General features: G+C 41.8%; 1 protein-coding gene across 1 annotated transcript; it reads right to left on the bottom strand.

Moving 5' to 3' along the window:
* Positions 1-20960: 20960 nt before the first annotated feature.
* On the bottom strand, positions 20961-51608 carry DCT (dopachrome tautomerase). The gene is made up of 9 exons (XM_032315263.1): positions 51164-51608; positions 42408-42707; positions 40324-40424; positions 40024-40190; positions 38608-38787; positions 36677-36812; positions 25501-25702; positions 21570-21785; positions 20961-21049 (listed from the first exon to the last, which is right to left on the bottom strand). The coding sequence occupies exons 1-8, from the start codon at positions 51456-51458 to the stop codon at positions 21613-21615; spliced, it is 1554 nt and encodes a 517-aa protein (XP_032171154.1). The 5' UTR covers positions 51459-51608; the 3' UTR covers positions 20961-21049; positions 21570-21612.
* Positions 51609-72089: the final 20481 nt, after the last annotated feature.

Here is a 72089-nt window from a genome sequence, read left to right as displayed (position 1 = left end):
TTCAACTAAGGAGGTGAAAGATCTGTACATGGAAATGGGAAGGTATTCCATGTTCATGAACTGGAAGAATTAATATTATTAAAGTGTGAATACTGCTGAAACCCATCTATAGATTCAGGGCAATCTCCATCAAGATTCTAAAGGCATTTTTTACAGAAGTAGAAAAAACACTCCTAAAATTTACATAGAACTTAAAAAGACCCCAAGTAGTCAAAGAAATCCTGAAAAGGAAGAACAAAGCAGGAGGCATTACAGTTCCTGATTTTAAGTTTTCCTGTAAAGCTATAGTCATCAAAACAGTATGTCACTGGCATAAAAACAGGCAAATAGATCAGTGGAACAGTATGGTGAGCCCAGAAATAAATCCAAGCATATATGGTCAACTGGTATTTTCAAAAGGAACCAAGAATACTCAATGGAGAAGAAACAGTCTCTTCAATAAAAAGTCATGGGATAGTTGTTGGTGAGTGCTGTGAAGTGTGTAAACCTGGTGATTCACAGACCTGTACCCCTGGGGATAAAAATATATGTTTATAAAAAATTAAAAATTAAAAAAAAAAAAGTCATGGGATAATTGGATATTCACATGTAAAAGAATCTTGTACCATTCACAAAAATTAACTCAAAATGGATTGAAGACTTGAGTTAAACATGAAACGGTGAAACTCCTAGAAGAGAATATGGGGAAAAAAACTCCTTGACATAGGTTTTGTCAATGATTTCTTAGATAAGACACCTAAAACACAAGTGACAAAATAAAAAATAAACAAGTGGTACTATATCAAACTAAAAAGCTTTTGCACAGCATAAGAAGCCATTGACAAAGTAAAAAGAAAACCTAACCCTACATAATGGGAGAAAATACTTACATACCATATATCTGATAAGAGATTAATATCTATGGGGCACCTGGGTGTCTCAGTGGGTTAAATCTCTGCCTTTGGCTCAGGTCACAATCCCAGGATCCTGGGATCAAGCCCCTCATCGGGCTGTCTGCTCAGCGGGGAGCCTGCTTCCCCCTCTCTCTCTGCCTGCCTCTCTGCCTACTTGTGATTTCTGTCTATCAAATAAATAAACCGAATCTTCAAAAAAAAGATTAATATCTAAAACATATAAAGAACGCATACAACTCAAAAGCAAAAACAAACAAACAAAAAAACCCCACATAGCCCCCCTCAAAAAAACAAATAATTCAATTTAAAAATAGCAAAAGGCCTGTTTCTCCAAAGAAGATTTACAAAAAACCAATAGGTCTTTGAAAAGATGGTCAACATCACTCGTCATTAGGGAAATGTAAATTAAAAGCACAATGAGACATCACCTCCTATCTGCCAGAATGACTATCATCAAAAAGACAAAAGATAACAGAAGCCCGTGTGGAAGTGGAGAGAAAAGAGCCCCTGTGCAATTAGAGGTGACTAGAAATTGGTGAGGTCCCTATAAAAACAGTACAAAATGGCCTCAAAAAAAAAAAGAAAAAGAAAAAGAAAAAAGAAAATTATCATATAATCCAGCAATTCCACTTCTGTGAATATATCCAAAGGCAACAGACACACGAACTCAAAGCGGTATCTACACCCACGTGATCTTAGCAGTGTTATTTACAATAGCCAAGACATGGAAACACCTTAGTTTCCATCAGTGGATAAATACTGTGTTTTATCTGCACCAGAGCATATCCTTCAGCTGAAAAAAACAAAAACAAACAAACAAACAAAAAAGCAAAAAAAGCACAAAACAAAAAAATCCTACCGTTGGCGACAACACAGATGGATCTCAACCGCACGATGCTAAGTAAGATACATCAGACAGAGAAAGACGAATACTGTATGAACTCACTTACTCTAAAAACAAACTGAAACTCACAGAAACAGAGCTCAGACTTGTGGTTAGCGGAGATGGAGGGTGGAAAGGAGAAGTGGAGGAAAGTGGGCAAAAGGTTGAAACCTCCCGTTCTAAGATAAGTAAGTACTAAGTATAGAATGTCCAACTTGTATGGCTGCATGTACAAAGCAAAGCTGTGAAGAGAGGAAATCCTAAGAGTTCTGAGCACAAGGAGAAAAAAATATTTCCTTTCTTTTTTTTCTTTTTATGATGTCTACATGACAAGATGGCGGTCAGCCGTACCTGTTTTGGTTGGTCACTTCCAGGTATGTGTCATCAAACCAAAAAAAGAATTGCTTACTTTGTACTCTCCCCTCTCAGCGGGCTCGAACTGAAGCTGGTAACACGGCAGTGGTTCTGAGGTGAAGTCCCACCCATTTTAGGGAAGGGGTATCCTTCTAGCCTGCTCCCTGACATCTGAGATGACACAGATTTTTAAAAATGTCTTTTGATCTGGCCCACAACCGGGTTTCTCTAAGGCAACTGTCCCTCCATAACATGTGGTGTTCTGATGTCGGTACCTGAGACCACTTGAGTGCAGGGGGGCCCTGCCTGAGGCTTTTGACAAGCTTTGGCCAGACCCACAGCCCTGAGGGCTGAGAAAATCAATACCTTGGCTTGCCTCTATCCCTGCTCTAAGGCATATGAGAGACAGAAGTGAACCATCATAAGGAATATTCGAACATGTTCTTCTAGGGTCCTGCTGGCCTGCAGACTCCACTGATGCCCTGCGTGCCTTTGAAGAACACGGAATCTGTCTCCGACCTCAGCCAGCTCCCCACGCAGGTGCAGCTGCGGAATGTGCCAGGTCCACCACCCAGAGAAAACGTGGGATGCCTCATGCATGGAAAAGGTACAGCTCTCAGCGCTCAAATAGAAACGGTTTTCCTTTCTTCCATGATCTCTGTCCCAACTCATCATGGTGGTTTTTTTTGTTTTTTATTTTGCTATTGAATGCTGTTCCTAGTTTTAAAAGAATTAAAATACAGCGTGAGTTTTATTGGTCATCTTTATACTTACTGTACACTGACAGTTTGAAATGAAAATACAAGCACATTTCACTCCATGTGGAAACCATTGAAATTAGATAATCTGTACTTCTTAGCTGGTATATTTGAAATCTGTTCTTACCGAAACAGAGAAAACACTACACCAGACCAACTCAACTGTTTCCATCTCACTTCTCTCTCTCTTTTTTTTTTTTGTAAGATTTTATTTATTTATTTGACAGGGTGGGGGCTGTGGAACATGAGCCAGTGGGGAGGCAGAGGAAGAAGGAGAAGCAGACTCCCCACGGAGCAGGGAGCTGGACGTAGGACACGATCCAGGAACCCTGTGATCGTGACCTGAGCCGAAGGCAGCCGCCTAACGATCGAGCCACCCCGACTCCCCTCCATTTCACTTCTTGATTCTCACACCTTCCATCAACATCCTCTACCTTCGGCTTCCTGGCAAGAAGGAAAGCCAGGAGGAAAAGGAGCTATGGGCGGCTCTGCTCTTGCCTTTCCTTCCAGATCCTCCCGTGAGGGTGAGTGCTTGCCGAATAGCGAAGTGACACAAGTAAGAAACGCTATGAAGAGGTTCGCTGGCCATTTGTGTTACTTAGAACACCATCAACCCCTTTCTGCATTCCAAGCGAGTTCTCACTCAAGTGAAGGTGTGGCCCTTGGGGCCAGCAGGGCTCCGATTCACCAGTCCCAGAGTGTCTCATGCTTGTGGGTCCCCACCTTGGGTCTTGCTGGGTTTCAAGTGGGGACACAGGAAGTTTGTGCTCATGGGGCATCCCCAAGGTGATATGAGAAATCAGGGACAAGGCACAGCAGACATACATAGCTTGCCTCGCTTCTCTCCTGTGCGTGTTGTGCCTCCCATCAGACTTCACATACAATCCTCAAGTTCAAAGATCAAATTTTTAGGAACTTCAAGATGGTGACAACAGAGCATTGAAGTGAGCACGGGCCCCTTCAGAGCACAGGACCCTGTGTGGTACAGGTCACACACCCATGATGCTGGCCTGTGCACTTGGACTGGGCTGGGCCAAGTGCAGCTTCTAGAGTTATGTATGGGAGACATTCACTACCCAGGCAGGGAAGTTGTGAAAATAAGGACCCATTTCCTGGAGAATAAGGAACCCTTGGAATAATGAATGTGGTCATCCAGTCTGGTTGGGTTTAACCAAAAGGAAGCTCTGGGCCTTAACTGAGGGCTCATTGAGTGAATTTCAGGAAGTCCTTTGAGAAGGCACTGAGATGATCTCTTTTACAAAAAAAAAAAAGAAAGAAAGAAAGAAAGAAAGAAAGGAAGGAAGGAAGAAAGAAAGAAAGAAATCTGAGAAAAAAATCTGAGGTCTGGGTATGAGTGAGGAGAAACACAGATGAGCTCAGTGCTGGAAATACTTTAGAGATGAGCATGAGCAAGGTTTTCAAGACCCATGGGGCCTACAGGCAGTGGTTTGAGGAAAAGGGGATCTCCAGTGTGCACAGCAGAAAACAGCTCAAATGCCTGACCGAAGAGGGAGCAAGCTGGTAAAGAGGACAAGAGAAGGAAGAAAGGAGGGAAAAATCCTGTTTTGGAAGCAGCCATGGGAGTACCTTTGAGAAGGGAAGATAGATTATCTGTAAAGTACTGTTGTTTGAACTCTGAAGGCAGGAATCTGAGTCCAAACTTTAGAAAATAAGTGGAAGTCAACTGCCAGGAACAGTGAACTCGGGGAGTGAGGGAGAGGGTAGGGGAGCATGTTGGCAGGGGACTCCAAAGCCTGTGTGTAAGGGAGCCAGCAATGGTTACTAAATGAGGGTTCGGGTTTGCAGATTTCGAGTGTCATTCCAAGATCATTTGTGTTTCTATTTGAAACCGACTGCCAGGCACCGCGACGGTCATCGCCAGGATACCCAGGTCCTGGTTTCATGCAGCTGCGTCTTCCCTTTCCCTTGGGTGTGTGTGGCACCTGTGATGTGTTTCTAGCCACTAGAAAAAAACAAAAGTGAGAGGAAGTGTATGGCTGCATATGTGAGATTACATTCCATAGGACCGAAATGTCTGTCCTGTGGAAGGTCTCTCTCCCATGTTGGCTTTGGGAAACAGCAGCATGTTGGTAAGGGGTGGGGGGTGGTGAGGTACTGAGGACAAGAGAGTGGAGCCAGCCTTCCCCCAGTTCAGCATCAACATAAACTCTATGACCTGTAAAAGCAAAGGTGAGCTTTCTGAAGTTCTGAACCCATGTACTGGTCATCCACTACTGCGTAACAAATGAACACCCACACAGAAAATAGCACACAGTCATCACTGCATCGTTTCTGTGGGTGTGGCTCAGACCTGGATGGCAGTCTTATGAGTGCCAGAGCAGAAGCCCCAGTCATGCTTTGTTGCCCTCCAGACCCCCCAGGAACTAGGGAGTAAGTGTGTCCTCTCTGGTGGTTTCATCCTTCCCATCATCCTGACCTCTGGACCATGTTGAAGGTTCTGTCACATTTGCATCAGTGGCTTGGTGGTCACCTCCTGCAGATGAGTTCCCAGACCAGCAGTTTCAGCTCTGAACTTCCTCCCGAGTGCCAACTTCCATCTTGGACTCTCCAAATTAGTGACTTTAGGAAATTAAACTGTAATCACCTAGTCATTCGAGTATTTAACCAATGTTTGCTAAGTGAATTCTCTGTTCCAGGCACTGTTCTGGGCCCTGGAAATGAACAAACATCTCTACCTTTATGCCACTTATTTTCTAGTGTGGGAGGAGACAGACACTGAACGTATGTTGGATAACATTAAGAGCTACACAGAAAAAAGTAAATGATAAGAGGGATATAAAGTGCCAACATGGGGAGCTGAAATTTTATACATGCTGGACAGTGAGGTCTCACTAAGAAGGTGACTTTGGCATAAAATCATGCAAGTAAGAGGGCAAACCAGGCATGTGTCAAGGAAGAAAGAGAGAGAACAGTAAGTGCAAAGGCCCTGAGGCAGAGGGTGCTATTTTAGGAACAGGTACGAAATCCATGTGGCTAACATAGAATAACCAAGACAGGGAGAGTGATAGGAGATGAAGTCAAAGAGGGAAGGAAAGGGACAGATTTTGTGGGTCTCGTATGTCATTGTAAGGTTTTGACTCACAGTGAGATGGGTGTGAATGGAAGATTTTGAATGGGGCTTGCTGTCATGATAGACAGTATGGGGATAGACTAGAAGGGGATGAGAGTGAAAGTAGGACTTGCTTATTCACTTCTAGAACAACATCAGACAAACTTATTGGTCAAAAAATAAATGCTTAACACTTGAAAGTTGTCAAACCTATTGATCTTGTACAATTTTTTAAATTAAGGCTAAGTCTTAAAAATACTTTCTAAATGTGGTGGGGTAATTAGAAATGGTCTTCCCTACCATTACATTCTAAAGATAATTAACTGACATTTTCTTCTATCACTCTCACAATCTCATTTCTTAAATTTGAATTTTCATCTATCTGCCATCTATTTGGGTGAAAGGAATACAATTAGGAAACCAGTTTTATAATTTTCCAAATGACTAGTCACCCGTCCAAGCTCCGCTTATTATATAATCAAACTTTCTCCTACTGAAAATCTGATGAGATTTAGTTCTTATTCTGACATAAATATGAGCTATTGATAAGAACCATTCCTTATGCCTACTTGGTCATCATAGCTATAGCCCCAAACTGAGGCGTCTATGTCCCGTATAAGGTCGTTGATTCATGATGACTACCTAAACTACCTGCTAACACAGTGACTAATAGTTCTATCTCTTACTTTTCATCGCCAACAATTACTCCCTGTGATTAAAAATTTGGGAGAATGAAATAGGGAAAGACAGAAACAGCACGAGTCACAAACTTTCCCCCAGTCTACATGGGAACAGACTTGAATGTTTAATATCCCTCTGCCTCTACTCCCCAGGATGAGAAAGCAAACAAAAAGTTAGGTACAAGGAAAACTTTTTTCTTTCCCTCCATCTTCCAATGCTGTGAAGTATTCTCATTTTAACTGAAAATGGGAGATGGGAGAAATTATGTAAAGAACTCACCAGGAAAGAAAGCCTATTGTGTAGTAGTCAAAGGAATTTTGTTAGAAATTCAGTAACCAGCATTTACAAAGTGGGGATGACTCTGACAATCTTGGGAGAGTCTGGACCAGACATCTGGGTTGAGTTACCTAACCAGATGTCCCACCAGAAGTTCAAAGTGTCGTCTTCTGTTTGGTTGATTTCGTGTTCTCTGCTTCAAAGAAAGGGATGCCTGAACGTCACCTGTGTGACACCTGTGTGTCATCTTCCTTAAAGAAGATGAGTCACTGAATGTGGGCCTCCATGGCAGTGGATGTGGGGCCCCATGAAAGCCAAGTTCAGCTTCTTTTGGAAATAAGAGTCGGTGGTGCCACTGTCCCAGGAAAGACTGTGTTCGGACACCTGGAGCTCTAAAGCTTGTAAAGGGGAAGCACTCTCCTTCCCCCGCAGGGAAAGGGACAGGGAGTTCAGAAACAAGACTGGTCTGATGTCCAGCCCTACATTCCTGGGGCAGCTGGTCCCCGGGGAGAGGCATGCATGTGTTAACAAAGGACTAGCACCCAACTTCAGTTCATGCAAAGGAAAAGGGAGGGAGCCCTTCAAAAGACAACAGTGGACGAGGGTGCACAGATCCTTTCAATAAAGAGTGGGCCAGGATGTGGTCAGAGGGTCCAAGCTCCCCGTTATAAATAAGTGGCAGGAGTGTAACATACAACATGATCACCGTAGATAACAATGCCTTATGGTTTATTTCAAAGTTGCTAAGAGAGCAAATCCTGAAAGTTCTCATTACAAGGAAAGAAAACTTTTTTCTTTTTTTTAGATCTCTATATGAGAAAATGGGTCCTAAGAAGACTCATAATTATTTCATAATATGTCTAACTCAAGTTATTGTACTGTACACCTTATACTTGCAATGTGCTGTATGCCAATAATATCTCAATAAACTGAAAGGGGGGGGACATGGAGCCTGAGAAAAGGGGCTAAAAATGTCAAGTAGTTACAACAGGAACTGTCTGGCCAACTATGCCTGAAATAACCATCTGTCTCTTGACAGAAGTTTCCAGACCCCTTCCTCAAAACAACAAATATGGTTTTATTACCACAAAATTGAAAAATATGTGTAAAACTGTAGTTTTTATCTAATGGAAAGTAAATAAAATATTAAAGACAACTAAATTCAATTATGATTTCAAATGATTGGTCTCGTAGCCAGCAAGATTTGGATGAGTAAAAAATTTATAAAGATGTAATAAATTTATAAATTTATTTCATAAATCATCCCTTGATATGTTCCATAAAATTGTTTTCTTTTAATTTTAGGAAAGTCAATGTTTTATCATTTCGATTTCACATAATTTATGTTCCGTTGATAGTAAAGATTGGAAGGTTAAAAAATACAATATAATCATACTTAAAATATTCAATATTTTCATAAATTTTCATAAAACTTCAAAGTAAACATAAATTTTAAATTATTTTTCCTATTTTGTTTCAAAAACTTTTTGTTCTGCCATACTCAAAATGTGTCAGATTTTTAAAAAAAGTACGTTATTAATTAAACTCAAATTTAAGTCAAAGCTACATAAAAGTCAAATTTGTATTTACTTTTAAACACTTAATGAAACTTTTAAAAATATTTTTGTAACATTAAAAAAAAGTGGACCAGTGTGATTGGCTGAACTGTTTGCAACCAGTTTTTTTAAAAATCCACACGTGGAATCCTGAGAAGCAACAGGAAAAACAATTAACAAATTGCCAGTGCTTTCTCCCTCAGGGATGAAGTCAAACTGAAGGCTGTGTAAGTCCTGACCGATTTGAGCAATTCAAGAAGGGGAGAAGCCCAAGATGGAAATCCTGAATTTCTTACTAGTTAGTCATATCATATAACTGGAAAAAAAAAAAAAAAAGAAACATGATCCTTGCTGGACCCCGAGGTTACAACTTCAGTCATGCCTACTATTTTTGGAAAGAGGCTTTTTAATTAAGTTAGGAATATAATTTCTATCTGTTAATTGAATTGGTAACAGTGATGAGTTATAAAGGAGTCAAGTTGTATTTGTTTTGTTTCTTTAATTTCTGTTCAGTAAGTATATAATGGGTGGCGATGAAGTTTATTTTCTTACATTTAACAGTTTAAATACATTTAACAGTTTAAATTCAGGACTTTACTGAATTCATTTATCAGGAAAAGATTCTTTTTTTTTTAATTTTTTTAAATTTATTTATTTGACAGAGAGAGATGACAAGGAGGCAGAGAGGCAGGCAGAGAGAGAGGAGGAAGCAGGCTCCTTGCTGAGCAGAGAGCCCGATGTGGGGCTCGATCCCAGGACCCTGAGATCATGACCTGAGCCGAAGGCAGTGGACATTACTTTGATAGACTGAAGAGCGTAATGAAACAGAATAGTCTGGGGCTAGAATTGCAGGTTAAATTCAGCCTTGGCCCAGGGCACCTGGGTGGTTTGGTCAGTTAAGCAGAGGATTCTTGATTTCTGCTCAGGTCCTGATCTCTGGGGGTTGTGAGATTGAGACCAACATTGGGCTTCACACTCAACAGGGAGTCTGCTTGGGATTCTCTTTCTGCCTCTCCTTCTGCCCCTACCTCCTCGCTCTCTCTCTCTCTCAACTAAATAAATAAATCTTTATAAATAAATAGATAGATAGATAGCCTTGGCCAAATACTGTTCACCTGATAGCAGCCAAATCTAATTCTAATGATGATAAATGTCCAAAGAGGCTAAAGTTGAAAGCCCAGCAGGAAAGATACATTCCCAGGGAGCAAAACGTATTTCTAAAAATTTCAAGTAACACCTCGCCATTTCCACATAATGTCTGATGATGTATTTTCAGGTTTTTTATTATTCTTTCTCTTCTTTTCTTTTGCAACGAAACCCACAGTTAACCAGCTTATGTCCTGCTGGGGTTAAATCTATCTATCCCCACTTGATTTCCATCTTTCACCCACGTGTATTACACTTGTGAAACTTACCACTGGTGTTCATGTCTTTGTTTGTTTGTTTGCTTTTGTTTGCCAGTCGCTTTGCTAAAATATTAAGGAGTAAACATGAAATTAAATATTCAAATCAGGGCACCTGGGTGGCTCAGTGGATTAAGCCGCTGCCTTCGGCTCAGGTCATGATCTCAGGGTCCTGGGATCGAGTCCCACATCGGGCTCTCTGCTCAGCAAGGAGCCTGCTTCCCTCTCTTTCTCTCTGCCTGCCTCTCTGTCTACTGTGATCTCTCTCTGTCAAATAAATAAATAAAATCTTTAAAAATAAATAAATAAATAAATAAATAAATATTCAAATCAGTACGCAAATAGTGCAGGGAGAAGAACCTAAAAAGTCTGCGGAAACTGAGCTGGTGCCTGGCACCTCCCCTGCCACGTGATGTGGCACACAATTTCCTTTGGTTCAATGACCGATAGGCAGATCCCATGTAAGGCAGTCTAAGGGTATCGATGCATGATTTGGGGAAGAATGTTCTACAGCAGTCAGGTATGTGAAAGACACAGACAAAATATGGAAAAACAAAAAATGACCTCTGGAAATTTGAAATGATACACTGAAACTTTCAAATATCCCAACTTGTGCAAGTAGGAGGGGCGGGTGGCTCAGCAGGGGGCGTGGTCTGCAAGGTCTCCGGCTCCAGACCCAGAAAGGTGGGAGGTGGTCAACCCTTTCCCTCCTCACTGTTCAGTCCCCTTCTGTTTCTCTCCCACCTCAAAGCAAACCAAAGGGGCCATCTACGGAAAGGGCAGGTCTGAGGATCCCAGCTCTGTCTGCGGTGAATCCAACTTGAGCCTGCCAGTAAAGTTCAGGTCTCAGAAAAGAGCAGGAAACTGGGAACATTTGCTCTGGCTTCAGAAGGGGGGAAATACGAAATTGGTAATGAAGCAGAAGCACCATGTCAACTGCTTAAAGTTCACTCACATTTAACATTTCACACACCATTTACATTCCTGCTCTCTCTCCACCAAGTGAAAAAGGCAGTGCTGCCCTTTGGGGCTTAGCGGGATGGTTGGCCTCCTTGAAGCGCCCCTCTCTGTCGCTTTCTCCCTTCTGCTCTTTCCTGACTCAGTGGTGAGAGGTCTTCATGCCAGTTGAAACCATCTGTGGCTCAGTGACACCCGGCCCCCAACGGAGCACCAAGAACTCGCACAGACCCTTCCAGTGGGAAAGAGCAAGGATCCCCCAGCAGAGGCCAGCTTAGTGTTGCAGGTAACTTCTCAGACCCCGCAGAGCCGGCTTTTGCGTTTCGGTGCTGCGATCGCCTGGCTGGATCCGTGGGATTCCACCTGCAGCACTGGTGACACACACCGGGCTTTCCAAAGGGACCTGACAAGTGACTTCGACCTTGACAGAGCGACTTCTCTGTTCCAGGCTGTTATAGGCTGAATTTTGCCCCGCCCCCCGTTTATATGTTGAAATTCCAGCCCAGTGTCCCTCAGAATAGGACCATATGTGGAGATAGGGCGTTTAAAGGGGATGATTAAGTTACAATGAGGCAATTAGGGGGTCCTAATGCCATGGGACTGGTGTCCTTAGAGGAAGAGGAAATGTAGACACCAAAAGGGAGACACCAGACCGCGTGCAGAAGTGGCAGGAGAGCAGTTGTCTTCAAGCCAAGGAGAGAGTCGTGGCATGAAACCAACTCGCCCGGCACCTTGGTCTTCTACCTCCAGTGTCCAGAACTGGGAGGAAATAAATTTGTCCTGTTTGGGCCGCCCAGTGTGACACACAGGCAGGGGTGTGAAGAACTTACATATATGAACTCAACTCACACATCCATGTGTGCAGGGAGAAGGAGAAACACTATTAATATCCTTTTGCAGGCAAGGAAACAAAAGCCCAGAATAGGTAAAAATTAAAATTTAGAAATAAAGATTAGGCAGCAAATAAGCGATCGAGTTGGGATTTTAATCCCGTACAGTATATGGCCTCTTCATACAGAGGCCATATACTGAATGCACCCCTATACTGTAGGACCCCCTACCTTAAGAGGAGCCCTTGCTTCCCCACCAATGTCTTTCTTGCAATCTTTAAGGAACAAAGAAAAAAATTTTACCCAATAAAGGCATAATTATGGTGTCTGAAAATAAGGAAACCGGCTCCTCTTCTTTCTCACTTCATTTTTTTTTTCTAAATATTTTTATTTTTATTTATTTGAGAGAAAGAGAGTCAGGGAGAGGGAGAACAAGTGGGGGTGGGGGGAGCAGGAGCAGAGAGGGGGAGGAAGAAGCAGATTCCTCACTGAGCAAGGAGCCTGATGCAGGGCTCTATCCCAGGACCCCAGGATCCACCAACCTAGGAGCTGACTCAGAAGGCAGATGCTTAACTGACTGAGCCACCCAGGTGCTCCTCTCACTTTATTTTTGAATTCCCTGAAAATGGGGAGCTGCTTGGCTCACTCAGTTAAGCATCTGACTCTTGGTTTCAGCTCACGTGATGATTTCCCCGTTGTGGATCAAGTCCCCACAGTGGGCTCTGCAGTCAGTGCAGAGTCTGCTTTAGAGTCTTTGTCCCTCTCCCTTCCACTCTCAAATAAATAAATAAGTAAATGAAATCTTTCCTAAAAATTCCCTGATGATGAGTTTATCTTCATATTGTAAGAGAAACTCAAGCTTAAACTGGCCTAAATTTAAAAAAAAAAAAAAAAGAAAAAGAAAAAGAAAAAAAGTGCCCTCTCACCTTCGAACTTTCCCTCAAGGAGACAAAATGGCTGCTGTGATTCCGGACTTCATGTCTTCACACTGTAACACTTGGGCGTAAGACCTTGTCTTTGGGCTTTACTTCCCAGAAACCAGCAAAGATTCCTTTCCAATGTTAAGGTTTTCAGTTCTACATTCGTGGCTGGAACACTGCAGCCAGAGGTATGGGATAGAGTCATTGACTTAAGACAATAAGTTTTCCACCCAAAACGCAGAGCTGAGGGTCTCAGGATGGAGATGGGAGAGACTCCTGGATAACTTGTTAAATAAAGGTTTCCAGGGGCTGGGGGGAGTGGGGAATGAGGGATTATTATTTAGCAGGCACAGGGTTTCTGTTTGGGATGACCACAAAGCTCGGGAAACTGTTGGTGGTGACAGTGTACAGCATTGTGGATGTACTTAATGCAGCTGAACTGGATATTTAAACGTGGTTAAAACAGCAAACTGTATGTTATCTATATTTCACTGCAAAATAATTAATCTAGAAAATAAAATTTAAAACGTTCTTAATGCATTTCCCTTGCATGTCAGCTGAAGCCAGTTGGTATTTCATCCCTGAAGTGCCCCTCTGCCATTGAAAATAGCCCTTGGAGGGCACCTGGGTGGCTCAGTGGGTTAAGCCTCTGCCTTCGGCTCAGGACATGATCTCAGGGTCCTGGGATCGAGCCTCGCATCGGGCTCTCTGCTCAGCGGGGAGCCTGCTTCCCCCACTCTCTCTGTCTGCGGCTCTGCCTACTTGTGATCTCTGTCTGTCAAATAAATAAATAAAATCTTAAAAAAAAGAAGAAGAAGAAGAAATCCCCAGACTGTTTTCCAAAGTGGCTGCACCAACTTGCATTGCCACCAACAGTGTAAGGGGGTTCCCCTTTCTCCACATTCTCTCCAGCACTTGTTTACTGTCTTGTTGATTTTGGCCATTCTAACTGGTGTACAGTGGTACCTCAATGTGGTTTTGATTTGATTCTCCCTGATGGCTAATGATGATGAGCCTTTTTTATGTCTCTGTTAGCCATTTGTATGTCTTCTTTGGAGAAGTGTCTGTTCATGTCCTCTGCCCATTTATTTGATGTGATTATCTGTTTCATGTGTGTTGAGTTTGAGGAATTATGTTCCATCAGAAAGGATGAATACCCAACTTTTGTATCGACATGGACGGGACTAGAGGAGATTATGCTGAGTGAAACAAGTCAAGCAGAGAGAGTCAATTATCATATGGTTTCACTTACTTGTGGAGCATAAGGAATAACACGGAGGACATCGGGAGTTGGAGAGGAGAAGTAAGTTGGGGGAATGGGAGATGGACCGTGAGATACTGTGGACTCTGAGAGACAAACTGAGGGTTTTGGAGGGGAGAGGGGTGGGGGGTTGGGTGAGCCTGGTGGTGGGTATTAAGGAGGGCACGTATTGCATGGAGCACTGGGTGTGGTGCATAAACAATGAATCTTGGAACACTGAAAAAAAATTATAAATTAAATTAAAAAAAAAAAAAAGGAAGGAAGGAAGGAAAAGAAAATAGCCCTTGGGAACCTTCCCTAGCCACTGACCCAGGGCCAGGGCCAACGGGCATTAAAGGAAAGCTGCCAAACGTCAACACAGAGAATTATGCTCAGATTGTATTGAACACTGGCCTTTGACAGGGCTCAGGAAATACCGTGCTATTCATGGGGGCAGAGAACCCTTATCTTAGACTGCCAGATATTTCACACGGGGAGATAATTAAGGTCAAGTCTCATACTGGTGGTTTGAATGGGAAAAAATAGCGGGCTTTTTAACAGATATTTTCCAGTGGCACTTTTTAGCATAGGGAGGAAGGGAACAAGCTCCAGCTGTAAATGGAAAATGAGTTGCAGCATCTGTTTTGTCCTGTGTCTAAGTATAGTGAGGTTCACACGCAGACATCTCAGCCAAGCCCTCCAGAGAGTGAAGCTCTTGCCTTCTGACAGCTACAACAAAGGTGAGCAGATTGCTCTGGGATAAAACCCACGCCCGTTGCATCCTGTCACCGGCAAGTGGAAAACCAGGTCTGAGGCAGCCATCTAGCTGCAAGGTGAGTTCACTGTCATCTGACGTTCTGAGCAGCTGTTGTTCAAAAACAATGAATTTACATCCGCGACGGCCTGTGTCAATTTCAGAATGATTTTATCGTGCCTGCTCTTGTCACCGCTAAGCTGGAAAATGCAGACTGTGACATACTGAAGCAAAAAAGAGACAAATTTGCACGGTACTGGGCTGGAAGAGCCCTTTGATGGTTGGAGATGCCCGATGATGCTGTCAAGCACAGGAGACAGGGCACCGGGGACGCAGCAGATCTCCGCTCCCGGAGGCTGACAGCAAACGATTTAGAGTCTGCACAAGATCAAAGAGTTGGGTCTATCTCAAGTAAAAGTGTTAGAAACACAAAGAAGCCGGCATCTTGATAAGAGGATATCAAGAGGCGAGAAGTGCAGAGAGAGAAAGAAAACGACCTTGAGTCTGTAATGTGTTACAAGCCTCGGAATTGCAAAACGCCTGAAATGAAAAGAAAACGTGCAGCTCAAATGAGAATTGTGGAGCCGAAAAGGTTGGAAGTTGTAGGCTTGTCACAAAGAAGAGACAGGGGAACAATAGAGTTCCACAGGATTATGGCTGAGATTACATGTCTGTGTTCAAGGCTGATCACTTGCTTGCATAAGTAGGTCTGAAACTTGGAGGTCCGACACACATGTGTTTTAGCTGAGTGTACCTCCTTGGTGTCAAGCACAAGACTTTTTGAAACACAAATATTCTTTTAAGAAGAGAACTGATCCCTGGCAATGGTCAAGTCAACCCTTGCTATTTAAAGAAGCAAATAAAAATACTGAAAATGAGACCTTCTGTAGAAACACTAATAAGAAATTAACTGCTTTGGGAATTAGCTTATCTGCAAAGTGTGTCATATAATAATATGTCTTTCGGTGGGGAATATATTAATGATTCCCTTCGAGAAAGGGCTTCATCTTCTGACAGCGTGCTAAGTGCTTCAAATCTGACTCCCCAATTTTTGGGTTTTTTTTTTTTTTTCCTTTTTCCTACTTTCCATGCAAACAACTACCATTACCATGTCTGGCGTGAACATTGGAATGAACCACCAGAGATAGAGTAACAGGTAGATCCAGCTGGGAAATTTGGAGCATCCATTTTTCTCACGTACAGATAACATCTCAGAGGGGTGCCTGTGTGACTCAGTGGGTTAAGCCTCTGCATTGGGCTCAGATCATGATCTCAGGGTCCTGGGATCGAGCCCCGCATCGCATCCCGCTCTCTTCTTGGCAGGGAGCTTCCTCCCCCCGCCCCCCGCCAGTCTCTCTGCCTACTTGTGATCTCTGTCTGTAGAATAAATAAATAAAATCTTAAAAAAAAAGAAAAGACAACATCTCAGAATAAGCAAAACAAAACAAAACAGGCGGGGGTCTCCTGAGTGGCTCAATCAGTTAAACATCGGACTCTTGATTTCAGCTCAGGTTATGATCTCAGGGTCATGAAATGGAGTCCCACATCTGGCTCCTCCCTGAGCATGAAGCCTAGTTAAGATTCTTTCTCTCCCTCTCCTCTGCCCTCTGCTCATTCTCTCTCTCTCTCTCTCTCTCTCTCTCTCTCGGAACGAAGGAAGGAGGAGAGGGAGGAAGGAAGGAGAAAAAAAAAGAAAAGAAGAAAAAGAAAACCCTTGCCTGTATTTCCCCCTTTAATCTTTACCTGGATAAATATACTAGAAGTAGAAATGTTAGACAACATGCTTTCTTTACTTTCTGAGTCCCTTTTTCAATCACCTAATATCAGATAAACCACCTTGGGCACCCAAATAATTATTTGCTTTTAGTACCATCCTGCTAATAGTCTAGTCTTGAAAAGCGAATTTTCCACAGTGAAGGACATTTCCTAACACTCCTCAGGGCCCTGAGCTGAACCCAGACACTTAGACCTGGTTTCAATTCACTGATCCAATATATTTTTTCAGAAAACTTTCAAAAACTTTTTCAAAATTTACCAGCTTCTTGGTAACAGTTTTTAATTGAAAAAGAAATTTCCCCAACCTCCAGCTATGGTATGAGCATCTAAATAATATGGTGTGATAAATTATCCCCTGTGCATATTTGACAAGCATACAAGAGTTTTGCCTGGCGGCTGAAATGGTTCCCCAAATTTTTAATGTTTTGCTGTTGAACATTCAACATTTCCAAAATATATTAAAAGGGATATTCTAAGAGCCTTCATCACGACTACCTTGCCTGCACAGGAAATCATTTCCTCCTAAATGCTATGCTTTATCTCTTCTGACTTCTGAATTCACGGCACATCTTTCAGTATTTGTTTCCCCAACCTAGGCGATTAACCAGGATAGAGGTAAACGGCTTTAAGAACTTCACCACGTGGCGCAATTTTCTAATAAAACACAAGAGGGCAGGGTTTGCTTTATTGTAAGCCTAATTCCACTCTGCTCCTCCTCAGGTTGGTCCAGAAACGCTTAATAACCGAGGAAGGGAATGAGTCATCAGACTGTTCTGGCAGCGAAAGCTCTGCTATTTTAATGAAGGACAAGCGTAAGCCTTTCTATGAGGCGTTATTTACGACACAGAACACAATCGCGCCTGGGAGACACCGTGATAGTTTTAGCAGAGAATGGTCTGAAGAAAAGAGCACCAAATTCAGTCCTATTATAGGCGTGAAGTCTGACTTGAGTCCATGGGGAAAACAACACAAGTGGGCTAAGGGTTTTTGCCAAAGAGACACAGTCTTGATGAGACTGTATGAAGCATACATGCTTTGAATAGGAACCTTGGGTTGTGTTTTCTTTTCTTCTGGGAAACTTCAATTTATCCTATTGCTCACAATTTTCTCATGCGTTGTTTTCAAGATTTCATTAAACTACTTGCCAAAGTGTAATCACATTCACAGGGGTTATTTTCAGCTTGAATGACCCTTGTACCTAAAGCCAAATGATCGTGTCATCGGTGGACAGTTTCTGAAGAAACATCTTGGGTCCCTCTCCATAAGAAAGGCACTGGTTTGCCTGCCTTCATAATTCGGCCGCCAACTCTTTCCCCTGAAACCAGGCTTTTAAGACTTCAGATAGTGGAGGACCCTAAAATGATGTCATGACGTCTTCCCTTTCTATCTTAGTCCCTACACACGGTAGAATGAAGGTCTACCCCTGGTGGGAAGAATAAGATAGCTGGCCGTGTACCCTTGCAGTAGTTTGCATTGGAGTAAATGTCCACAGAGTGTCCAGACAACTCAGAACTGAAAGACGGGTTGCTACTAATTTCATGGCAGGAATTGAAGACCCCACTCTCTTGTGTTTTATCCTGCTAATGCTAAAACAGATGCCAGAGGCCCTGAATGAAAAGTTTTCCTTTGAGATCAGTTCGTTCCTTAAAGAACATTTATAAAATAGTCAGGATGAGTAAGGTTCTGCAGAAATAGGACAAGTTCCACGTTGAGTTTGACCATTGCATTGGGGAGAATAATTATGTCTCCACTGGGGAGCGAACTGGTTCTTTTATGTCCCTGTATCGATTAACCACCACCATTTTCTGGGTACTTAAAGTGCTTTGATAAAATGGCATTGGAGCTGTACAGAGAGGTGTCTAAACTGACCTCTAGAAGCTTCCGTTCTTAATGCAGAAGCGAACTCCACATAACTTACATTACTTCATTGTTTTCTTCCGGGGTCTCCAATGAAATGATCGAACTGGAGAGCTTCCAGGAGAATCAGCAAGTTAGCTGCTGTGGGACTTCGCCTCCCTGGTCAGCGACTTGAAGTAGCCACCCCACCCCATCCTGCAACCCAAGATCAGCCTCTAGATTGTGGGGACATCAAAAGGAACTCCGTGCCTGGGAGGAGAGGGATGTCTTGTTTTTCTGCCTGTAAAGCTGAGAGCCAGGAAGTAGCGATTGCCAAGAAACTCAAAAGAAAGTAGAAGCCTCCGTTTATCTAAGACCTTATTTTCAAAACTGAAATTGTAATTATGTATGTTATAGATATATTTGTATATACATATATGGTTATATGTATACATTTGTATTTACGTATTTTATATATACATATATTCTAATGTATGCATACTGAGTGCCAAAAAGATGGGAACTGATGTTCACAAATTAAAAAACAATAGCCTCCAACAGATGAACAATAATCTGCAAAACATTTATTTTTATTTTCCTCTTTAATACATTTTTTATTTCTTGTTAACATGAGATTAAAAGTATTCATTAGGATTATTATAATTAACAATGTTAAATCCTAAGCAAGACACAAATTACTATCAAAGAATTTTAAAATTAGAAGAGAATTTAAGTCACAAAGGAAACAGGCTATCAGATTTCAGTCACTTCTGAATGTTAGCTTTCTAACAGCATTTCTTTTGAAACAGTAATTCATAGACATACAGTTTTTCTAATTCTGAGGCTAGAAGCATGTAGAGTGATCTATTCATTTTCTTCAAGGTTGAAGTTTTCCCCCTATCATTGAGAAATACCACCAACTCTACAATGCTTCGTGGTATTTTCTGAGTTTATTTCCATGAGATTCAGTGTAAATACAAACTAACTTGTTCATCCTAACAGGTTTGTTCTACCTTTAAATTTCTTAAAAGGCATTCATCACTAACTGACTGTAATGTCAGGAAATTTTAGAAAATTTTATTCCTCTTTTATGAACTACAAAATTAGGAAATCATTTCTGGTAGGAAGGCATTATAAAACAGTATCTTTTAAGAAGTTGCATCTGCTATAGAAAAAAGTAGCCAAGTACAAATGATTGCCCTCTATTTCTTCCTTGGATAGATCTGGCTTTAAATAAATTGCTTGGGAACACGATGAATGAAAATTCTGATGTACCAGAGAGACAAGAGAGAGGTGGTTATTTGCTTTATGGAATTATTCAGATAGTTCATCTATAAAAAGTCATTTTCCCTGTTACTTTTATTTTTATTTTTTTAATTTATTTTATTTATTTGAGAGAGCAGGAGAATGAGAGAGAGCATGAGTGGGAGGGGACAGAAGAAAAGGGAAAATCTCAAGCAGACTCGCAGGGGAGGGCAGAGCCCGACTTAGGGCTCCATCTCATGACCTTGAGATCATGACCTGAGCCGAAAGCAGGAGTCGGGCACTCAATTGACTGAGCCATCCAGGGGCCCCTCTCCTGCTGCTTCTAACATGCAATTAATTTAAATGTAACTTCTCAGAAACACACCTACCATGCACAACTATATCTTCATTTCATTATATCTCTTTTGGCTTAAAAATAGGGTGTAAAACTGTGATCCCCAACAAATCCTGAGTTTGGAGCATAAACCTTCTGGAGTGGAGTACATTCATCAAACTTTGCCGAATTTTCCATAGATACTCTTAAAGGCAGGAATTGAGATCTACGTGTGGTGGGGGGTGGCTAGAGACCCAAGCAGGGCTTCGGCCCATGAAGGACCCTGGGCTATCTTGACTCTCACATGCTGAGCCCACACTGAGATGTGTCTGTAGCTTTCTGAGGCTCGCTCAGACTCCAGTTCAGTTCTGATTGGGATTTGTCCCTTTCTCCGGCTTTTGCTATCTTATTTTGGAGGGATAACACTGTTTTGATGAATCTAGCCCCCTCCCCCATATGTAGAAAGCAGCTGGCTCCAAGAATCCCCTTCCCACCCAACCTTCCCACACATCTATTCCAGTAGAGAGCAGCTGAAATGCGTGGACAGACAGGCTACCTTCTAGAACTTTGGACTCAGCCCTGAGGCACAGGTAGCAGATATGAGCAGATGAAATTTACCTTCAATCTCAGTAACCGCTAACTTCTCAGAAGGAGGGATCATCTTGGTAAGTCTGAGCATCTTAGTAAATAAAGATAGCTTCATTCTTACCTCTCATGATATGATGATTACTTAGTGGAACATAACCATTTAATTCTGAAATGTTATATTTTGTATGGATGGTTTGCTTTTAAATGATAAGGCTTAATTGATTAGCATTCCTAAGTAACTGTCAGAACACCACAGCATGAGTAAAATCGGAAGTCAACTCCTAAAAATTCACGCGGATAATTTTCCATCTGAGGCTACCTGGTAAAGAAATTTGCTCAGGATCAGCCAAATGAGACCTCAAAGCAATGAAACTCTACTCACATCATCAGGGTTCTAGCCCCACAACCTTTTCCAGCCAGCCTTTCCTGGGAGAAGTGATTCTATAGATGTTAGGAGACTTAAAACAGTATATTAATTAACTAGAAAACTCTATCATTTAATCTCTCGTCTATTTTTCACTATAGAATCAATGTTTATCTAGCTACTGAATATCTGTTAAGAACTACAGATTCTGATAAGTTCTGGAAAGTCTAATTTGCAAAAAAAGAACCAAACGGATCATTCATTCCTTCATTTACTCTCCATCCTCTTCGGAAAATAAGGCCTATTTTCATCTTCAAGGCTGTTTTAAAGGCTGGAAAAGAAAAGACACAGAGAGAAGAAAAGTAAGCCACCGGAAGATAACCAGGAAGGCACCTAGAAGCACGGATGTTTGTAGCTAAGCTCACGGAGACGCAGGAAGCATCTTCCGCTCCAGCCCTGCTTGCCCCTTTACAAAGGAACACACTTGGGTTAAGAAAAAATGAACCGTGATCTTGCCCAGGTCTCAAATTACAGTGACCTCCAAAATAAAATGAATCCCCTTTATCAGTTGCGTGCCTGTGTGTGTGTCTGTGTGTGTCTTCTCAGAGCAGGAGGAGGCTTAATACGGGGACTTACTATCAGATAACACAAATTGTCAGCTCTGCCTTTGTCTGACGGTCAAGATAGCCTCAAACATTCCCGTTTGTGCTTGTTAAACAGTAAGTAAACCAGCGACTACAGCTGCACATCCTCTGTCTTGAGAATGAGCACCACAGTAGCAGCAACCGCGTCAAACATCTTCTGCTAAAGAAGAACACTGACTAATAGCGCGTTCGTCGGCAGGGTCAGACCTGTGGCTTGGCTGGTGCCTCTCCAGGGGAAGGCGTGAGCTCTCTAGGCTTCTTCTGTGTACTTCTTGTTGTTTAAATGTGTCTCTGCGAGGGGTGTGTAGCCTTTTCGGAGTCTTCTGTACTGAAGGAAAAACAGCACCACAAAAACACCAGCCAAAGCCACCAGCATTCCCATGACCACCAAGAGGGTTGGGGTCCAACCTGGAGTTTCTTCAGCTGGAATTAAAGCAGAAGAGAAGGGTCAACAGTTGGGATTTTCATCAGCTAAAGACTCTCAGAGAAGAGAAGAATGAACTCATTTGCTTTTCGCGTACATTTTTGTGGACAGAGCAGAAGGATACTGGCTAGGATAAAATTTATCTTCTTCCCTCACCAACAGTTTGTCATGCCCACAATTGTTTTTCTCGAGGAAATGGCATTCCATTATTTAAATACAGCTGATTGCATGTTTTAAATTTCTTCCAATACACACTTACACAGAATAAACCCTCCAAGGAAGTATATAACTACTTTTGTAAGTTAGAAATTCATTTGTTAAGCTGTATGCTAACGTAGTATCTGGGGAACTGGAAAATACAAGCTCCAGATGGAGAAAGTCTGCTATTGTCTCTACCTTTTTATAGGGTGATAAATGTATAAGGCAGATCAGATTGGCTATTATAATAGGAGACATTCAATAGCAGGAGCTGATGAAATTTGTACCCATTTAAAGAGTCGTGAATAAAATCTGAATCTTGCACTTGATAAATCTAGTTCTCTACTCAGATATATTTTATAAGTGCTCTCCACAAAATTAATGGATTTCATTTTAATATACTTATGCCTATTTGTCATGTTTTTAAAAATTCCCTTATCCTTGGCTAGCTATTCTTTTTCTTTTAATTGTTTTTAAAGATTTCATTTATTTATTTTTATTTTATTTTTTAAGTTTTTTTTAAAGATTTTATTTATTTATTTCAGAGAGAGAGAGATCACAAGTAGGCAGAGAGGCAGGCAGAGAGAGAGGGGGAAGGAGGCTCCCGCAGAGCAGAGAGCCCGACACGGGGCTCGATCCCAGGACCCTGAGATCATGCCCTGAGCCGAAGGCAGAGGCTTAACCCACCCAGCCACCCAGACGCCCCAACTTTATTTATTTTTTTAAGAGGGGTGGGAGAGCACAAGCAGGGGCAGGGGAAGGGGCAGTGGGAGAGGGAGAAGCGGGCCTCCTGCTGAGCAGGGAGCCCGGTGCGGGACTCGATCCCAGGACCCTGAGATCATGACCTGAGCAGAAGGCAGACACTTAATGGACTGAGTCTCCCAGGCGCCCCTAGGCCAGCTGCCCTTAAATTCAGTTTCTCTGACCTGGGTTCTTGTTCTTCACCCTATACTTGGCTAAATGTAAAATCCTCCTTCTCGTTTTTTCCTCCATTCCCCAGAAGGCCCCCTCCTTATCCTGCAGGGATTCCTCCAAGATCATGGTAATTTTTCGCCTCTTGTGACAATCCAACATCTGTTGCCAGAACCATCTTCTTCAAACGCAGATGTTTATTCTGACATTTCTTTGTTCGGGAACCAAAGATGATTGTTCTTTTCATTGTGGTAAAATACATGTGAAACGTGTGTTTCATCATCATAATCCTTTTTAAATGCTCAGGTGTGGGGCCTAGTGCTTCACACGCTTGAGCAACCATCACCACCACCTACCCGCCAGACTTTTTTTCATCTTGCAAATCTGAAATAAGATCTCCCCAGTGCCCCAGCTCTCCAGCCTCTGCAACCCCCATTCTACTTTCTGTCTCTATAAACTCTACGACTCTAGACACCTCATATAAGGGGAATCATACAGTTTTTGTTGTTTTGTGACTGGCTTTTTCATTTAGTGTATCTCCAAGACTCATGCGTGTCATAGCATATGACAGGCTTTCCTTCCTTTTTAAGGCTGCGTAATATTCCATTGTGCGCATATGCCTCACTTTGTTTATCCATTCAGCCATCAATGGATGTTGAGTTCTTTCTTGCGTCTATTGTGAATAATACTGCTACAAACAGAGGTTTGCAAATAATCTACGTGAGTACTTGCTTTCAGTTCTTTGCTGGGTCATATGGTAAATCTGATGTTCAGTTTTTTGAGGAGCTGCCATTTTGTTTTCCACAAAGGCTACCTACCCCTCTGCATTCCCACCATCAGGGCACGAGGCCTCCAATTACCCCACAGTCTCATCAGCACTTATTACCTGCTGTTTTGTCAGTAATAGCCATCCTAATGTGTGGAAAGCGGTGTCTCATTGTGGTTTCAGCCTAGCTTTTAAGGCGCTCTGTAATCAGGCTCTTCTCACAGATCTGGACTTAATTCAGGTAATCTTCTACCCAAGCCTTCCTCTCCAGCCAGGCTTCTTCAGGCAGTCCCCTATACAGACCACACCTTTCACAGCGCTGAAAGCCCTGCCATCCTTCAATCTAAAATGCTCCCTTCTTTCCACCTCCTCTACAGAAGATCCACCATCTCTTTGAATCAGACTCAAGACCCACCCCTTTCTGGAAGCCTTTCCCAAATGCCTCACTCCATTCTTCAACCTTCTGCTGTAGTTACGTCTCCCCAGACAAGACTGTCAGTTTCTGTGGCAGACCAACACGTGAAACGTGAATTTGTGTCTCCTGAGGAGTTAACACATTCTGAGCATATTCAGACTCTCAGTCTATACCTGTTAATTGGCTGGTGTCAGAGGAATGGACATAGGGGCAAATGCTCATCCCAAACCTTGTGATTGTTGCTATGTTTGATTCCAGAGAAAAGAGAATGACATTTCAAAAGCTATCTCAGCTGTCCAGAGAATGGAAACTTCAAATCAGTAAAGAAAACAAGCAAAGTTGCAGGACTAGAAGGAAAAGCAAGAGACAGATTCCAGGACTTGAACGACTCTGAAGTCAGAGAGAGGGAGAGATGTGAGCTCACAGGTCATTACGATTACACCACGGACAGAGATTTCGGGAAGATGGAAGAGGCACGTGGGGTGAACTCACCAGCAGATGGGCTGTGTGGTTTTCTGAGTTCTGGACAAAATAAGATATTTATTGATTGTTTTACCTTTTCTTTCTCAGCCCGTCCTAAAATTGTTTAAGTGACCCATGGAGCTATATTAGGGCCTGGGCAAATAGGAAGATATGTGCCCACATATATACTTACCAAAACATCCTCCCACATTTTCAACTAAATGGAAAAAGCTACTAAAAAATCTATGATGTAAAAGCATGATTTAAAGAACTTTAATTAAGGACACATATACTTGCAGCCCCATGTAGCCTGAATTGTTGGCAGGCTAACGCCAACCTCATAAAGCAACCCAGCAGGGCTGGCATGGGCTAACTGGAAATAATTGGTCTCATTACAAAATAATGGAGGGGTGAACAAACAATGATCACAACAGCCTGTCTTTATTTAAAATGTTGATATTGTATTCATCTTTTTTGCATTTATTTTGATTTTTTAAAAAATAGTATATTACTCTATTTATCTCAATTACTGAGTTTTTTGGTCTCCCCTTAACCTTCATGCTCACGGTAAGTGCTTTATTTTCTTCACAATAAACCAAGTCCTTCCTTCAGGTAACGATTCTCCAAGTCCTGATGAACCCCATCCACGTGGGGCTAGTGCATTTTTATTTTGTTGGCTAGACATTTCAAACCATAGCCAGGTTTATAATAATTCAGATTATTTTTATATATTTATTCTATGCTATTATTTATTAATTCAATCATCAAACCAGTCCCTTTTCTGATGTTTAGCTGGTAGTGCAAAGGCTCATTTTGCTTAATATAAATATTTTAGAAAATAGCTAATAAAATTAACTAGACCTGCATACTTGAATTTAAGGTCCTGGTTTGCATTTTTGAAAAGAAAGAAAGGTCCTTCAGAAGATCAATGAATTATCCCCTTAGAAGTTGTATTTGTTACCTGGCAGATTGATAGCATAGCTGTAGCCAAGCTGGTCTGCAGTTAAAAAGAATTCCTCATTAGTCACTGGAGGGAAGAAAGGAACCATGTTATACATCCGATTGTGACCGATCGGTGCCAGCTCCTGAGGCCAGGCATCCACAGAAGGATTGGACCTTTTCATCCACTCATCAAAAATGGCGTCAGTAAAGGAATGAAGCACCTGCAAGAAAATTGAACGTGGCATTGGACATTGATCTGTCTGTCCCCATCAGGTCAATCTGATTGAAGCTTTCTCTAGAGTGGATTGGGGTTCTTCTGGACATAAGGACTTCTCCATACCCAACCATATCTTAGCGACTTAAGCACTGTAATTTTTAGTTAACGTTTTCAAGGCTTCATGCCATCTCTCCAAACAGGATCATCAACCGCTTTGTCAAGTGAATAAATGAAATTTCACTTGCAGGTTTAACACTGGTTTGAGAACAGTAGATGCCTTCAATATGTGAGTGTTAATTATTAAGTTGGGGAGAAAGGCAAGTATGATAAGATAGATATCTTTGATTTTGTTCTTAACAGAAGAAGAGGCTGTGTTTAACAGTATTGTGTTTAACAGTATTGTGTTTAACAGTATTGAAACACAAATGGATAGGGGAGGAAGGCAGGGAAGAAGGAAGGAAGGAAAGAAATCTCCAAAATGGCTTTTCAAATTTTTCTCAGTGGGATGGCTCTTTTAGGTACTCATTTTATAACACTTCCATTTAAATTTTCGGTCTTATGCCAGCAAAAGCAAGTCTAAAAAATGCTGTGATGTGCATAGTGCTCATTTTTATTTTCTCAATGAAGCTATTAAAGTCCTTCTCAAATACAGCAATTATTATGTTTTAAAATATTAACAGCAAAATTTCCACATTTATAGCCCCAATTTTGCAACACGACATAAATGCGAGAGTTCAGCCCAACTCTTATGCTGGGTTCCTCTTTTATCCCTAGACTGTAAGTTCAGGGCCTGAGGGGTACTGTTCCCTTCTCTTCCCCTGGGTCCCAAGTGGTGTCATCCCGGAGCCTGTCACATGGGGATAGGGAGGTATTTATTCCAATAAAAAATGCTTCTCAAATGAATTCTTTCACCCTATCGCCACTATTCCTTGTACTCCAATTAGAGCCCTGGCCAAATTATACTATGACCTGTTACTTATTTTTTTAGTTTCTTTCTATAACTTGTTCCATATTTATCTATTTTCCTTAACAACACCCTAACTCCTAAAGGTCAGAGATGGGGTCTTTTCACCTTGGAAGCATCAGCTTAGCATGCAACCTGGGCAGAGTCAATGTCTAATAAGGATTTGTTGCCTGAAGACAGTGCCACACAAAGTAGTTTTGTCTTCTGTACAATTCAACAAAAGAGGCCCCTTTCTATCTGGTGTTGTTTCCTCAGCTTACAATCTGATTTCTTCTGTTTTCTGGCGTCTATCAAGGACCAATACAATGGTCCTCATCCTGAAGCATTTTCCCTAATTTCTCTCATCCTACATTCATAGCTCTTTGCACTTCTCAAACCCTTTAAGGGCATTGCCCTTCCGGCTTATGTAGCTATTGTATATTTATTAGATAATATCTATTTTCAAATCTTACCCAAGGTTCCTTATAGTTAGTTACCCCTATCGGGCAACAGCAAGAACTTTCTACCTATATTGTCTCACATGGCTACATATAAGATAGTTAAAGGAACTGAGTGATTTACTCAAGGAATTTTTTCCCAAATGGATTTTTACAGTTCGTGGCAGAGATAATGATCTTAAAACAAAAACATCAAATTTTAAGACCTGGGCTTTTGCAGACATTAAAGATTTTTTTCTTAATTCTAAAATCTTTGCTTTGACTAACAAAATTGAAGCTCCAAAGAAATAGAAGTATAATGCTTATTGCATAAGCAACAACCTGGGAAGACACATGATAATGTAAATAATCAATGTTTCCTATAAGGAGAGCTTAGAAAAAGGGGATCAGGGGCGCCTGGGTGGCTCAGTGGGTTAAGCTGCTGCCTTCGGCTCAGGTCATGATCTCAGGGTCCTGGGATCGAGTCCCGCATCGGGCTCTCTGCTCAGCAGGGAGCCTGCTTCCCTCTCTCTCTCTCTGCCTGCCTCTCCATCTACTTGTGATTCCTCTCTGTCAAATAAATAAATAAAATCTTTAAAAAAATTAAAAAAAAAAAGAAAAAGGGATCAGTCCTGGAAAAAGAACTGACTGTTAGTTGTTGGTGTAAGTCACCGAAAATGTATCTTGTGTCCAGAATCCCGGGAACTCCAGAGAAGGTTAGAAGGCTCCCAGACAAGAAAGTTGTGTTTCATCCTCAAGCTAAAGCCTGGGAAGTTCAAACAGAACTTTTGCCACAAGCACAGAGCCCAAGCAATAGAGGCTGAGTGCCTAAGGACAGTATGCACTATTGGTTGCTTACCAAATATCCACTCTCCTTTCTCTGTAACTTCCTTCATATTTTGAGTGAAGGAATGTATCAAATTATCCCTGAGATTGAATTAAGAATCACTGGGTGGGATTCCTAAGAAAGCTCTTTATTTGACAGACAAATCATAAGTAGGCAGAGAGGCGGGCAGAGAGAAAGGAGGAAGCAGGCTCCCCACCGAGCGGAGAGCCTGAGGCGGGGCTCGATCCCAGGACTCTGGGATCATGACCTGAGCCAAAGGCAGAGGCTTTAACCCACTGAGCCACCCAGGCGCCCCAAGAAAGCTCTTTAAAGGTGGTGGTCTCAGCTTAAAAGTGGTCCTTTTCCCCCTTTCCATTTATCCTAACTGTTTCCTGGAACACGGGTGTGATGGCTGGAGTTGCAGCAGCCATCTTAATTGCTAACTAACAAACTTAGGAAAAGAAGGCACTTACCAAGGTTAGTAGAGCAAAAACGCAAAAGGGTCTGTGATGACTGTCTGTGGTGACTCTGGATGGCCTGCCACTGGGGATCTTTTACATTAAGAGAAAAATAAACCTCTCTTTTATGAGGGGAAGCTTCTATAACAGGTTTTCTGTATGAAGCAGCAGAACCAAATCTTAAGGGATACACAGAAAACGTATCTAGGAGTTTTCCAGAGTGTATTTTCCAAAGAAGGTCACACAGTATCTCCTGAGCATTTAGGGACTGTGTGAGTTCAAGTCAGAGATCAAATTGTGATTAGAAAAAGAGACAAGGGACATTCAGGACACAGAAAGATCCAGATTCAGTGCTGCAAGAGGCAAATAACTTTTGGAAAACATCAGAATTCACCCAGCGCAAAGTGTAAATAATTAAGGAGGGGACAAGACTCTGCAGCAATTCATAATTTGGAGAGATAAAAGAAGAGGGAAAAATAATAAGGAGAGATTATAGGTCTCCAAAGGGCTATAAAACATTATACGATAAATGCTCTAGTAGGAACCATATACAGAACACCCAATTTATAGAATGTAGTAAAAGAGGCAAGTGTGTGCCAAGAAGATGCAAAGAATGCAATAAACAAAATGCTGCAAGCAATAACGTATCCACAGCCATAAAGAGAAGTGGTGCAGCCTGCAGAATAGGTATTTTTGTTAGAGTTGTGAACATTGTTCTGAAACAAGATACTTTGAATTGCTCTTGAGAAACTAATAGTATCTTTGTTTGACATGAGTCAAACATGAGCTCAGTTAATGTCTCTGTAAAGGCTAAACGTAATGGGAGGGTAATAAATAAAAGCACAAGTAAAATAACAGAATACTATGGTTGCCTTATATCTGCTATAGAGATACATAGTTATATTTGGACATTAAAAATTGAGTGCTTCAGAAATGAGGTTACAAATTTTGTTTCACAAGCCCATTCTCTCTTGCTCCAACTACATAAGGAAAGGTACAGGAAGAAAAAAAACTTCCACCTTGGAGGCGGTATCAAAGAAAATGTGATTCTATGGGCTTTCAAGGTAAAGTTTCTCTAATGCAACCCTTCCAGAAAAAAGTAATCAATCAATGGCTTTTGTGCTTGCAGGCATAAAGAAACTTGAATAAAATACAAGGAAATCATGAGTATCTTTTTTCAGGATCACTAGAGAATAAAGTTACTATCAAACTTAACCTTAGCTTAGATGTCTGCACAATCAGATTCCTGCCATAATGACCACAGACACCAGTAGATCACCAAAGACCAGTGCACTGTGGTTTTCACCACTTGAATTCATGTGTTCTTACCCAGAAGACATCATTCATGGTCAGAGAGAGTCTTAATATGATAATGTTCTGCCCCTCTGAAAACTCATATGTGATCACTTGGAAATCACATAATACACACCCAGTCACATAGGGAAGGTCCATTTAAAACCAAGGTTAGGGACACCTGGGTAGGTCAGTCGGTTAAGTGCCTGCCTTCAGCTCAGATCATGATCCCAGGGTCATGGTATTGAGGCTGGGATCAAGACCCACCACAGCAGCGGGTTCCCTGCCTAGCAAGGGACCTGCTTCTCCGTCCCTCTCTACCTCTCCCCGCCCTGCCCATGCTCTCTCTCAAATAAATAAATAAAATATTTTTTAAAAAGACAAGGAAAAAAGAGATAAAGCACCCTTTCTACATAAATTTATATAAAAGCATTGTATACAAAATATACAAAAGTATACATTAAATATATGCAATACATTGTATGTAAGATATACTAGCATGTATATAAAAAGAAATATCAGTTATGTATGGTGGCAGACAGTAACTAGACTAATTATGTAGTCTAAAGTATGCTGCCATTCAGATATCATATTTGTTTGTATATTTATAAAATGAACCTAGAAGACTAGGGGGAAATGATAATAACTCTCTGGGAGATGGTAGTGATACGGAGACTTCAGTTTATGCCTTTTATATTTGAACTCCTTATTGCATTATCTATTTTTAAATTTTGAAAAAGTATTTAGGAAACTATGTAACAAAAAAGTGTGCATTCTAGGTACAACTGTATAAGCATAGAATATGAGAGGAAATAAGCAGAAAGTTCAGATGGAATTACAATTAAAATCTTTTTGCCAATATTTCTGTAACTCGAAACCATTAAAAAATTTTTAACTATTAAAAATGAAAAATTAACATAAAATAAGGCTAATTTAAATACTCAAGGTATTAGCCTAATTATACTTCTTCTTTTTTTTCTTAAAATTTATTTATTTTGGTGAGGTGGGGGATTAGAGGGAAAGAGAAAAATCTCCAGCAGATTCCCCGCTGAGCGAGAAGCCTGATGCAGGGACTGATCTCACAACTCTGAGATCATGACCTCAGCCGAAATCAAGAGTCAGATACTTAACTGACTGATACGCTTTTTCTTTTGTAAGAAAGATAAATAAAATGGATCCATTCTTAAGTGCTTCACTCTTGGGGGGAGAGAAGCAATGTCCTATATTCTTCTTTTGGGATTTTTTAAACTAAACTCATACCAATTCACAAGTATTTTATACTTGTTATTATGACCTATTAATTTTACTAATTTTATTATAGCCTAAAACAGTAGAGTCAGAAGGGAATTAACTTTATGTAGTCCCATTAGTCTTGTTTTTAGAAACTCACTTTTTCTTTTCTTGTTTTTTTCCCCCCTAAATTTATGGGGTTATCTTACCCAACTATTAGTCATTGTTAAGAAATACGAATGATGGTAACACAGTATGTACACCTCATTCCATGTAGAATTTCAGTGTATATGGTGACAAAAACATGAGCTATGCAGTGAATATTAGTCATACAACCTATGAATCTCCCAGTCACTTAGGAATTGAAAGAATGAGAACTTGTCAAATGTACCTTTCTAAAAGGATAACACCCAAATACAGCCCTAAGAATAGTTGCTTTGAAATTGGAAGGAAAATATCTCTAACATAATTTTTCTCATCAGTTAACTCAACTGTTTCTCACTTTAGGCTGTATTGGTTTTCCTTTGTTTCTCCCCTAGATTATGCCTAAATTCAATACTGAAGACAGCACTACTTAGCATTTCTGTGACCTAATCGTATTTTCTGTGATGAATGTGTGCATATCCTTTAATTATCTTATGAATTATTAGAACTTCAGAGATTGGGTTCAGAGTTTTTCCTGTATTATAACATTATATCTTGTGATCAGATACAACTTTGTACCTCTCTTGCTTGAAGAGATTTCAGGAAAATAATTTTAATAAATGTTGTATGCAATATATTTGCATAAATTGCCTTGTGAACTTGAAATTCCAGGAGCTATCAGTCTTTTAAATGAAATACTGTAACCTGGATCTCAATATAGGCAAAAATTATTTAAGCCAGAATTGGCTTCAATGTGAAACTGTGTGTAAATAGCCTTAAGTGTGAGTTCTGGAACTAGTGCCAAAACACTTCGTGCCTAAAAAAAAAAAAAAAAAAGGCTGTGGCTTTTTGTCTATTTATTTGCATATGACAACTTATACCAAAGAAGAACAAAATTTTAAATATTAAAGGTATTAAAAGTAATTAAGGCAAGGATGATTAAATATCTAGTATTTTGAACTACAGGCAAGTCACAGAATTCCTCACCCATAAAGTCACGTGAGCTCTCCTAGAGCAGGAAGAGAAACATGACTGATAGAGAAACAAAATACTGCAGAGAAGGGACATTAATTCCTTAGAGCAGGAGTTGGCAAACTAAAGCCTGTGGACCAGAGCTCACCACCGGTTTTTTATTTCTCTCTCTCAGAGAGAACAAGAGAGAGAGAGTGTGAGAGAGCATGGTGGGGGTGGTGACAGAGGGAGAGGGAGACAATCCCAAGCAGACTCCACACTCAGTTTGGAACCCAGTTCATGGTTCAGTCTCACAACCCTGAGATCATGACCTGAGCCAAAAATCAAGAGTCAGACACTTAACCAACTGAGCCACCCAGGAGGCCCTACTATCTGTTTTTTAAATAAAGTTTCATTAGAACACAACACTCACCCATTCATGTATTGTCTATGGCTGCTTTCATGCCACAGTGGCAAGTTTGAGTTATTGCAACAGAGATCATTTGGCCTCTAAAACGTGCTCTATCTGGTCATTCACAGAAAACTGTTGCCAAGTCCTACACACAAAATGGGTATCCTCCAAAGAAAGAGATGAGATGTAACAATCCTTGAAACTTAGGGTGTTGAAAAGCAAGTCACTAGCATCACCCTTATTTTCTATAGTAGGAGAGAAAGGTTGTGTGGAGGCATATAATCCTGATTTTGCCAGAAAATTCTGCTGTCCTACTCATAATATTTTGGGGTACTGGTGAAGGAGTGCTTAACATTTTTTCTCATGAATATGATCTGTGTGTATAAATTTGATAGTTGAAAACGTATGTTTTACAAAAGCTTATTTAGAGAAATATAGGTAAGTAGACATAAAGGTAGATGGCAGAGAAGGGAGACACAAGTACTGTTTGGCATAAGCTAATGCCTGAGATAATAGCTAGAAAAAAAGATGTGAAACATCAAGTTAGAACCAATAAAGAGGGCAAGCATCCGACAGAAGAACCAAGATAGCTGTGGAGATCTTGCAGGTAAGCAAGCCCCCACCTTGCCGGAGGCTGGGATCAAGAGTCCACATTTCTGATGACTCCATGTTTTGTTACCCAAATCTGAGGGAAGAAATGCTTTTTAGAAAAAAGGAATAGCTCATCTCCTGCCTTATCTATCGATTCCCCATAGCTCACTCTGGCCAGGCATTCATCTATCTGGGAATCCAGAAAGCTTCCCAGACCTTCACACCACCAGGCAAGCTCAGAGCATTGTGAGCTCTACCTTTACCCTCCCTCTTCATATCTCCTTTTTGTGTACACTGGGTGGAGTAAAAAGTAATAAATCCCCTTTGAAATACCTAAGGATTTCTTGTCAGTAAAATTGCCTTAGGGCACAACTGTCTGTTATGGAGAACAAGATAAGAAAACTTAATTAAGGTTTGGAAATTCAAAGCCAACATATAGTTTTCTGATTCTTTCCCAGCAGCTACCATAAAACACATTGTTGTCTTATGATAACTTTTGTATTGTACTTGGCAGTTTCTAAAGCAGCTTCATATTATTCTAATCTATTTATTATTGCATTAATTAGCACACCATTCTTCTCCAACACCCGATCAAGATCTGTGACCTGCACTTTGCAGAACAGGAAACAGAGGATTCACACAGTTCGACGAGACTCCCAAGACTGCACAATTCAGGACTAAATTAAGAAGTTATTTGACAGTGTTCTTTTGACCATGTCATGTGGCCTCCCAAAGAGACCAGAAGAACAAACTGCTATAAACTGATGGTATGGACTGAATTATGATCACCTCAAAGTCATATGATGAAACCGTAACCCCCAACACGACTGTATTCAGAGATTTTAGATACCAAAAGAGGTAATTAGGGTTAAATAAGGTCATATGTGTGGGGCCCTGAAATAACAGGACTAGTACTTTTATAAGAAGAAACCCTGAAGAGCTCATTGCCTCTCTCTCCACTATGTGAGGACACACCACCAAGAAGGCAGTGGTCTGTAGACCAGGAAAAGAGCTTTCCCCAGGAACCACTGTCACTCAGCACCTTGATCTTGGACTTCCAGCCTCCAGAACTGTGAGATATAAATTTCTGTTGTTTAACAGTCTATGTTATTTTTGTTATGGCAACCCGAGTAGACTAAGATACACTACTAAAATATTCAGGTGAAGAAAATTCTGGAAAAAGAAAAAAAAAAAACCATTGCTTGCTACAATACAATCTATACTAGGTAATAATTTAAATTCAAAATGCTGGCAAAATAAAAAGTGACCAGTGGTGAAATTTTGTTTTTGAATTGCTTTGCAACCATCCACCCAAGACACACGGCCCTGAAGACAAACAGTGTTAAAATAGTTTGAAACCATCCATCCAAGACACACAACCCTCAAGACAGACAAAGTTAAAATAGTAGTCAATCAGTTAGGTATCTGTAAAGCAGAGACATTGTAGGGGTTTAGCAGTTGAAATACAAATATTTAAGACGTCTAAAGGTTCTAAGCCAACTCTGGCGAACCGTACTTAAGGGGGAAAAAAGCAGCCCCAGACATCCTGGAGCTGGCCTGGCACCATCATCACGATTACCCCGGTGTTCTGCTCCGGGGTAAACAATCACGGAACATCAACATCAAACAAGCTCACTCTATGATCCTAATGGATCAAGACAAAAACAAAACAACTCCACGTTTGTGCCTGAATGTAGACAAAACATGAACATTGTCCAAACCCTACAACACCTAACATGAACAGTAGCTCTACCACCAGCGAATACAAGCAACTGCCTTTGCTCTACCAATTACTAAAGACTGTTGCTCTGGAATTGCTCTGCTTCCTGACAGCATCCAACCCAGAGCAAAGCCCTGCCTCCGTCCACCCTCCCCAAATCAGCTGGCACAAGCCCAAATCCCTTCGTTCTTTTCTACCCCTGAGCCACTCCATGCTTCCCCAGTCTGTCCCAACGACGGGGAATACACCCGCCTGGGTCTCGCGGAACCGCGGAACCACGTGGTCCTCTCCCAGGGTTCCCGGCGGTCTTTGGCCGGAGGGGGCTGACCAGGGCAGCCGGGACAGCACGGCCCAGGCCTGCGCCTCCCCCGTCTGGTTAGTGAACAGAGCTTGGGACTCCAACATTTACAATCCCATGGTCGAGCTCCTTTCCGGTTTTCCTTATGTTTTTAAAGTTATCAGGAGAGACACCAAGAGAGTTCGTTCATCCCACGTTGGTTTTTGAAGAGCTGTGAGGCTCCTCCGTACCAACCCCAGCTCGCTCCCTCTGGACTGGCTGTCTTTCCTCTCAGACTTGCGAAGCCAGTTAATAAATTAAGGGACATCAAATGCGGTTTTTCTATTAATTTAAGACATTTGCCATTTTTTTCTGTCCAGCCCTCCTACCCCACGCTCCATCCCTCCTCGGACTAACACAAACTTTCTTCCCTGCAGGGAGTTCCCCAAAATGGTATGTACTGGGTTCACACATTCCCCGCCAGCAGGTGAACATGTGACCTTGCTCTGGCCAATCAGAGCACCTCACTCCCCTTGCCACACTGATTGGCTCATAGAAGGCAGGTAATCCAGGCCTGGCCAATCCTGGGACAGCTCTCTGTTACTATGGTAACACGGCGGCTTCCAGCCCTGCCTCACGGGCTGCACTGGTAGCGTGCACATCTGCGGCTGCAAGTGGCTAGCTCATTTGCCATGAAGACAGAGACAGAGCTGACCTGTTTTGAGCCCCCCCAGATTCAGCAATACCTAAAGGCAGCAGCACTCCTCAGTTTCCCAGTTATTTAAGTCAATAAATTAATTTTTTTATCCTAAATTAGTTTGGGTAGAATCTATTCCTTTGCAAACAAAAAAGAAATGTATGAATATACCCGCAAGTTTGCAAACCGATCCAAACCAATTTTTCTGTTCTGCACTACCAGGTTCTCTTACACATGGCGGCCTCCTGCCCTTGGGGGTGGGTATTGGCCGTGGTCCTCACTATCTCCAGTAAACTTGTTACTAGGTGGTACCTAACCATGAAAGCATGTAAGGACCAGATTCTGCTAAACCTACATTGATTAACAACTAGACACAGAAGGAATAAAAGAACCTGCTCTTGTATAACCAGGGAGGTCGACACCATCTTCTGACAAGTGTCGTACATGGAAGATTCAGTCCAAAGTGGACACAATAATATTAGGACGGCAGGAGCAGCTCCATTTTAGGCAGAACGCTTTGTGAAGTGAGGAGGTCAGTACCAAACACCAACAGAGCTGTGGGCTTCGTGTGCCGTTCCAAAGGTGCCAGGTTGCTGGGCTTCATGTGAGGGTCACGGTGATTCCACCACTCATCTTCAACATCAAGCATTTTATTATTGAAAAATTATCATTATGCTAATTTATTCTATAAATTATGCTAAATTGTGATGTAATTTATAATATCATTATTACTAACTTATGGATCCAGCTCTAGGCTATAAACTCCTGTCTGGTGTCATTGCAAAACTAACCATTTCTAAAGCATGGGTTTCTGAAAAGGGGACTTTAAATGCTGTCTAACCAACTCTAGGGCATAGAATAAAATGAATTTAACGTTTGAATACATCCCATTGTCCACAAAGAGAATAAAACACACCAAACCTTAATCATACCGAAAAACAAAGAAATCCAACATCTTGCATAGAATATTTTTCACCTATTCTGAACCCTTCAACATACCACAAAAATAGGATCGTTGGCAGCAGAATGTGGCAAAGCGCTTGTCCCATTCAAGAAGGAATGAACCAAGTTATGTAGGCTCATCACTTGAGAGTCCAAGATGCCGTTCGCTTTATCAAACCCTTCCAGAGCATTCCTGAGAGAAAATCAGTATGTCAGTGACAACAGTTACAACTGATAAAGATCTATTTTTATTATTTCCAGCCTAAATAACAGTCTTCTGACTTGAGGTGGGATAGGGACATGGAAAGCACTGTCATAGCTAATTAACTACAAATTAGTCCCAACTTTCATTGATCTTCTAGAAAGGGAGGGAACTCTTAATCAATGCTACTTCTGCACCTGCTCAGTTGACTGTACCTCTTTTAGACACTGTGTGACAATTCTTTACCTTCATTCTCTCTCCCATGCCAGATTCTGAAGTCCTAGAGAACACAGACTGTGTTTTCTCCAGATTTTTATTGCCAGAGCTTAGTGCCATGCCCGGCACATGGTCTGCCATCAGAAATATATTTTGAATTAACACATACTCTCATACTCCCATTTCTCAACTAAATAGACTTCAGCTTGACTATAATATATTCAGCATTCTAAATGTATCCCCATATTCCTCTTATCCTTATCCTTATCTTTTTCTCCTCCCTAGTTTGAATTTTCCAGAAATTCAAACTGTCCTTCTCTTAACTCAGTGATCCTCAAATTTAAGCATTCGTGGGAATCACAGGAGAAATCATATGGGAATCATGGCCTACTTTCAGAGTTTCTGATTCAGAAGGTGGGGGCCAGTTCTTCACAATATGTGTTTTTAAGCAGCTCCCAAGTAGTGCCAATTATGGTGATCTGGGCCCCCCATTTCCATAACCACTCCCTTAACTCAAATCAATAAAGACTGCAGTCCATTTTAGGATTGCCTGGGTGGCTCAGTCGGTTAAGCATCTACCTTTGACTCAGGTCATGATCCTGGGGTCCTGGGATCAAGCCCTGTGTCAGGCTCCCTGCTCCCTCTCCTCATTGCTTGTACTCTTCTTCACTATCTCGGTCTCTCTTAAATAAATAATAAATAAAATCTTTAAAAAAAAAAAAAAGAAGAAGATTGTGCTCCATTTCGATAGCATTTTTACTACCATGAAGAGCAAACGTATGTTCCTTTTCAAACAATCTTAAATGTCAGCCTTTATATGATCCTTTACGCTACTCTGAGAGCTGTGTCCAATCCCCACACAGACTTTGAATTCTGCTGCACTTGGCACAGTTCTGCATCTTTCAGTTTACCTCCCCCCCCCTCCGCCGCCCCAAATAACCCACCAGCTGTATGATTTACACATGGGTTAGAGAGAATCTGGTTTGGGGGAAGACCATGAATCTATCCATCGTGTCTTTCGGGAGCCCCATTCATCTTTGCTTAAAATCTTATTTACATCCGTACTTATTTCCCACAATTCTGAAAGTTTTTTTAGAGGGAGAGATTTATTAGTTGGCCTTTCCATTTTAAGTATTGTGATGTCATTGCTGTGTTGTAGCTTGAGCTGCATTTGATCTATAATACTTCTCTGGGATCTCGGACTTTGGTATTAAGGTCTATGGCTGATACATTAAAGAGAAAAGAAAAAGAAATACATGAGCAAATACTTTTTTAAATATGATATTTAATGAAGTACCTGATTCTGAACACTGTACCTATATTAGAAATACCAAAGATGGTTTTGAATAGCTAATTAGAAAATATTAAAATGACACTATTCATTATAGTGGGTGGTTGATGACTTTCCTAACACTGGCTCCTTGTTATCCTCACTTGTCAAGCCCTTCTGCATTACTTAGCCTTGTACATGACTCCCAACATCCGGATTTCCTTCAAGTTCATTACAACCACGGGCATGAAAATCTTAAAGTATTTTAAAATGTCATCTAACAGAGTTCAGAGCACCAACCTGAAGCTGAAGGTCGAGTTCTGGAAGAAAGGGGGGCTGTCAAACTTCTTGAGAGAGAGACAATCTTGTATGTCTTTTAAAGTTGGCAATTTTGCACTGTTCAGTCCCACTTGATTTCTTCTTAACAGACCTTCGTAGGTCCCATTACAGAGGGTGACCCGGCGGTTATAGTCATCCAGGCTAAGGGTTGTATGGAGAGTGAAAATGGAATGCTTTAATTTGTGAATAGTGTCGTAACTTTGGGCCAAACCAACCAATCAAAATCTCAGTCATGATAAAGATTTTATTACAGTGACCCATCCCCCCATGTTGGGGAGCACTATCCAGAAGGCTGTAGGAAAAGCTTAGCGTGTAGAAGAGAGGACCCCTGCTAGATTGGCCTACACCCCTGCAAACACATGAACACGCAGATGAGAGGTGTGTTCAAGGAAGCTTGACAAAGACACAGGGCAGGGGAGCTGGAGCCAGTATGATTTGGAAGAAACAGATAAATAAAGGAACACAGCGGGCACTGGGGTGGCTCAGTAGGTTGAGCATCTGTCTTTGGCTCAAGCCATGATCCCAGGATCCTGGAATGGAGCCCCCGCTTCAGCCTCCCTGCTCAGCTGGGAGACTTCTTCTCCCTCTTCCTTTGCCCCTTCCCTGGTTCATGCTCTCTCTTTCACTCTCTCAACTAAATAAATAAAACCTTTAAAAATAAATAGATAGATAGATAATAAAGGAAAGCAGCAGAGCCTCTTAAGGGACCTTTGTTTGAGATATGTGCCAAAAAAAAAAAAAAAGGAAGAAATTTAAGGAGTCACTGAGGACAGGATTTTCCATGGGTTGCAAGGCTGGTCATTTGCTTATATGTTCTTCAGTACTTCTCTGCTTGGGGTGTATGCCTCTGCCTCTTAAAGACTTCTCTTGACTCTCTTCTTGGCTTCACACTGAGACCTATCATGATTCTTTTCACATTGTATTGTAATTAGTTTACAAGCAATCTGCCTTTGTAAATATAAAACGATATCCAAAAGGGAAGCTCTATTTTATTCATTCTTGTATTGTCGGTACTATTACACTGCCTGGAATACAATCAGTACGTAAGAAAGGTTTGGCCGAATGCAGAAACTATTTCTAGCTTTAAAACAGTTGATCTAGAAATGATAACCAAGCCCATTCGATTCACCAGTGTGATTTCCAGGCCTCTGGTTTTTTGGTGGTGGTGGTGGTGGTTTGTTTTGTTTTGTTTTGTTTTTTAATAAAAGGGCTTAGAATTTTTTTTAAATCCCACTTCCCTCAGGAAAATTATTTTCAGAAACATGTAAAAAGAACCCAGGATGCCCTGGAAACAGACATGCACAGCCTCTTTCCTTCTCTCAGACGTAGGATAATATGGCCTCTGGATTTCCATTGCAGGTAAACGTGTACCATTACCTATCACAGACAATTTCCCAGTTGGAGAATCTTGAGTTCTGACTAATTAGAGTTGGATCATCTTGTCTTGCTGCCCCAAGCAGCTGGTCGGTACATACATCACAGTCATTCCTCCCGGTGGCAAAGTTCCAGTAGGGCAAAGCAAAGGACTCATTGCCGATAAGTTGCTAAAAGCAAAGGGCATGCCTAGTTACTTATCTCATGATATCAAATACAATAAGAAAGCATATAAAATAAATACTGATATGGGTCTTGACCAAACGCAAAACTAAAAATACCAAATGCAGAGCTTTGACCAACCTGGAGATCTCTTTCCAGCCACAGCAAATGGTACCGGTGCCAGGTAACAAATGCAGGTCCTTGGTGTGAGAAGTCTATGGCCTTGTATGGGCGCCCTGGTCCTAAAGCAATTGGGAAACATATTAAAGATCATGGAATAATATTTTTTAAATGTGAAATCTTACCCCAGTGGGATGTGTCTGCGGAACCAGTAAATCCATGCTGTTCCAACTAAAAAAAATTAAAAAAAAATTGTTTTTGTCATTTATCACTCTAAAAACAACAACAGCGACAACAAAACAATTCCAGAAGCAACTAGCACTTCTAGGGTAAATTCTCCATCTTTCAAAAGTTTGATTGTCCTCAGAGATCCAGACACATCTAGGTCACTTTCAGCTTTGAGAATCCCTATCAAATGTTTAATTTTTAAGTAACATTTCATTACTCCTTCCAGATGCACACATTTATAAGGGAGGGATTAATTAATAATAAGGCAAGTTGGGCTGCTCTTAGTCCTCATTCAGGCATTTTTGTCACTGAAAAGAACTTCGATGGATTTTGCCTCTGCCGTCAATCAGTTACAATCACCAGCTGACAAGCATGGTCGCCAAGACTAGAACAGAGAAAAATACACTCAGACCAATTTTGCTGGCCACTGGAACCGCCAATTTTAGTGAAAAGCTTTGGTCAATTTAATGACTCCCTTCCTGCCCACTCCATCCTTCTTCTGCTTTCATAAAAGCTTTCGATGGTTATGTAGAAACTTTAGCTAACTTTAGTTCTTTTTCAAAGTACCTATAATAACTTCAGACAGCTGAACAGACACGAATATAAATTTAATTCCTAGGTATGACCAGAAACTATAGTCTTCCTTCCCTCCTGAGAGACAACCCTCTCATAAAGCAAAAATTCCTCCGAGTGATGACAGGAAAACTATAAAGGTTTACAGCCAGAAAAGCTTCCTTATCTGTCGATAAAGAAAGACAGATGCTTACCTGAGAGGCAAGATTTTTAAGGACTCGCACTGAGGAAAGACATGCTATCACTTGCTGGTGGCTACGGAGTCCTTTTTAATTCAGAACAAAGATTTGTTCCCCAAATGAACTAATGAGGCAAAATCAAGCAATGGGGAGCCAGTGATAAACACAAGAACAGACAACTCCAATGAGAATCTGACTATTCAAAGGGAGCTTGATGTCTTCATTCACCCTGACTCCAACAAGGGACCCCAAAGGTGGGGATAATAGGTATAGCCAAAGAAAGCTTCAGGATTCCAGAGTATACCCAGGAATGGATTCCCATCCCTCTGGAGTGAGCTGACGTCTGTGTGATCCCTGACTGAGACATATCCGAGGGCATAGATGGTCCTACAAGATTAATGAAGTTCTTAACAAACAAGGCCCCATTCCAAGTCTTACACAGGCCCTGACTGGGGGATCTAGAAGAGCAGGGCGCCATTTTCTCAGGCATCCACTGCAACGGTTCCAAGGGCTAATTCAGGAGGAATTCTACATTGCCAGAGCAGCTAATGCCCTTCCGTGACAATACAACTCTGAAAAAACCCAAGGATCCCAACAGCAAGACACCATTTACAGGCCCCATGAATGATGATGCAAAAGTCTAAAGACTAACACATGCGTGTTTAATGAGATACGCACTTTCCACATAAACCCTCTAATTCTGCACAAAGAAGCTTCATGTGCTTTAGCACATGTTCTGTTAATTCCTCTAATTTGAGGGAAAATGTCAGAGAGGGCTTCCATGGCCAGATTTAGACATGTTTTCTTCTGGAATCAAAAGGAATTTGCCTCCGCTTCACCAGACTTTGCCTTTGAAGATTAATAGCTTCACAGAGGAGAGTTTAGACTTTGAACCCATCACACCAACTCCAGGGGAAAACATTTTCCCAAATGTCAGCCAACGTACTGGTAGAATATTCTTCCTCCTTGCTTCAGGCAGCATTGGATAATCGTCTGATTTTCGTAAGCCTAACCCTTCTTGGTGTTGTTCTCTTGTTAATTAACTTGCCCGAAATTACTTCCCCACCCATCCCCCCACAGTCCCAAACTATAATAATATACCCTCGGCTGAGGGAAATAACCCACCTAATAGCGTATCTCTAACAGAGTAGTAATGGAGCCACACGAAGAAATCGTATATGCTGCAGTTGGCGATCTGCGGCTGGGTCCCGTTGGGCCCCAGCAGGCCGAGCCAGTGCTGGGTGGTGATCACGTAGTCAGGGTGCGTTGTGTTCTTCGCGAGGTCTAAGGCGTCCAAGAACTGCTCCCTCTCCTGAGCCGTCAAGGAATGAAGATTTTTCCGGATAACCGGGGCTTTCCTCTGACTGCAGTCGTGGCCAGTCCAGCCAAACTTGCAGCCCCCACAGTTGTAGCCAGCAAAATGTCCTAGTTTATTTTTAAAAGAAAAAAAAAGGTGGGGGAGGGGATGGAAGAGGGAGTCAGTTTATGTAGCTTGGAAGAAATTTCTGAATTTGAAGTGTGGGCTAGAAAGGAGGAGAAGAGGAAGGTGTTCGCAGGAAGGCGAAGGGAGCCATTTTCCTACACTTCCTCTCCTCTTGAAATCTCCAAGGATGGGAGTACTAGAGTTCCTTCGAAATACTGCCAGCAAGAAAACAATAGGAAAGGTGTCACAAGCTGTCATGGTGGACCGTGTCCCTTCAAAATTTGCAGGTTGAAGTTCTAAGCCCCAGTCAGATACAATATGACTGTATTTGGAGCTACGGTCTTCAAAGAGGAAACTAGGTTAAAAATGAGGTTACTAAGTGGCCCCCAATCCAGTCCAATGGGTGTCCTTCCAAGAGGAGGCAGTTTGGACACTAGTAGCTGCAGAGGGAAGACTATGCGAAGACCGAGGGAGAAGACAGCAGCCAACAAAGCAGGAGAGAGGCCTCAGGAGAATCCCACCTTGCTGACAGCTCGACCTGGGCCTTGAGGTCTCCAGAACTGGAGAGAATGAGTTTCTGTTTCCTCCCCACACCCCGACCCCCGGGCTCCCCAGCAGTCTGGGATGGCGATGCTGCAGAGCCCTGCTCTCTCTGGCCCACACACCAGGGCCCACACAGAGGGAGTGGCTCATTGACTTAGAAGAGGAAGAGAACATTTGCCAAGCTCAAGGTGGAACCAAACTAAATGGGCTGATTTCCAGGGATTGAGGGGAAATCTGACATACAAAAGCTGGTTTATTTCACAAAGGAGAGAGAGTTAAGACAAAAATCGACGGAGGCCGGCAGGTCGTAAAGGTGAATTAGCTGCCACAGTCTCAGGAAGTGCAAATCACTGCAGGGCTCCCTTGTCCACGGCCCAAATGTCCCTGCTTTATCAGCCCAGGGAAGGAGTACTAGCCCTGGGAACTAATAAGCTCCTTCCTGATTAGCATCTAAAGTGGGAATTATTTCAGCTTGTCCTGGACTTTTCCCTTTTTAGCCTTGATTACTGCTTTTGGTATGACCAGCCCCTCCTTCCCTAGGTGGTGATAAGTTAGAGAGTAAACATTCAAATATTTTTAGAGCAAAACGTTGAAGCAAACAGGGTCGGTAATGCTCATCTCCCAGGGGATTAGAGGGCTGACTTAAAGCATTAACATGGGAAACCAACTCTGCTTCCCTCCTCCCTCTCTCCCTTCTCCCCTCCCCCTCCTCCCCTCCTTTCCTACCCCTACCCCCTCCTCCTCTCCTGCCTCTCTCCCCCTCGTCCCCCTCCCTCTCCTCCCAGACCCTTTTACTAGCTCTCACTTCAGTCCACAGGCACTTTCCCTCCTCATCTCCTTAAATTCCGCTTTGCCTGGATTACCACTCCTGCTCTCAGCCTCACGATGGGTGGTCCACAAGGTCATCCTTGACTCTACATGTCAGGGTCAGGTGTTCCTGCCCTGGGCCTCCCCGGTCCCTCACATACCCCCTCCGCTGGATTCATCACACTAGCAGTAATTATCTACTTGTCTCAGGTACGGGCAACCGGAAAGCATTTATCCCACTGTCTAGGCCGGTGCTTGGCCTTGTACAAAATGAATATTTGTTGACTGACTAAAAGAAACATAAAGCCAAGTCACCACAATATGCACTTTAAAAATTATACATTCATATTCATAGTCGTACCTCAATAGAGCTGAAATTTTTTTGAAAAATTAACTAAAAACAAAAACATATAAAGCATGTGACAGGTAATCCAATAGACAGAAAAATTCTTCTTCCTCTTTCTCCCTATCCTTGTGGATTAGGAGGAAAACCAGTTCTGCAAATAATTTTGATAAATGGTAAATACCAAAGCAGAGGTAAGGAAAAAATACTATGACCATAGGAGAGAGAGGATTATTTGAATTTCTACAAAGAAAATATTACAATAACATGAAACAAAATGACTAGCATTTGTATCTTGTAAAGAAAAATGTCTGGACCTCCTTTTCTATTAACCCAGTGGATTTTTGGATCGTTAAAGAAAATGTCATTAAAAATATCATGAGTAAGAATTTTCTTAAGGTAATTTATTTGGGTTCTATGCTCCTCGAAACACTCAAAATATCCTACCTGTCCTCACATAACTCAGTTAGCTATAGTTTTCTATGTTTTTTTTTTTTTAAGATTTTATTTATTTATTTGACAGACAGAGATCACAAGTAGGCAGAGAGGCAGGCAGAGAGAGAGGTGAAGGTAGGCTCCCTGCTGAGCCCGATGCGGGGCTCGATCCCAGGACCCTGGGATCACAACCTGAGCTGAAGGCAGAGGCTTAACCCACTGAGCCACCCAGGCGCCCCAGTCTTCTATGTTTTAACATCATATCAGAATGTAATAAAAAAACACTTAAAAGGAAAAAATTCTACTAGTCCCAAGACTGAAACATGTTTTGGAACAGTTTCAGTTAAACATTAAAATCTACATTGATTATTAGAGGGAAGCTACTAGAATAGAAATTATTTATAAGTATTTATTGAGCAACCCAGTACCCAAATACCAGTACTCAAGTAACCAATACCAAGTACCCAAAAGTCCACCATTTCCCTAGAGCCAGATGACTGAAGGTGAATACAGAGCCACAGCTTTACAATAAGAGAGTGAGGGTCTCCTTCCAAATGCTAAGAAATTGCACACCCCAATTTTTAAATGATCGATTCAATACATTTCTATATGTAAATGGGTAAAACTTGTCTCCGGATTTTGTCGAAGTTGAGTAATTTGTAACTTATGTCATGAGTTTTAATATTCCTTCACTTCCTTTACCACAATTATTTTCGGTTGCTAGAAACAAAATGATCAATAGTTAATTATCTCCCTCCTTTGTTTATTCAACAGATAATTTATTAGCACCCACAGCCTAAAGGGCTGTCAAAGCTCCGTGTGCCTCTCTCTGTGCTCCCACTTGTTTGTTCGGAGAAGTTTCCATGCTTGTAGGTTTGGATTTCACTCTTTCAAGCCTGTCAGATTGGGATCAGAGCTCTGCCTCACAGAGTTAACACAGAAAACAAGCAGGTTAATGTATTAAGCGCTTAGAACAGTGTCTGGTACATAATAATTTCTATATTGAGTGTTGTTATTTTTACTAGATGGATGCAGGATTTTATTTTATTTTATTTTTTTAAATATTTTATTTATTTATTTGACAGAGAGAGAGAGAGATCACAAGTAGGCAGGGAGGCAGGCAGAGAGAGAGAGGGAAGCAGGCTCTCCGCTGAGCAGAGAGCCCGATGCGGGACTCGATCCCAGGACCCTGAGATCTTGACCAGAGCCGAAGGCAGCGGCTTTAACCCACTGAGCCACCCAGGAGCCCCGAAGCAGGATTTTAAATATTTGTTTTCATCTGTCTTCCTTGTCTATTACACTGTGGACACCTTAAAACCGTGTTGTGTTTTTTCCCCTCTTTGTACCTGAAGGGCATCACTAGGGCTAAATAAACGTCAGTCAGGGTGGTGAGAAAGAAGCAATGAATAATGGAATAAAAGGCCTCAGGTACGAGAAGATACATGTAGATATAAGGCACCATGGCTTCATCCAGGAGATGACAGACGTGTGTGCCATGAACCACCAGTGCAGGTCTAACTCTGAGGACAAGTGAAAACAGAGGAATAAACCAAGCACCGCAGAAGACAAAAGGCAAAACAATTAATTCTGACTCAGAAGACCAGAGCTGCCTCACAATTATGTTGACCCAAGGTGTTTCATTTTACAAAACAATACTTGTCCTCAAAAAAAGCAACATAGAAGGGCTAAGAAGAAGGAACTGGGATGGGGAAGGAGGCATACGGGGGAAGGGGGTTAAGAAGTACAAACTTCAAGTTATAAAATAAATAAGTCATGGGGATGTAATGGACAGTATAAGGGATATGGCCAACACTATTCGGTAGGAGCTGTTACTACGCAGTGTATACAAATGTCGGGTCACTAACTTGTACATCTGAAACTAAAATAATACCTTAGTTTAGATCTTATATATTTATTTATTTATATGTTTATATTTGTTTATATCTCATATCTTAGTTGATATCTTATATCTTATATATCAGTTGTAGCTCAAAAAATTTTTTAAAAAAATTGTCTGCATGTAAGCTCTCCTATGACCCTGAAATGTACCAAAAAAATTAAAAAATTCTTTTTCCAGCATCTCTCCAAAAACTCAGCGTTTGAGCCCCTGTTACCTTTGGAGCTTCTAAACATGGTCCAAAGTATTCAAGAAAATGCTGCAGACAACAGAAAAGTGCAACAACCTGAAAGCCCAGCACACAAAACACTTATTTCTCTAATTTAGATACCCTAGTGGTTCCCTACATCAACTTGACCTGAGTTCATTTATTCCCCTAACCTACCAATCGCAGCATCAAAAAATACAAGATGGCCTCTTAGCAGAGATGGCATTTTCTTACTGGAAAATGGGGAGAGAAAGAAAACTAAAGGATCTGGAGATACCAATCTATCTACCACTGAGTATGTCCTTGGGCAAAAATTAAATTTAAAAAGACAAATTCGTAAACCTACTTAGGACTGGGCTAGGGTTAGAAAAGAGAATGAGAACCGCCAATCCGTACACGTTCCTACATGAACTGTAACAGCTCAACCTCAGAAGGCTATTAGACTAAAGAAGCTTAAGGACCACTGATTAGTGAATTTACAAGGAGCTCTAAATAGCGTATTCCTTTTAATTAGAGATTCTATTATTTTAATAACAATACTTTATACTCACAGGGAGCCTTTCATCTACAGAGCTCAAAAAGGTTTTACAAGTGCGGTTTCATCATTATCCCCATTTCAGAGATTGGAAAAATGGAGGCACTTAGTCACTTGTACAAACAAGAAGCTCTCCAACAACTGTTCAAAAACTATTTGCTGTGCATGTTTTCCAAAAGTCCAAAAACACAGCTGCAACTGGTATGTTCTCAGAAACGCCAGCTGGCAAGGGAGACGTAGAAGGCGAAGAGCTAATGCCAAGGTCTTCTGAAATTCAGGTCCTCCTGACAATCAAGGTCAGTGGGTTTTGTATTCCAAATTATCCCTCCAGAGAACAGAGAAGTTCTCTCTAGAGGATTTGAGCCCATCATTTGTGTGTGTGTTGAGGGGGGAGTTCCCCTCCAGATTTTGTTATTTCTCTTTGTTAGGCTAATGTCTTTTACCAACTTCAAGTTCGTGAAGACTATGGAGTATTTTATTTTATTGTGGTATGAACATTTAACATGAGGTCTATCGTGTTCATGCGGTTTTAAATGTACAATACATCATTGCTGACTCTAGGTGCCACGTTGAACATTAAGTCTCTTGAGCTTGTTCATTTTGCCTACCTGAAACTTTCTGTGCACTGATTACTAACTCTCTCTGTCTCACTCCCTGGGCCCCAGGTAACTAGCATTCCCCTCTTTGATTTAATGAATTTGATTTTAGATACCTCATATAAGTAGAACCATGCCCTATTTGTCTTTCTGTGACTGACTCATTTCCTCAGTGTAAGGCCTCTCAGGTTCATGCATGTTGTCACCCACTACTCGAATGCCTTCTTTTCTTTAAGGCAGAGTAGTATTCAGTTGGATGTATATACCACTTGGCTACAATGTGGAAAAATTGGAATCCTTGTGCACTGTTGGTGGAAAAGCAAAACGGCCCAGGCACTATGGAAAAACACAGTATGGAGCTTTCTCAAAAATTAAGAATAGAACTACCATATGATCTAGCAATTCCACTTCTGGATATTTGTCCAAAAAAACTGAAATCAGGATCTCATAGAGATGTTAGCACTCTCATGTTTATGGCAACACAATTCCCAAGAGCCAAGATGTGGAAACAATCTTAATGCCCATTGATGGATAAATGTCTGTTTATTTTTCCATTGCATTGACAAAGCTCAGGGTCATTATTACATCTCTTCCTTAATAAATTTTGGTGACCTAGAAAAATCCCAGGAGCCCTATTTGAAAAAAAAAAAAATTATGAGGATAACATAGAGGAGAGCTTTGGGGTTTAGGTTTTGAGATCAGGTTTAAATTCTGAAGACTGCTTCTCAAGCCAGGAAATGCTACCCTTGGAAGGCAAGCAACTCACTCTTTGTGGGAGAATAAGCTGAATGAACATCCTATGTCTTGCCTTGGGACACACGACACATCACAGAATTGTGATTACTGTTTATAATAAATTGGTTTCCAGTTCGGCCACTGCGACTTGGTCGGATGCCCTGAGACTCAAAGCATAAGACCATTGAGCTGATATAAGTGGAGCCAACCAGAGTTGGTATGGAAAGAGCTATGATTCTGAATGAGTTTACATAGACCAAATCATAGAGGGCAGGAGGAGAGCCATAGGCTGGTAGTTGGTCTCAAGAGCAGCCATGGCCTTGACAATGGCTGGCAATGGAGACCATAGGCACTGAGAAAGCTCTGCCTCCTTGGACTGGCCTATAGACATGTGATGTCCTTAACAGTCTGGACATACAGGTCAAAGCCTCTTTCTGACCTACTTTGCCCTAGGTATGTGTTTATCCTCCTCCGAGCAGGGGGGGATCCCTTTTCATGTTAGGAAGTAGGTCACTGTGACTCTAACTTCCTGTCACTTCTGGAGAAATATTATAGGCGCCTTCTGGGAAGGGAGATTATAATTATCCCTTCTGTTTGGCCATTCTCTATTCTCTCCATCCTCACCTTTAAAAAACAAAAGGAAACAACAAACAAACAACCTTGCTAACCAGGTCAAAATATAAAGTAGATGATGATGAGAAGAGCTAAAAGTTAGTCTGATTTGTTAATATCGTCTGCCCCAGGACTCCATAAATGGACAGGCCCAACCTTTGTAAGTGGTAGCACTCTATCATTGATTTGGCCTGGAAGTAAGGGTTCTAGAAGAATTTTTGAGTCATAGACAAATAAGTTACTGTGTAGTGTGGTTTCAATCACACAGGTAATATGAAACCTGCTGCTTCTCAGACAAAAGCCAGGAGAATCCAAGAAATAATGTCTATAGAAGACAATGCTCCATTAGCTCAGAAAAAAATGGATAGTATATGTTCAGTATGCTATTTAAAATTCTGTCACAATGATTACCCAACCCAAAACAAACAGTTCCTTCGAATCGCAGAATCAACATGACTGCAAAGTGATTATACAGCCAGAATTTTCTGCATGTTAAAAAAAACTAACACCATTCCTACATTAACATGCAGTCCTTTGTACATTTCTTAAGTTCACCTTTTTATATCCCTACATAGTCCCATTATCTGTATTCCCTATGTACCGGCATCCTATGAGAACATGAGCAAATAATAATAATCATTTATTTTTTAAAGATTTTATTTATTTGACAGTGAGAGACAGCGAGAGAGGGAACACGAGCAGTGGGAGTAAGAGAGGGAGAAGCTGGCCTCCCCCCAAGTCGGGGGAGCCCGATGTGGGACTCGATCCCAGGACCGTGGGATCATGACCTGAGCCAAAGGCAGATACTTAACAACTGAGCCACCCAGGTGCCCCTAATAATAATAATTTAAAAAAAGAACACTTGGCATGCAGCCAGCTGCTATATGTAGAAGAGAGGCCAAGGGCTTTGCTAAAGTTGCTGGGGCGTTTTCTGTGCATCAAATGCCCTGCCAGGATTTGACAGTTTACGGCCCCTGTGCGTGGCAGCGGCTGAACCCAGGCAGGCCCTACTGAAGACAACTTGAGAAGGCTCAGAAGAGCTCCAGGCATAAAAAGCGCACAGGGATTTCAAAGAAACGAGTAATAAGAGAGCCCAAGGTCTGAAAGAGGGACAAGGAGCCAACGTCCAAATGCCCACATGCAACCCAGGCAAGAGCAGAAAAAGCCATTGTTTTGCCAGGACCCTCCCTCCCCAGTTCCCAGACGCCCTGTCCCACCGCAGCCCTCCAACTGCGGCAAAGTGACAACCCAGGCATATCGTGAACTAGCAAGAGGTACTCTGCCCAAGACCTCTTCCAAACACCAGAAACTCTGAGGCTAGGACCGCGGAAGCCCTGCCTTGGACGCCTGTCTTGCAGACGCCAAGGCTCCCCGCGCCACCCTCCCTCCTTCTACAAGTGCAAACCCATTTCAGAAGGGGAGGCCACGGAATCATCTTGAAAGGACTTGCTCTGAAGCTCATTAGCTTCCCCCTTCCAACAAACAAGCCAATGGCATGTTGGCATGAGTTCACATAACCGGGCTTGGCCCACGTAATACTCGTCTGGTGGACTAGAGGGTGCGAAACGTAGAACCAAGGCATCAACCCGACTCAGTTTGCTGCCTGTGAAAACCAAACTTGGAGGGCCACGGAAAGCCTCGTCTGATAGTCTTAAGAGTTTCCTCTCGTCCTGAGAAGGGGCTCCCTTCCCAACGGGGGCCTCCCCACCTGGCTCAGGGCACGGCTGGGTCGGCCCACCTTCCTCACCTGTGCACCGGCAGGTCCGATGGAAGAACTTCCTGGGCCAGCCTTCTCGGTCGTCCTGGTTGCGTAGGACATAAGGACCGCTCCAGGGCCTGGTGTCGGCTTGCACCTCCGTGCACTGGCCCCGGCCCTCCTGGGAGCCACAGATGTTGTCGGGCTCGGGACCCAGCGATGGGCAGCACTCCTTGCTCATCAGGCTGTCCACGGTCATGCAGACCCGGGGGAACTGCGCGCGGGCTCCCGGCAGGAGTGTGCAGCCCAGGCAACTGAGCAGGAGCCCCCAGCCCAGAGGGCACATGGCTTTGTCAGCAGAACTCCTCTCCCTTTCCACTCCCCGATTCCGCCCTGCCTTTCTCCTCCTCTTCCAGTCCTGAGATCTTGAACACTCGTTCAGTGGATTTTTGGTTTGGGGGGTGAGGGAGTTGATATTGTTTGGTTTTGCGTTCTATTCCTCTCCCCTTTAAAAAAAAAAAAAAAACTGCAAAAAATCCGCCAAACCCACGTGAGTGCACGTGTGTACTCGCACACGCATGGGCTGTTTTATGTGATTCAAACAACTAAAACAAATTTAATGCCATTCCAAGCGCCTCTCACAGCCAGATTTAACGAGGGTAGCGCTTCTCACCATCTTTCCCCCGTTAAATCAGGCTTTGCCTAATTGCGATAATTTACGGGGTACTGCAGTCATACTCCTTATTATACTGGTATTTCTAAACCCCTCCTTTCCTCCTTAGCCCGTAACTTTAATTGCCTTGAACTCAGTTCAAAAGCCAAACACCGTGCTGCCTTTATTCTGTCTGGCTTGCCAAACCACGGGGCCTTGTGGGGTTTGTGTAAGGGCTGGGAGAAGCCATCATTAGGGGGATTAGTGTTAGAGAAACCCTCATTGTTAGCACATGACCCAAAGGGCATAATGAAGTACATACAGTTGCTGGCTTTGTTTCAAAAGGGCAAAACCATCTTCATTATCTGGGCTCATGTGCCCCAGCCAAGCTTGTGACCTCAGACTTCCCGGGGAGTCAATGGACACAGTGAGCTCCTCGTTGTTGCTAAAAGGCCTTTACAGACAAGCGTGCATTGCTAACCACAATTCACTCCTGACTGCTCCCTGACGTGCTAGAAAGACCACTGCAGGAGGTCACACAACTTCAGAAATAAAGAAACATTTATTTAGGACCGACGTACAAGGAATTGCTTTGTTCCACAATTAAGGGCCCTCTTCCCTCCAAACGAGAATGCACTATTCTCCTACTCAGCTCATCTAGGCGGTAGATTTTTTTTTTTTTTTAATTACCCAGGGTAGCCTGCCACCAGAAATTCAAAATTATAATTATCTGATTGTAAGGAAGGCAGTAGGACCATGGGGAGCAAGACCTTGCAAGTGACATCTTTTGATTCTTGTTAAAGTTAAACGTTGTTGGGCTTTGGTCTAGAACACAATGCCTCCCCTCCCCCTCCCCACCCCGGTGCTTCTGGAGGCAGCGGAGGGGAGCGTCCTGATCTGTAGTGATGGCTGCTGTTAGAGCATATCTTTACCCCTTCGTGGTGGAAACAGGCCTGACTTCGTGCCATCAGTGTCTGTGTAGACAGCCGACGTACTCCGGCGCCAGACGGTTTCCAAGAATACATTTGGGCATAAAGACAGAATGTTCCAAAGAAAATTCGTAAGGTTAAAGAAACGTTCATATAGATGTTCCTCCCTGGTGTGCATCTATGTCATCCCCATGGCATTAAGCTGTTGTGACTCATTAAATGGCAGTTCTCATCTCTGTCTGTGCTCTGATGCCAACTGAGACCCAAGCCCAGAGAAGCAAAATCTCTGTATTTGTTGTAAGTTCTCGAAGCCGTGTTAATGTGCAGCCGCTGCTGAGAACCATAGGGTTAAAATAAAGCAGGGTTCCAAAGGAAATGTTGGAATAGAGTCAGCTGAAAGATGGATGTATGTTCATTTCCTGAATCACCATAAGCTGAATGCCTTAAAATAAAGAAATTCTTTTCTCTCATAATTCCAAAGGCCAAAGTGCCAAATCAGTGTGTTGATAGGGCTGCACTCCCTCTGAAGGCTCTGGGGAAGACACCTTCTTGCCTCTTCCAGTTCCCGGTGGCTGCCACCATTGCCTGGGTTGAAGCAGAATCATTCCCATCTCTCTCATAGGGACATAACCTCTCCTCCTATGTCTCTGTCTCTCTTCTGTGTGTCTCCTATAAGAACACTGGTCATTGGATGTAGACCCCCCCCCCCGCCCCCGATAGTCCAGAATGTCCTCATCTTGACATTCCTAAGTTAATTACATCTGTAAAGACCCTCTTATCAAAGAAGATCACGTTCACAAGTTCTAGATATGGACATGATTTCTTGGAGACCACTATTGACCCCCCCATCCCATGTTGTGGGTGTAAAACTGGAATGATAGCAGAATTGCAATAGCTCAGAGTTAGAAGGGAATTTTGGAGCCCATTCATTCAATCCCTGTGTACCTACTGATCCAGTTCCTGTCAACATTGTGCTGCTTTGGGATTCTGTTCTATGTGTTGTGATGTCCTGGTTCCATAAGTATTAGATTCAAAGTTCTTGGATAATGTCACTGACAGAGTCAATGACTCTCATGTCATAATAGCCCCAGGCCTAGGTCCTAGGATTACTTTTCTTTCATAACAATGCTTTCATAATAACTCACCAAGCCTGTGGCTTTAATTGCAGGCTATCATGACTCTCAAATTACAACCCTGGCCCTGACCTCAGTCGTGAGCCCCTGATGCATATATTCAACTTCCTACTTGACTTCTTACTTGGAGATTTAGACATTTCTTGATTAACATTTCAAAGTAAAGTTTTGTTCTCTCCACCCAGTTTTCTTCTCCGTTAGTCTTCTTCTCTTAAGGAAGAGAACCACCACAATCCTATTAATGGTCTTTGATTCTTCTTTTTCCCACCTCCCCTGTATATGCTTCCCAGTGCACTTAGAGTAAAATCCAAGGTCCTTTCCATGCACCAATCAAAGTGAGGGCCCCAGATCCATAGTCATGTGTTCCTGGTCTGCATCAAAATAAATACAGTAAGGAGAGAAATTGAGAGTCAGCATTTGGAAACTACCATGGCGATATAGCATTGCCACAATGTTTAAGCACATGATCAATGGACTCATCTCACTGAACAAGAGTCTTGTTAGGGGGTTGTCAGACTTGCATGGACATGACCTAGCAGCATAAGCTACAGACCAATACCACTGGACTGCATGTTGGCCTGTGGCTGAAAATAATTTTCTAATTATTTTTTAAGTTCTTCACCATGGATACTTTGAGCAGAACTGGAATGTAAGGTCCTCCATGATCTGTGCCTTACCCACCTCTTTCTCCCTCTTGTTCTGCCACCACAGAGTACATCCATGACTCTAGTACTCAACCATGTCACATTCATTTCCATGATAGTCTTTCTTCTGTCATTCCCTCTGCCTGGAATGTTCTTCTTCAGAATCCTCCTTGTCACTTGGGGGTCAGCTCAAATGTTAGCTCCTGAGAGAGGTCGTTCCAGACCACTCACTCTGCTATGTCTACACTCAGCCACCTACTCTCCACCACATTGTGCTATTTTTCTTCAGAGCACTTATGACTGTCTAAAATTATCCTACTTGTTGGTTTAGTTGCTGAAAGTCTGTCTCTTCTATTCTGTCATAAATTTTAGGGGAGCAAGAAACAACCATGTTGCCTTTTCCAGTGCTAAGAACAGTATGAAGCAAAGAGAGGCTACGTGATAACAGCTGGTAAGTAAACAACCTCAGTTCATTTTTTTTATGTTCATCTGAAGAGTCTCACCATTATAGGGAATGACTCTATACAAATTAGGTGTTATTAGTTTGGCTATATAAAATAAATTTAGACTACTAAATACCACTATTATGTTAAGGGTTCCTTATAAGATTTGTCACACTACTAAAAGTGTTTCAAAATTACTGGTCCAATCCAACACTACACATTTGACCCCCACCACATTATCAGCAACAACATATTCCTTCCTATTTCTTATAAGATGTTAGCAGCGTCTGGTTAAGCACCTCTAATAAGGAGATTCCTTTAAGAAACAGTTCTAACAGTTAGGAAATTCTTCCTTTTTAACATGCATTTAATATTTAATATAATGTGAATTTAAATATAAATAGTGAAAATTTCCTTCATTGATGTTTCCAGCAAAAACCCTTGGAAACTTCCCCCACCCCACCCAGAAAATGGGTATGCTCCGTTTTCCACAGAATTTTCTTCCTTATCTTCCCTCTTCTTCAGACTAAATTTCCTCAGTACCTTCCATTTTTCCTTCATGTGAAGGAAATCTTAAATTCTTTCCTAATTTTAAATCCTCCCTTTAGCCTATACTCTCTTTTTCTGGAAAATTCAGTCTGCCATTTGACTCCATGATGCATGTTTCCTGTAAGTTAATTCAATATTCCTGATACAACCTAAGTAAAGATGACTGAAAAATTAGCTCATGAGCTTTGCCTGACAGCCACATCACTCATCAGTTTTGTATCTGTTAGCTTAAGCTAAGTCAGGTAGCAATTAAGACCTCAAAATCTCATTGGCTTGTGAAACAATGTCTACCACCCATCAGCTCCGGTTACTCTCCACATTGCCTTCTCCCCAGGACTCAGGGTAAAGAAACATCTTTTCCTTACTCTCCTGATACTGCTCATCTTGTAATAAAGAAGTCAACAATGGGCCACTGCTTGAAACTAGTATACCTTGCTCATTTCTGCCCACATTCTATTGGCAAATGCAAATCTCATGGCCAAGACCGTGGCTCTCAAAGACAGGGTTTCTGTACAGAGAACCATACAGGGAGGGTCAGCAAGTATTTTATTGCATGTTAAATCCACTTAAATCCCTCCTCTTCTTTCATAAAGCTTTCATGAAGCTTCATCAATGTCAAATGCCTCTCCTATCTCCATTCCCTATTTCTTTCCTCTGGACTTGTCTCTGGGGTCTGTATTAGTTTGCTAGGGTGGCTATAACAAAATGGCACAATATATAGAAATCTACTTTTCACAGGTTTGAGGGCTGGATGTCCAAGCCCAAAGTGCCGGTAGGGTTGGTTTCATCTGAAGCATCTCTCCTTGGCTTGCAAATGGTTGTCCTTTTGCTGCCTCTCCTCATGATCTCTCTTTTGTGCACACGGGCCCTGATGCCTCCTCATGTGTCCAAATTTCCTCTTCTTGTAAGGACACCAGTCAGCTTGCCTTAGGGACCACCCTAACAGTCTTGTTTTAACTTCACCTCTTGAAATGCCCCCACGTCCATATGACAGTCACATTCTGTGGTACTGAGGATTAGGGTTTTAACATGTTAATTTTGAGGGAACATGATTCAGCCCATAACAGGCTCAAAGCATGAGTTTACTTTTGTTTCTATTAAGTTAGGATTACCTTTTGATATCAAGCCATCTGCCAATAGGAAGGTGTGTCATGGGAAACCACCAGGTGGGACTTCCCAAGTCATTTTTTATGTTATCTAATACACCTCACAGTGCCATTTTTTGAGGACCCAGGGGAGAGATTTCTCACAGGGCTCAATATCCAGAAAAGCTATGCTTCCACATAGCAACTAGCTTGGCCTGGACTTTTAGTCCCCATGGATCTTACAATGGTGTTTCTTTCCTTGCCTTGGTCAGTTATGAAGCTTAGAGCCAATTCGCAGTCCCCATGTCAAGCAACAGATTTACACACTACTTATCTAGTTTGATATTTTCTTTCCCACATGTTCCTGGATTCTGTGATTCTTATTTTATCCTTTTGCAAATTTATGCATTTTTCCAGCCTATCTCAAATCTCTAAATATCATATATATATATATATATATATATATATATATATATATATGCTTCTGTATAAGTCCAAAGGTAAGAAATACCCAGTCAAGTCATTGTTTGTTAGCAAGCCAAGGGTTAAAAAATAATTCAAAAATTCCTGAGAAGTTGGTGCAAGTAATCAGACATCTAAGAACCAAGCCAAGAAAAGCTAAAAAGATATCATGTCATGAGCATAGCTGTAATTAAATATTGCCTTATTTACAAAAGCCAAAGTCTTTGCTAGACACTGAAGAGCAGAATCCAGGAAGAGATATCTCATGGGCAGATTGAGACCATTTGTGGCTGGCGGAAGCCATAAAATCATAGGCTATTCTAAGAAATGTTCTGGAACCCTGTAAAGAAGAGGCTGGGTATCACAGAGCTAAATAATCTGAGAGTAGAGAGTGCCTTATTAAAAAGGGATTTGTTTTACAGTAGAGGGATGCATCTTAATAAAAAGAATGTTCTGCGTACTTCCATTTTGCATTTCAGCACCTAGCACCTTCTTGCACAGAAGAGGGATTCAGTGAGTGTTCCTGGGAGTGAATGGAATCAGATCAGGGAGTTTTTAAGTGAATGGTACAGGGCGGGTGTGCAAAACCTTGCAGGTAGGATGCCAGCCCGGGCTTCCCAACATTCAAAGGAAGAAAACATGGCTCAAAGCCTAATAAACAATCCAATGGGGCAGTAAATTTTTTAGAGCTGTTGCTAAGGTTAATACAGAAAAAATCATTTACATCTTTCTTCTGCCTGTCAGTCAGTTGCCTGCTCTTTTCTCCGTGTCTCTGAATGTGAAAATCCTCCCCGTTTCTAGTCCCTGCTGGACTCCTCTGCCTGATGCTTTTTGATCTATTCTCTGCTGCCACATCATGGGGAAAAGAGATTATTCCCCCCTCCACCCACTGGTCCAAATTGTTTTCTAAATACTGGGCATCAGTCCTGATAAGGATTTTGCTTTCTACATCTAAGAGCTTTTCTTTTCTTGGTGGTGTAAATTGTTATTCAGAGGAATTAAGGGGTTAGGAATGTGCTGTGTGGTTTCTGGTATTTCGGTAGGAGGCAGCCCTTCCCTCCTGCCTGCATTTTGGGATAGTCTGCTGCCAGTCAGGGCTGTGTTTATACATCAAACGCATTTTTTTTTTAATTTCAAATTTTGCATCACTCAGCTTTATATTCACCTCAGCTCTTTGCTGCCTTCCAGTTTTATTTTATCCTTTTGTTTTCTATCCTCCACCCTGGGAACAGGCTTTCAATTTAAATTTTTTTTTCTTTATGTGTACCTTACAATTTAATGACTCACTTGGGTAGGTCATCTAGGTACTCCTCCTTCAAAATATGGATGTGTGGAAAGAAAGGAATCCCTCCCCTTTCTGCTCACTTCTGATCAATCTAAGCAAGTGCTTAGATTTACAAGTTTGCAAGAAATCGGACAGGCTGAAAATGTAAACTCTTCAGGACTTTAATACTAAGAGATCCACCAGAGTATATAAAGGTGTGGCTAGAATTGTTTGGTTGGGGGGGGGGGGTTGGGGGAGGGAGAGAGAGAGAGAGAGAGAGGCCATGTCTATCTAGCTGGGTGTAAATGGATGGGAAAGGAGACTTATTTTTGTTTTATACTCTTCATACATTTTTAATTTTGAACCATGCATATGCAGTACTTATTTTTTTAAATCATCCTTTTAAATTTTAGGTTAAAAAATTTAGAATGAGGGGAGCCTGGATGGCTCAGTTGGTTAAGCATTTGCCTTTGGCTCAGGTCATGATCCCAGGGTCATGGGATCAAGTCCCGCTTCAGGATCCTTGCTCAGTTGGGAGCCTGCTTCTCCCTCTGCCTCTGTTCCTTCTCCTGCTTGTGCTCTCTCTCTCTCTCTCTCTCTCTGATAAATAAAATCTTTTTAAAAAATATTTAGAATGAGATTTGTGAGGATGACATTATGCAGAGAAACTTTTTCTGCTAGTTTAGTAAACTATGGCTTTGGCACAACTCAAGATTGGTTTTAGTGATCTTGACCCTGCTGCTTCCTAGTTCAATGACCTCGGACAAAGCAGTTACCTTTCGTTAGCTCCAGCTTCCCCATCCAACAGTCCAAGATGATAATATCCACAAAGTTTAATTCTAAGGGTTAAATATGGAACCAAATATTAATTGCCTAGCAGAACTTAGCACTTAGTAGGTACTCAGTGAAGTGAGACTATAATTGTTATTATTATTATTTCCATAAAAGAATCCAGTGACACCACGGTCAGCTTTTTAGATTCCTGTACTGGCAAATCATTAGTCTGACCCTTTATGTCATTTTTTATTTGTTTGGAGAGCCATTACCTTCTTAATCAGTAACCCATAATGCTTCTATTTCAACAGACAACCAAGAAGGGGGGGAGGGAATTCCACTAGGATACGGAAAAATCCTCCCCCATGAATCTTTATCCCAAGATTTATTAATTAACTCACACATATGGGATGGGGCACCTGGGTGGCTCAGCGGGTTAAGCCTCTGCCTTCAGCTCAGGTCATGATCTCAGGGTCCTGGGATCGAGCCCCGCATCGGGCTCTTTGCTCATCAGGGAGCCTGCTTCTCTCTCTCTCTCTCTCTTTCTCTCTATCTCTGTCTGCCTCTCTGCCTACTTGTGATCTCTCTGTGTCAAATAAGTAAATAAAATCTTAAAAAAATTAATCCACACATATGCATGCACACCTGTATGCAAACACATTCATACCTATGCACATACACACACCTGATCCAAGAACCTAATTATAAGTACTTTCTATAATATGCTTCCTTCTGGGAACTAAATCAGTGCTTCTAACTTTGGTACATGGAAAATATTCTCATGCATAATGCAATATTACTATCTAGAAATGAAAGGAACTGTTCTCTTTTATTAAGTTGTATTTATTTAAGTAATCTCTACACCTAAACCTAACCTGGGGCTCAAACTCATGGCCCAGAAATCAAGAGCCACACACTCCTTTGAGCCAGCCAGGCACCCTGGAACTGTTCTTTCTTAGACTGCAAGATTAATTAAATGATATGTTTATAGGTATACTATTGGGAACTTAGGAATCTCTATCAGTTATAACAAAGACATGGGTGAACAAAGCTTAAATAAACCACAGAGACTATGGATAAATCAGATTTGAAACCATTTTTATTCATTTTAAGAGCTGACAAAAATGAAGGCAATCATTAAAAATAGAAAAATAAAATAAATCTTCAAAAATGATTTGATCTGAATCTGATGCCTTATACGAAGCTCATTATTTTATAACTGTTGTCAAAAAGCATCTAACCATGGTGAATGTCTGATATTTTCTTTGAAAAAATGACTCCTTCTCATTTCATCTCAACTGCTCTAAGTCAGTTACTTTTTAATAAGCCAAGTGCACAGGCGCGCACACACACGCACAGCCTAAAAGAATAACTCTAAACTTTTAATTCATTTCATAAGCCACAGAAAAGAAATATGTTCTTACAAATCATGGCAGACAGCTGCCTGCCGAATGTAAATTTCCCTGTTATGAATTTTTCATTTCTGAAAAGTGTTCTAGTAGAAGGAGAAAAACGGGCAAAACAAGATAATTTCATGGAGGCTTTGGTCTAGCTTTTGTTATAGAAGAAGCTTATAATAAAGTAATATTTGTACAGTCACAAAAGCTACTGAATTTATGCTGTGGAAATGGATTCCCTCTTGAGCAGGGTGGTTCAAAGGCCCGGTCAGAACTCAGCAGAAGACGCAGAAAAGATGGAGGGGTGCACCCTCTTCTCAGTGGAAACGTGTTCGTCCTCACTGAAGACCCAAGCAAATATAAAATTGTACTTGAAAAGCAAAGTTCATGCATAAGGGGACTGGGAAACTTGGAGGGTGAAGAGTTAAAAAAAAAAAATTTTTTTTTAAATAAAAACCTTCCCTGTCTTCAATTTCCACTGAGAAAACTTGAGCTCACAGAATGTGTGTGAGTTGCCCAAGACGGCACAGATGGTATATTAGTTTGCTATGGCTGTCGTGAGGAACTGAAAGATAAACTGAAGCATTTAAAATTTTTAAGAGTTGAGTAAACATCCATTCAAATTGGGAACCCCAATCCAGAAGTGATTAGGAGCCCTCCCCCAACAGGAGGTAGGGGAAAGTCTTTTCCACAGAAAATGGAGAAACAAAGCCAGGAAATTATTTGATTGGCTATAGCTTCTGTGGTTGCATTCTCTGGGACCCTTGGCTGTCTGTGATTGGTTGTTCCTAACCTCTACCCAGAGTTCACTCTGGCTTAGGGTTTGGTTTGCTTACACAGACCACCAACCCTTTAGAGCCACCTCAAACCAATGGCCTCCTCCGAGACTGACTGCTTTCACACAAAGTACTACAGACTGAGTGGCGTGGACAACAGGCATTGATTCTCTCCTAGTTCTGGAGGCTGGAAGTTGGAGCAGGGCCAGCCTCCCTCTGAAAACAGTAGTGAAGGATCTATTCCAGGACTCTCTCCTGGTTTCTGGTGGGTTCCTTGGCTTGTGGTAACACAACTCCAGTCTTCACATGGCCTTGCCCTCGTGAACCCATATGTATCCAAATCTCTCCTACTTACAACGACTGGAGTATATTTGTTTCGGTGCCACCTTAGTCCAGTAGGACTTCGTCTTACCTCTACTTAGATCTACAATGGCTATATTCTGAGGTACTGGGGTTAGGACTTTAACATATAAATTTGGTGATGGGGTGGGAGGTGCAGACACAATTCAGCCCATAACAGATGGTAAGTGGTAAACCTGGGCATCGAAGCTCATAAGCTTTTTGTCTTTTTGCAAGGAGGTCACACTCACCACATTCTCAGACTGCGGGGTATAGGAGGAGAGATGGTGTGGGGTCACATGGGTGGGGAGGAGACTGACGAGAAGTCAGGGAGACACCATCCTCTAAGCCTTAGGGTAGTTTTAGTGATACATTGAACTCTGCTTAATCTCATGGAAAATTCCAAATGGGGTGGAGGGGAGCCCACTTCTCTGAAGGTTAGCCTGTGCCAGGCAGTTACCAGGAGCTCCTTTGACTCCACCGTTAGGGCCACCCATAGTCTCTGAACTATATCACGGCACAAATTATAGATCTGGACAAGAAGTTTAAAAATCATTTAGACCAGGCTCTCAATTGAGAAAACCAAGGTCCACCCATCTAGTCAGCCCCAAAGCCTCGGTCTCCTGATTCACAGTGCAGTGCTTTCCTGACAACAGGCACTCAGGACGAGTAAAATATGAGAAATCTATTTCCTAATAGGGATGCTTTTTTTCCTGTCATCTTTTTCTAAGCATCTCATGTTTAAAAGTCATTCTTAATCCCCATCTCTCTGGGACACCTGGGTGGCTCAGTCGGTTAAGCAGTTAGGCCCCTGCCTTAGGTTCAGGTCATGATCCCAGAGTCCTGGGATTGAGTCCTGCTTCAGGCTCCGCACTCAACAGGGAGATCTGCTTCTCTGCCCCTCCTCTGGCTTGTGGGCATTCTCTCTCTTCCTCTCTATCAAATAAATAAAATCTTTCAAAAAAAAATTCTCACCTCTCTGCCAACTCAGCATCGAGGAGTGGATAGGTAGCAAGCGTTTATTTATTTATTTATTTATTTATTTATTTATTTATTTATGGGAACTATTCCAAATAACTTGCTGATTTCTTGCAAATCGAAAGCCCAATTTTGGAGTTTAACATTAAATTTTTTCACACTTTTCTGATAACAATACACAAGTCATTTAGAAAATTTGCAAAACACAGAAAAGGATGAGGAAGAAAACGTACATCACTCATCTTTGCACCGTTGAGAAAAAATTCTAATTAACCTTTTGCTGTTTATCATTGCAGATGAATATGTCTTCACTCCTTCAGTAGTCTTTTTAATCAAATTGGAATTATAATACACACATTTATATAATCTACTTTTATTCTCCAATTAATTATACAATGAAAATGCTTTTCCATAATTTGCCGTTGTCAAAGTACAGAGCTAAAGAAGGCTGAAAGCTTCACTCAGTCAAGACGCTGTCAGTCATGGGGCATCTGGGTGGCTCAATTGGTTAAAAATCTGCCTTTGGCTCAGGTCATGATCCCTGGATCTTAGGATCGAGTCCTGCATGGGGCTCCCTGCTCAGCAGGGACCCTGCTTCTCCCTCTCCCACTCCCTCTGCTTGTATGTGCTCTCTCTCCTTCTCTCTATCTCTGTCAAATAAATAAAATATTAAAAAAAAAAAAACCTGTCAGTCATATCAAAACGTGGCAAGGGTTCATTAGACTTGGAAGGTTCATTGTATCAGATTGTGAAAATGCTTCGTGTCTGTACCAAAGAGAGTAGAGACTCATTTGCACATGACTCTGGAAGGAAAGAACAGTTTTGCTTTCATCGTAACTGAAGACAAATATAAGGAGCTATTTAATGAGGGGCTACTTGACATTAGGACAAATCTCTGGCTACATATTCTTAGTTGACACCCTCAGAAGACTTGCCAACCTCTTAAAATTTAAACTTGTACAGAATCCAGGAGAAAATGTCTCCCCATCGTGCTTCATAAAAGAAGTCAAACAAAATGGGTTCACACTGAATGATTCCACTTATATCGACTCTTAGAAAATGCAAACTAATCTCAAGTGAGGACGAGGGTGTTTGCCTGAGGACGAGGCGGCAGGTAAGGGTGTGCAGAAAGAATTATAAAAGGGAGTGGGGAAACTTCAGGGCAGTAGATACATTCATTACCTTGATCTTGGCAATGTCTTGCTGGCATGTAAGTACATGAAAACTCATCCAATGGTAGACTTGCAATGTGTGCAGTTTATTGTCTATTAATTATATCTCAATAAAGCTATAAAAACAAATACAAGTGCTAGAAGCAACCAAGATGCCCTTCAATAGATGTATGCCTAAACAAACTCTATGGTAAATCCCTAAAGTGGAAATCTGGTCACATATTTTAAAAAAAAAAAAAGCTTTATCAAGCCATGAAAAGACACGTAGAGACCTAAATGCATGTCGCTTAGTGAACAGAGCCAGTTGGAAAGGCTATAAACTGTACGATTCCAACTCTATGTCGTTGTGGAAAAGGTAAAACAATGGAGACAGTAGAGAGGTCAGTGGTGGGCAGGGGTTCGGGGGAAGAGACAGAAGGATGAAGAGGTGGGACACAGGGGATCTTCAGGACATTGAAATTATTCCGAATGATGCTGTAATGGTACAGACACTTGTCAGCACCCACAGGATGTGTAACAGTGAGACAGACCTTGATGTGAACTACAGACTTCAGCTCCTAACAATGTATCAATGTTGGCTCGTCAATTGCAATACAAGTACCTCACTAATATAAGGTGTTGAACAATAGGGGAAACTGGGCTCCTTCCTGTAGGCACCCACTCTCCCCTGTGCAGAAAATTAGGGCATTCATGCATGAAATCTTATTTAGACCTTTGCTGTCTGGCTCCTCGGGGGTCTTCCTACCATTGACCTCACATTTGCCCTTTGGTGAAGGAATGATGCCTTTCACTGTAGAAAGATTATAACATCTCAAGGAAGCCAAAGAGGAAGCCATTCACCCATTATCCCTTTATTCAAAGATAACTATGGTTTACATTTTGATGATCGTACCTTCGATCTTTTTTCAGTACATAAACATAATTTCAAACAAAATTGTGATCATTATCACGTTCTTTGGTATAATTTGTTTCCATTGAACAATATATTATGCACATTTTCTCATCTGATTTTAAGGGCTATGTAATAACTCACTGCACAATAAGTAATTGCGATGTTACTCTAATTGCTTTAATCAACGCCTCTATTTTTTTTTTAAGATTTTATTTATTTATTTGAGAGAGAGACAGTGAGAGAGAGCATGAGCGAGGAGAAGGTCAGAGGGAGAAGCAGACTCCCCATGCAGCTGGGAGCCCGATGCGGGACTTGATCCCAGGACTCCGGGATCATGACCTGAGCCGAAGGCAGTCGTCCAACCAACTGAGCCACCCAGGTGTCCCTCAACGCCTCTATTTTTGGCCATTCAGTATTATTTGCAGTTTTTCACCTGTATTAATAACTCTGCAACAAACATCTTTGTCAATTCATTTTTATATTCATCTCCTATCATTTTCACGGGTTAAATTTCTAGAAGTCCAACTGTGGTGTTGAAGTATTTATTTATTTGTAATGCCAAATTACCTTCCGGAAAGACTGCACCATCTCTACTCCCAAAAGCAGAGTGCACAAGTGCCCAAGATGTGATTTTATCATTAAAGCCAAACCTTAAAGGACACATCAGAGTTTAAACTTAAGTGGCTTGGAAAGGGCTTGTTAAAATATAAGATGCAAAAATTTGGAGGGAAGATAAGAATCTAACATAAGACCTTGTGGACAATGTCCCAAAACAGTATTTCTGTTAAATGCTAATTGCTACCCACTCTATATCAATGGCTCTTGAACTGTAGAGAATAGAAGATATGACCATGTCTCAAAGCAAGACGGAAACATGATTTAACTGTATACAGTTTTTAAGGTCATAAGAGGTTTATGTCATCATTTTATATTTCAATTATGAGGAATTTCTTTTAAACCTGATTATAAATAATGTAATACAGCACCTCCTTAGAATTCACACAAAGACAAGGCTAGGAACCTTGCCTGGCAAGTCTGTTGTATGAAAGAAACCTAGACAGCAGGCTCTTCCCAGATGCATGTAACATACCTACGTGCCTCTGGGTATTACCAACTGACTCTTCTGTCTGCCTTTCTCATTCTGCTTTCAGTCTGTCATCAACATCCACTTACTTTCAAGGACATGCTACTCTTACCCAACTCTATCTTCTGACCTTGTTCTGAACCCTGTAAAGTGCAATCCAGATTAATCAACTCAGAGCTTAAGAGGTGTATTCTATGGTAGTTGTTTTTGGAACGGATTCTGGCATGTTATCAACACTTTCGCCCATCTCAGAGATGTTACGATGGCACGTTCGGATCTTGTGGATCTTCTCCAAGTATGGGCTGGTGGTAAGGCATGAAATCCGAAAGTGCTATGGCATGGAAACAGGAGCTGTGAAGGAGAGGAGATATTTTCATGTAGTGTATTTTGGACTCAATGTGTTGAGCATCCCTTTTTAGCTGCCAAAGCATTAGGACGGCAGCATTGTGTGAAATCCGGTTAGTCGTCAGTTATCAATATAAAACCGAAGACGTACCGCCACCTACTACTGCTCAGAGATTTCCAGAGGTCACCAATTCAATGGAATGACCAGTCGTATGCCAGCCAGATCATCTTAGGCTGGCTTCCCAACCACCCCAGATCGCCATGATCCCCAGCGCCTTGGGGCAAGCAGGCTCCAAAATGCCCAGCCTGAATGTTGTTGTCTTGTTGTTTGCCAAAACATAGGTTGACCCTTTAGATTCCAAATGAAATTAAAAACCCCAGTTTTACAAACGAAAACTCTGAAGCCTCTTAGGAATGATTCAAAGTTGCAGAAGTGTTAGAAAATCTGATGGAGGGGTGTGTGCGTGGCTCAGTGGGTTAAAGCCTCTGCCTTTGGCTCAGGTCATAGTCTCGGGGTCCTAGGATCGAGCTCCGCATCGGGCTCTCAGCTTGGTGGGGAGCCTGCTTCCCTCTCTCTCTCTCTGCCTGCCTCTCTGACTACTTGTGATCTCTGTCAAATGAATAAATAAAATCTTTTAAAAAAAAGAAAGAAAGAAAAGAAAAGAAAATCTGGTGGAAAAGAGAAGAAAACACATGGGCTGGACCAGAGCTTAAGAAAATTATCCAGAACAGGAATGGTCTCAAAACTGGGGCCAACCGGACTTCCACATTGCCTGCATTTTTCTTTTATTTCCTTTGTTTCATTCTGAATACTCTTTTAATAAAATGCTTCCTGTCTGGGCACCTGGGTGGCTCAGGTCATGATCCCAGGGTCCTAGGATTGAGTCCCATGGTGGGGTCTGTATTCTCCAGGGAGTCTGCGTCTCCCTCTGCCCCTCCTCCTGCTTGGTCTCTCTCTCTTTCTCTCTCTCTCTCTCTCAAAAATAAATAAAAATCTAAGATAAAATAAAATAAAATACTTCCAGTACAATTTTCTCCACATTTTATCCTCCTGCTCCCTTGGTAATTTTAAAGAGAAACAGCAGACCCTAACATAATTAAAACTAAATTTCACTGCAACATGTCATAAGATATCAAAACAACCTCAACAGATAAGCCAGGGGAAAATAAGGAATAAGTGTCTCCTTAAATTGGTGGACTTAGAGTAAAGTAGATTATTCTGTACATTGTGGGTGGGCTTTATCCAATCAGTTGAAGGCCTTAATAGAACAAAGACTAACCTTCCTGAGCAAGAAGGAATTCTGCCAGCAGATTGCTTTTGGACTTGAACTGCAACATCAGTTTTTCCTGGGTCTGGGTCTTTAGCCTGCTGGCCACCCTGCAGATTTTTGACTTGCCATATTCGATCACCACATGAACCAATCCCTTAAAATCTCTTGACAGAGAGATAGATAGATAGATAGATAATAAATGTGTGTGTGTGTGTGTAGTGTGTGTGTGACACACACTACACACACACAGAGACAGAGAGAGATACAAACATCTCTCTACATGTATAAACACACACAAACACACACATACACATCCTATTGGTTCTGTTTCTCTGGAGAGCCCTGACTAATGCACTTGCTCTATACTTTTCAGTTGGGACAATTTCAAAATTCTAAGAACAATGCTATCTTTGGGGGACGCAAATAAGGCTGTTACACTCAGGAAGCAAACAGAGGATAGAGGACAACAGCAACACAATCACAAGCTTCCCTTTCCCCTCCCAGGAAGGGAACAATGTTGAATGAGTCAGAGCACCAAGGCAGGCATATCAAGAGCTGCAGGTAGGTGAGTGTCTGCGGAACCCCTCTGGACACTCAGGGCCCTGCTGAACCCCTTAGCCGGAGAAGACAGGCAGGCCCAGCATAACCAGAGGGAGCTTGCTGATTATCTGTTTATTCCCACAGTTAAAATTGCCAAAGAAACATAAATAAATAAATCAGAGCCGAAGAGAAAAGCTCGAGAGCTGTACAGTTCCCCTCCTGAATAAAATTAAGTGTAAAGAAAGCTAAAAGTGTGAAATATTTATTTCCGCTCCAGAAGCAGTTAAAGTACCGAGAAAGGACTTTTTTTTCCCCTCTGAGGCATGAAACAGTGGCTTTTGGTGGCAACAGCAGAGAAAACAACATTTTCTTCGGGATGCTCAAAAGCAAAACTGGCTGCATGATTTAGAAATGCACAGAACATTTCTGATTCTTATTGAAAAAAAAAAAATAAAATGGAGCATCAGTGTTGAAACACTATTTCCATTTTACACTGGACCCACACAAAAAATATGAAATTACAAGTCAGTTGACTCCTGGGTCTAACCTCAAGCTCCAAGACCTGAAGTATATTAATCAACTCTCTCCTTGCAACTCTGGCCCGTCCCTCTGGCATTCCAGAATTGCACCCTTTCCATCATAGCTGCTGTACCCCCTACACTCTAGCCCAAATGCAGTTCCCTTTCACCTGCTAAATATTATTTCATTGTAAAAAAAAAATCATTTAAATCAGCAAGGAGAGCAAAAACTTAATAATATTATCCATCTCTCAAAGATAACTCTATTAACAATGGGTGACACTCCTTCCAGATTTTTCTACCACTGCCAACCTCACACGAGTCATTTTTAGTTTCTTTCTTTCTGCATGCTTGTTCCAAAAAGGTTTTCAAGCAGTTTGGGCACCTTCTTCTTCCTGAGCCTCTGGTTTTTTTTTTTTTTAACCATTTATAAAATGAAGATGGTACACATAAGAGCTACGTGATCAGGTGAAAGGGAAAATTAAACAAGTTAGCACACAAGTTAGAAAGTAACTTCCTTGTACTTGTACTTGACCTTCCTACCCTTCCACTTGTTCTTCCTTCCTTCTTCCCTTCCTCCCTTCCTTATGGATCCGTTCCTTGAAAATATGTTTACTGAGCACCTACTGTACGCCGGGCACAGCACTAAGGTACCAGGCTGACAATAATGAAGAAGAGCCATGATCTCTGCCTCCATGACACATGGACACACTGAAGTCGAGAAAATGACGGGGCTGTGGAACACAGACAAGGACATCAGAACTCGGGGATGAGGAGGAAGCTGGTGTCACAAGCATGAGGAACAGTATTACAAAGTCATTGGAATGGGGCTGGGAGAGGAAACAGTTTGTGAAGGACCAGGCTGGAGGCAGCAGAAGCTGGAAGAGATGAGGAAGGCCTCTCCCCTAGAGCCTCCGGAGAGAGAGAAGACTGCTGCCATCTTGATCTCAGATTCCTGGCCCCCACAGCTGGGAGAGACTAAGTTCCTGTTGTTGTAAACCACCCAGTTCGTGGTCATTTGTTATGGCAGCCTTAGCAAACTAATACATACTCATTATTCTCCTTTTTTTTAATTGCTCATATAATTATCAAACTGAGGGCCCAGCTTCCCTAACGACTAGAATCATTCACGATTTATATGTTTGGTTTTTACCTGTAAAATAAGTGATGTTGATTGTGCAGAAGCGAGGCAAACATTTTCTTTCTCTGTTGTTTGTTTATGTTTTTGCTTAGGGAACTCATTTATCAAAGCCAAAGCAAAAATAAACGTGAGCCTGTCCTAATCCAAAGCCAAGTTTTCGAGATGTGGAATTAATAAGATGCAACTATAGAACAGTGAGATCTTTGCTCTTTTTATAGAATGCAGTGCTTGTGTTTGCATTGGGCTAATGTAATTAATCATGAGCCAAAATCATCTGCTCCAAATTTACAGTCCTATTTTTAGGGCTTCAAACCATTTGGAAAGCACCATTCTGCTTGTTTGTTTCTGAGAGTGAGCTCAGTGGCTTTACTGCAGGTAGATGCTTGTTGTCTGTTAGCTTGGGCAAAGGTTCTCAACCAACGCATCCCACACCCTTGGCAGTCCTGGTGCATTTGTTTTTGATCCAAGGGGTACTTGTTACTGGAATTCAGTGGACAGGAGCCAAGGCTGTCCCACTCAAAATGTCCATAACCCCCACTGACCTAGATTCCCAGTGCAACATTTGTGCCATGCCAAAGAGAGGCCATTTGTCTTAACACGTGTGAAAAATACTAAAAAGTAACTTCTATTGGCTTCCTCTCTTTGTATTCAAGATACCTTATTCATAACTCCCTTGGACCTTTTTCCCATCAGATGGTGTGTTCACATGTCCCTCTTCCCCTAGTCTCTGTGTCACATCAGAATTGAGACACACTTCCTTCAACTTGATATCCCCAGAACACATCAGGAACAGAATGAATGCCCCGTTCGCTTTGATAAGTGAAGGAATGAAACCTTTGTAAACCAAAAAGTTCAGGAAAATGTTTATAAGAACAAAGCACCCACTCTGTTACTGAAGTACTCTCTGGGATAGAACACAGGATTTGTCATCCTGGCCTAGAGTTCTACCATTATCTTACCAAGTCTTGGTTTCTTCATCTGGAGAATAAGGGGAGCTGGAGTTTGGTCTGCATTACTCTAAGGTCTTTTTCAGCTTCAACTATTCTGCTTCTTTGTTAAATAAAGATAAAGCACATCCAGACAAGACACTATAGCCTTATTGTCAGGTGCAAATAATTTAAAATTCTCGACTAATCTTCCAACAGCAGCAATTATCATATTCAGTGTCAGAGTCTGGATTTGGCCAAACATCCACTGTAGAAACTACCTTTGTAGCTACTTAATTGTAAGTAGCTCTAGAATGTAATCTATGTGGTCTTGTGTCACCTTGGTTTCCATGGCAGAATTTTCTTGCCAGCCCTGGGGTAAGAAAGGCAGAATACCAAGAGATGTTTTAAGTAGTCACAGATGAAAGAGAATTACTGTGGCACAAAAGAAAAGGGAAGAGAATATGGCAAAAATATTAGGCCTTTTGTGATTCAGTTGTAAAGACAGACTTCCATCTTGTTAGCAAACCCTCTATTACCTTCTCAGCCTCAACCATTTTCGGAAGCAAGCTGCCTTGCTCACGAGGCCCATGTGACAAAAAGTTGAGGGCAGTCTCCAGCCAATAGCCAGCAATGAACCAAGGCCCTCAGGCCAACAACTCGCAAAGAAGCAGATCTTGCTAACAAAAACATGAGCTTGGAAGTCAATTCTTTTCCAGTTGAACCTTAAGATGACAATAGGCCAGTCTACACCTTGATGACATCCTGTTAGAAACCCTGAAACAGGGGCGCCTGGGTGGCTCAGTGGGTTAAGCCGCTGCCTTCAGCTAAGGTCATGATCTCGGGGTCCTGGGATCGAGTCCCGCATCGGGCTCTCTGCTCAGCAGAGGGCCTGCTTCCCTCTCTCTCTCTCTCTCTGCCTGCCTCTCTGTCTACTTGTGATCTCCCTCTGTCAAATAAATAAATAAAATCTTTAAAAAAAAAAAAAAAGAAAGAAAGAAACCCTGAAACAGAGGACCCATACCTACATCCTCCGACCCACAGAAACTGCCAGGTAGGTAATAAATGTGTGTTTTTTTAAGCTGCTATATTTGGGGTTGTTTTGTTACACAACAATAGATGACTAATACCCCAGGTATCACATGTACTCTGTGACCTGGCACTAAATGCCAGTGATTGTTTTGTTCTTCCCTCTGGTGCTTCCATTATTTTTGACTAAAACTCTGTTTGGTCACCTACCATCCAGATCTTGCTTTTTCCATTAAAATGAAGTAGACTCTTAAGAAATAGTTGACTCCTGCATTGGGTCAGAAAAAGCAAACGCAGAGCCTGAAACATTTTGTGGTGCCAGGGAGTAAGGATGTGCTAAAAAATAATGGGCACCTGGGTGGTTCAGTGGGTTAAGCCTCTGCCTTCAACTCAGGTCATGATCTCAGGGTCCTGGGATCAAGTCCAGTATCGGGCTCTCTGCTCAGCAGGGAGCCTACTTCCCCCTCTCTCTCTGCCTACTTATGATCTCTCTCTCTCTCTGTCAAATAAATAAATAAAATCTTTTAAAAAAAAGAGAGAGAATAGAAGAACCAACTCGAAAGAGACCTCAGTATTCAACCTAGAACAAGGTGAGTAAGAAAACAAAAGATAATAATGTCTTATAACACACTGA

The sequence above is a fragment of the Mustela erminea genome, chromosome 15, assembly GCF_009829155.1.
Source record: "Mustela erminea isolate mMusErm1 chromosome 15, mMusErm1.Pri, whole genome shotgun sequence".
Classification (NCBI taxonomy): domain Eukaryota; kingdom Metazoa; phylum Chordata; class Mammalia; order Carnivora; family Mustelidae; genus Mustela; species Mustela erminea.
Note: the sequence above shows the minus strand (reverse complement) of the source record. Positions and strands in the feature narration are given on the sequence as shown.

Coding starts and splice junctions, on each gene's coding strand:
- DCT (XM_032315263.1), bottom strand. CDS start 51,458: ATGTGCCCTCTGGGCTGGGGGCTCCTGCTCAGTTGCCTGGGCTGCACA. Junction 40,191..40,323: donor GGCTGGAAAGAGATCTCCAG/GTTGGTCAAAGC, acceptor CTTTGCTTTTAG/CAACTTATCGGCAATGAGTC. Junction 36,813..38,607: donor AACTCGACCTTCAGCTTCAG/GTTGGTGCTCTG, acceptor ATTTTCTCTCAG/GAATGCTCTGGAAGGGTTTG.